Here is a 72,089-nt window from a genome sequence, read left to right as displayed (position 1 = left end):
GCTCCAAATCGGTTTTACAGTGAAAACTGCAGGAACTTCAAAACGGCAGTAGGAAACATACTGAGAATCCAGAGTAAAAGTTTCTCCTGCAACCCGTTCCCTTTGTGCTAGATGAACGAACGTCCCTCCACATGCTCACTTCTGAGAGATAAGTGTGTGTTAAAGCTGTCCTTCACTTAGCTTGTTGGGAAAACATAGTTTCCTTTCACTTGCAAACTCCACTCCATACATATATAAGGGGAGGTACAGGCTCAAACTCGGTTTTACAAGGAAAACTGCAGGATCTTCAAACCGGCACTAGGAAACAAACTGAGAAACCAGAGTAAAAGTTTCTCCTGCAAACCTTTCCCTTTGTGCTAGATGAACGAACGTCTCTAACCATGCTCAGTTCTGAGAGATAAGTGTGTGTGAATGCCGTCCTTTACCTAGCTTGTTGGGAACACAAGGTTTCTTTTCAGTTGCAAACCCCACTCCATACATATATATGGGGAGGTCATAGCTCCAACACGGTTTTACAGTGAAAACTGCAGGAACTTCAAAACGGCAGTAGGAAACATACTGAGAATCCAGAGTAAAAGTTTCCCCTGCAACCCGTTCCATTTGTGCTAGATGAACGAACGTCCCTCCACATGCTCACTTCTGAGAGATAAGTGTGTGTTAAAGCTGTCCTTCACCTAGCTTGTTGGGAACACAAAGTTTCTTTTCAGTTGCAAACCCCACTCCATACATATATATGGGGAGGTCCTAGCTCCAACTCGGTTTTACAGTGAAAACTGAAGGAACTTCAAACCGGCAATAGGAAACAGACTGAGAAACCAGAGTAAAAGTTTCTCCTGCAACCCGTTTCCTTTGTGCTAGATGAACGAACGTCTCTCCACAGGCTCAGTTCTGAGAGATATGTGTGTGTGAATGCCGTCCTTCAACTAACTTGTTGCGAACACAAAGTTTCTTTTCATTTGCAAACTCCACTCCATACATATATATGAGGAGGTACTATCTCCAACTCGGTTTTACAGTGAAAACTGCAGGAACTTCAAAGCGGCAACAGGAAACATACTGAGAAACCAGAGTAATACTTTCAACTGCAACACGTTCCCTTTGTGCTAGATGAACGAACGTCTCTCCACATGCTCAGTTCTGAGAGATAATTGTGTGTGAAAGCCGTACTTCACCTAGCTCGTTGGGAACACAAAGTTTCTTTGCAGTTGCAAACTCCACTCCATTCATATATATGGGTAGGTACTAGCTCCAACTCTGTTTTACAGTGAAAATTGCAGGAACTTCAAACCGGCACTAGGAAACAGACTGAGAAACCAGAGTAAAAGTTTCTCCTGCAACCCGTTTCCTTTGTGCTAGATGAACGAACGTCTCTCCACAGGCTCAGTTCTGAGAGATATGTGTGTGTGAATGCCGTCCTTCAACTAACTTGTTGCGAACACAAAGTTTCTTTTCATTTGCAAACTCCACTCCATACATATATATGAGGAGGTACTATCTCCAACTCGGTTTTACAGTGAAAACTGCAGGAACTTCAAAGCGGCAACAGGAAACATACTGAGAAACCAGAGTAATACTTTCAACTGCAACACGTTCCCTTTGTGCTAGATGAACGAACGTCTCTCCACATGCTCAGTTCTGAGAGATAATTGTGTGTGAAAGCCGTACTTCACCTAGCTCGTTGGGAACACAAAGTTTCTTTGCAGTTGCAAACTCCACTCCATTCATATATATGGGTAGGTACTAGCTCCAACTCTGTTTTACAGTGAAAATTGCAGGAACTTCAAACCGGCACTAGGAAACAGACTGAGAAACCAGAGTAAAAGTTTCTCCAGCAACCCGTTCCATTTGTGCTAGATGAACGAACGTCTCTCCACATGCTCAGTTCTGAGAGATAAGTGTGTGTGAAAGCCGTCCTTCACCTAGCTTGATGGGAACACAAAGTTTCTTTGCAGTTGCAAACTCCACTCCATTCATATATATGGGGAGGTACAAGCTCCAACTCGGTTAACAGTGAAAACTGCAGGAAATTCAATCCGGCACTAGGAAACAGACTGAGAAACCAGAGTAAAAGTTTCTCCTGCAACCCGTTCCCTTTGTGCTAGATGAACGAACGTCCCTCCACATGCTCACTTCTGAGAGATAAGTGTGTAATAAAGCTGTCCTTCACCTAGCTTGTTGGGAAAACATAGTTTCCTTTCACTTGCAAACTCCACTCCATAGATATATAAGGGGAGGAACAGGCTCAAACTCGGTTTTACAAGGAAAACTGCAGGATCTTCAAACCGGCACTAGGAAACAAACTGAGAAACCAGAGTAAAAGTTTCTCCTGCAAACCTTTCCCTTTGTGCTAGATGAACGAACGTCTCTAACCATGCTCAGTTCTGAGAGATAAGTGTGTGTGAATGCCGTCCTTTACCTAGCTTGTTGGGAACACAAAGTTTCTTTTCAGTTGCAAACCCCACTCCATACATATATATGGGGAGGTCATAGTTCCAACACGGTTTTACAGTGAAAACTGCAGGAACTTCAAAACGGCAGTAGGAAACATACTGAGAATCCAGAGTAAAAGTTTCCCCTGCAACCCGTTCCATTTGTGCTAGATGAACGAACGTCCCTCCACATGCTCACTTCTGAGAGATAAGTGTGTGTTAAAGCTGTCCTTCACCTAGCTTGTTGGGAAAACAAAGTTTCTTTTCAGTTGCAAACCCCAATCCATACATATATATGGGGAGGTCCTAGCTCCAACTCGGTTTTACAGTGAAAACTGCAGGATCTTAAAAGCGGCACTAGGAAACAGACTGAGAAACCAGAGTAAAAGTTTCCCTGCAACCTGTTCCCTTTGTGCTAGATGAACTAAAGTCTCTATACATGCTCAGTTCTGAGAGATAAATGTGTGTGAATGCCGTCCTTCACCTAGCTTGTTGGGAACACAAAGTTTCTTTTCAGTTGCAAACTCCACTCCATATATATATATGGGGAGGTACTAGCTCCAACTCGGTTTTACAGTGAAAACTGCAGGAACTTCAAACGGGCACTAGGAAACAGACTGAGAAACCAGAGTAAAAGTTTCTCCTGCAAACCGTTCCCTTTGTGCTAGATGAACGAACGTCTCTCCACATGCTCTGTTCAGAGAGATAAGTGTGTGTGAAACCCGAACTTCACCTAGCTTGTTGGGAACACAATGTTTCTCTTCAGTTGCAAAATCTACTCCATACATATATATGGGTATGTACTAGCTCCAACTCGGTTTTACAGTGAAAACTGCAGGAACTTCAAAACGGCAGTAGGAAACATACTGAGAATCCAGAGTTAAAGTTTCCCCTGCAACCCGTTCCATTTGTGCTAGATGAACGAACGTCCCTCCACATGCTCACTTCTGAGAGATAAGTGTGTTTTAAAGCTGTCCTTCACCTAGCTTGTTGGGAAAACATAGTTTCCTTTCACTTGCAAACTCCACTCCATACATATATAAGGGGAGGTACTAGCTCAAACTCGGTTTTACAAGGAAAACTGCAGGATCTTCAAACCGGCACTAGGAAACAAACTGAGAAACCAGAGTAAAAGTTTCTCCTGCAAACCGTTCCCTTTGTACTAGATGAACGAACGTCTCTCCACAGGCTCAGTTCTGAGAGATATGTGTGTGTGAAAGCCGTTCTTCAACTAACTTGTTGCGAACACAAAGTTTCTTTTCAGTTGCAAACTACACTCCATACATATATATGGGTAGGTACTATCTCCAAATCGGTTTTACAGTGAAAACTGCAGGAACTTCAAAGCGGCAACAGGAAACATACTGAGAAACCAGAGTAATACTTTCAACTGCAACCCGTTCCCTTTCTGCTAGATGAACGAACGTCTCTCCACATGCTCAGTTCTGAGAGATAATTGTGTGTGAAAGCCGTACTTCACCTAGCTCGTTGGGAACACAAAGTTTCTTTGCAGTTGCAAAATCCACTCCATTCATATATATGGGTAGGTACAAGCTCCAACTCTGTTTTACAGTGAAAATTGCAGGAACTTCAAACCGGCACTAGGAAACAGACTGAGAAACCAGAGTAATAGTTTCTCCAGCAACCCGTTCCATTTGTGCTAGATGAACGAACGTCTCTCCACATGCTCAGTTCTGAGAGATAAGTGTGTGTGAAAGCCGTCCTTCACCTAGCTTGTTGGGAACACAAAGTTTCTTTGCAGTTGCAAACTCCACTCCATTCATATATATGGGTAGATACTAGCTCCAACTCGGTTTTACAGTGAAAATTGCAGGAACTTCAAACCGGCACAAGGAAACAGACTGAGAAACCAGAGTAAAAGTTTCTCCTGCAACCCGTTCCCTTTGTGCTAGATGAACGAACGTCTCTCCACATGCTCTGTTCTGAGAGATAAGTGTGTGAAAGCCGTCCTTCACCTAGCTTGTTGGGAACACAAAGTTTCTTTTCAGTTTCAAACTCCACTCCATTCATATATATGGGGAGTTACTAGCTCCAACTCGGTTTTACAGTGATAACTGCAGGAACTTCATACCGGCAGTAGGAAACATACTTAGAAACCACAGTAAAAGTTTCTCCTTCAACCCGTTCCCTTAGTGCTAGATGAACGAACGTCTCTCCACATGCTCAGTTCTGAGAGATAAGTGTGTGTGAAAGCCGTCCTTCACCTAGCTTGTTGGGAACACAAAGTTTATTTTCAGTTGCAAACCCCAATCCATACATATATATGGGGAGGTCCTAGCTCCAACTCGGTTTTACAGTGAAAACTGCAGGAACTTCAAAACGGCAGTAGGAAACATACTGAGAATCCAGAGTAAAAGTTTCTCCTGCAACCCGTTCCCTTTGTGCTAGATGAACGAACGTCCCTCCACATGCTCACTTCTGAGAGATAAGTGTGTGTTAAAGCTGTCCTTCACTTAGCTTGTTGGGAAAACATAGTTTCCTTTCACTTGCAAACTCCACTCCATACATATATAAGGGGAGGTACAGGCTCAAACTCGGTTTTACAAGGAAAACTGCAGGATCTTCAAACCGGCACTAGGAAACAAACTGAGAAACCAGAGTAAAAGTTTCTCCTGCAAACCTTTCCCTTTGTGCTAGATGAACGAACGTCTCTAACCATGCTCAGTTCTGAGAGATAAGTGTGTGTGAATGCCGTCCTTTACCTAGCTTGTTGGGAACACAAGGTTTCTTTTCAGTTGCAAACCCCACTCCATACATATATATGGGGAGGTCATAGCTCCAACACGGTTTTACAGTGAAAACTGCAGGAACTTCAAAACGGCAGTAGGAAACATACTGAGAATCCAGAGTAAAAGTTTCCTCTGCATCCCGTTCCATTTCTGCTAGATGAACGAACGTCCCTCCACATGCTCACTTCTGAGAGATAAGTGTGTGTTAAAGCTGTCCTTCACCTAGCTTGTTGGGAACACAAAGTTTCTTTTCAGTTGCAAACCCCACTCCATACATATATATGGGGAGGTCCTAGCTCCAACTCGGTTTTACAGTGAAAACTGAAGGAACTTCAAACCGGCAATAGGAAACAGACTGAGAAACCAGAGTAAAAGTTTCTCCTGCAACCCGTTTCCTTTGTGCTAGATGAACGAACGTCTCTCCACAGGCTCAGTTCTGAGAGATATGTGTGTGTGAATGCCGTCCTTCAACTAACTTGTTGCGAACACAAAGTTTCTTTTCATTTGCAAACTCCACTCCATACATATATATGAGGAGGTACTATCTCCAACTCGGTTTTACAGTGAAAACTGCAGGAACTTCAAAGCGGCAACAGGAAACATACTGAGAAACCAGAGTAATACTTTCAACTGCAACACGTTCCCTTTGTGCTAGATGAACGAACGTCTCTCCACATGCTCAGTTCTGAGAGATAATTGTGTGTGAAAGCCGTACTTCACCTAGCTCGTTGGGAACACAAAGTTTCTTTGCAGTTGCAAACTCCACTCCATTCATATATATGGGTAGGTACTAGCTCCAACTCTGTTTTACAGTGAAAATTGCAGGAACTTCAAACCGGCACTAGGAAACAGACTGAGAAACCAGAGTAAAAGTTTCTCCAGCAACCCGTTCCATTTGTGCTAGATGAACGAACGTCTCTCCACATGCTCAGTTCTGAGAGATAAGTGTGTGTGAAAGCCGTCCTTCACCTAGCTTGTTGGGAACACAAAGTTTCTTTGCAGTTGCAAACTCCACTCCATTCATATATATGGGGAGGTACAAGCTCCAACTCGGTTAACAGTGAAAACTGCAGGAAATTCAATCCGGCACTAGGAAACAGACTGAGAAACCAGAGTAAAAGTTTCCCCTGCAACCCGTTCCCTTTGTGCTAGATGAACGAACGTCCCTCCACATGCTCACTTCTGAGAGATAAGTGTGTAATAAAGCTGTCCTTCACCTAGCTTGTTGGGAAAACATAGTTTCCTTTCACTTGCAAACTCCACTCCATAGATATATAAGGGGAGGAACAGGCTCAAACTCGGTTTTACAAGGAAAACTGCAGGATCTTCAAACCGGCACTAGGAAACAAACTGAGAAACCAGAGTAAAAGTTTCTCCTGCAAACCTTTCCCTTTGTGCTAGATGAACGAACGTCTCTAACCATGCTCAGTTCTGAGAGATAAGTGTGTGTGAATGCCGTCCTTTACCTAGCTTGTTGGGAACACAAAGTTTCTTTTCAGTTGCAAACCCCACTCCATACATATATATGGGGAGGTCATAGTTCCAACACGGTTTTACAGTGAAAACTGCAGGAACTTCAAAACGGCAGTAGGAAACATACTGAGAATCCAGAGTAAAAGTTTCCCCTGCAACCCGTTCCATTTGTGCTAGATGAACGAACGTCCCTCCACATGCTCACTTCTGAGAGATAAGTGTGTGTTAAAGCTGTCCTTCACCTAGCTTGTTGGGAACACAAAGTTTCTTTTCAGTTGCAAACCCCACTCCATACATATATATGGGGAGGTCCTAGCTCCAACTCGGTTTTACAGTGAAAACTGCAGGATCTTAAAAGCGGCACTAGGAAACAGACTGAGAAACCAGAGTAAAAGTTTCCCTGCAACCTGTTCCCTTTGTGCTAGATGAACTAAAGTCTCTATACATGCTCAGTTCTGAGAGATAAATGTGTGTGAATGCCGTCCTTCACCTAGCTTGTTGGGAACACAAAGTTTCTTTTCAGTTGCAAACTCCACTCCATATATATATATGGGGAGGTACTAGCTCCAACTCGGTTTTACAGTGAAAACTGCAGGAACTTCAAACGGGCACTAGGAAACAGACTGAGAAACCAGAGTAAAAGTTTCTCCTGCAAACCGTTCCCTTTGTGCTAGATGAACGAACGTCTCTCCACATGCTCTGTTCAGAGAGATAAGTGTGTGTGAAACCCGAACTTCACCTAGCTTGTTGGGAACACAAAGTTTCTCTTCAGTTGCAAAATCTACTCCATACATATATATGGGTATGTACTAGCTCCAACTCGGTTTTACAGGGAAAACTGCAGGAACATCAAACCGGCACTAGGAAACAGAATGAGAAACCAGAGTAAAAGTTTCTCCTGCAACCCGTTCCATTTGTGCTAGATGAACGAACGTCTCTCCACATGCTCTGTTCTGAGAGATAAGTGTGTGAAAGCCGTCCTTCACCTAGCTTGTTGGGAACACAAAGTTTCTTTTCAGTTTCAAACTCCACTCCATTAATATATATGGGGAGTTACTAGATCCAACTCGGTTTTACAGTGAAAACTGCAGGAACTTCAAACCGGCAGTAGGAAACATACTGAGAAACCACCGTAAAAGTTTCTCCTTCAACCCGTTCCCTTAGTGCTAGATGAACGAACGTCTCTCCACATGCTCAGTTCTGAGAGATAAATGTGTGTGAATGCCGTCCTTCACCTAGCTTGTTGAGAACAAAAAGTTTATTTTCAGTTGCAAACCCCACTCCATACATATATATGGGGAGGTCATAGCTCCAACACGGTTTTACAGTGAAAACTGCAGGAACTTCAAAACGGCAGTAGGAAACATACTGAGAATCCAGAGTAAAAGTTTCCCCTGCAACCCGTTCCATTTGTGCTAGATGAACGAACGTCCCTCAACATGCTCACTTCTGAGAGATAAGTGTGTGTTAAAGCTGTCCTTCACCTAGCTTGTTGGGAAAACAGTTTCCTTTCACTTGCAATCTCCACTCCATTCATATATAAGGGGAGGTACTAGCTCAAACTCGGTTTTACAAGGAAAACTGCAGGATCTTCAAACCGGCACTAGGAAACAAACTGAGAATCCAGAGAAAAAGTTTCTCCTGCAAACCGTTCCCTTTGTGCTAGATGAACGAAGGTCTCTCCCCATGCTCAGTTCTGAGAGATAATTGTGTGTGAATGCCGTCCTTTACCTAGCTTGTTGGGAACACAAAGTTACTTTTCAGTTGCAAACCCCACTCCATACATATATATGGGGAGGTCATAGCTCCAACACGGTTTTACAGTGAAAACTGCAGGAACTTCAAAACGGCAGTAGGAAACATACTGAGAATCCAGAGTAAAAGTTTCCCCTGCAACCCGTTCCATTTGTGCTAGATGAACGAACGTCCCTCCACATGCTCACTTCTGAGAGATAAGTGTGTTTTAAAGCTGTCCTTCACCTAGCTTGTTGGGAAAACATAGTTTCCTTTCACTTGCAAACTCCACTCCATACATATATAAGGGGAGGTACTAGCTCAAACTCGGTTTTACAAGGAAAACTGCAGGATCTTCAAACCGGCACTAGGAAACAAACTGAGAAACCAGAGTAAAAGTTTCTCCTGCAAACCGTTCCCTTTGTACTAGATGAACGAACGTCTCTCCACAGGCTCAGTTCTGAGAGATAAGTGTGTGTGAAAGCCGTCCTTCAACTAACTTGTTGCGAACACAAAGTTTCTTTTCAGTTGCAAACTCCACTCCATACATATATATGGGTAGGTACTATCTCCAAATCGGTTTTACAGTGAAAACTGCAGGAACTTCAAAGCGGCAACAGGAAACATACTGAGAAACCAGAGTAATACTTTCAACTGCAACCCGTTCCCTTTCTGCTAGATGAACGAACGTCTCTCCACATGCTCAGTTCTGAGAGATAATTGTGTGTGAAAGCCGTACTTCACCTAGCTCGTTGGGAACACAAAGTTTCTTTGCAGTTGCAAAATCCACTCCATTCATATATATGGGTAGGTACAAGCTCCAACTCTGTTTTACAGTGAAAATTGCAGGAACTTCAAACCGGCACTAGGAAACAGACTGAGAAACCAGAGTAATAGTTTCTCCAGCAACCCGTTCCATTTGTGCTAGATGAACGAACGTCTCTCCACATGCTCAGTTCTGAGAGATAAGTGTGTGTGAAAGCCGTCCTTCACCTAGCTTGTTGGGAACACAAAGTTTCTTTGCAGTTGCAAACTCCACTCCATTCATATATATGGGTAGATACTAGCTCCAACTCGGTTTTACAGTGAAAATTGCAGGAACTTCAAACCGGCACAAGGAAACAGACTGAGAAACCAGAGTAAAAGTTTCTCCTGCAACCCGTTCCCTTTGTGCTAGATGAACGAACGTCTCTCCACATGCTGAGTTCTGAGAGATAAGTGTGTGTGAAAACCGTCCTTCACCTAGCTTGTTAGGAACACAATGTTTCTTTTCAATTGCAAACTCCACTCCATACATATATATGGGGAGGTACAAGCTCCAACTCGGTTTTACAGTGAAAACTGCAGGAAATTCAAACCGGCACTAGGAAACAGACTGAGAAACCAGAGTAAAAGTTTCTCCTGCAACCCGTTCCATTTGTGCTAGATGAACGAACGTCTCTCCACATGCTCTGTTCTGAGAGATAAGTGTGTGAAAGCCGTCCTTCACCTAGCTTGTTGGGAACACAAAGTTTCTTTTCAGTTTCAAACTCCAATCCATTCATATATATGGGGAGTTACTAGCTCCAACTCGTTTTTACAGTGAAAACTGCAGGAACTTCATACCGGCAGTAGGAAACATACTTAGAAACCACAGTAAAAGTTTCTCCTTCAACCCGTTCCCTTAGTGCTAGATGAACGAACGTCTCTCCACATGCTCAGTTCTGAGAGATATGTGTGTGTGAAAGCCGTCCTTCACCTAGCTTGTTGGGAACACAAAGTTTCTTTTCAGTTGCAAACCCCACTCCATACATATATATGGGGAGGTCCTAGCTCCAACTCGGTTATACAGTGAAAACTGCAGGAACTTCAAAACGGCAGTAGGAAACATACTGAGAATCCAGATTAAAAGTTTCTCCTGCAACCCGTTCCCTTTGTGCTAGATGAACGAACGTCCCTCCACATGCTCACTTCTGAGAGATAAGTGTGTGTTAAAGCTGTCCTTCACCTAGCTTGTTGGGAAAACATAGTTTCCTTTCACTTGCAAACTCCACTCCATACATATATAAGGGGATGTACAGGCTCAAACTCGGTTTTACAAGGAAAACTGCCGGATCTTCAAACCGGCACTAGGAAACAAACTGAGAAACCAGAGTAAAAGTTTCTCCTGCAAACCTTTCCCTTTGTGCTAGATGAACGAACGTCTCTAACCATGCCCAGTTCTGAGAGATAAGTGTGTGTTAAAGCTGTCCTTCACCTAGCTTGTTGGGAACACAAAGTTTCTTTTCAGTTGCAAACCCCACTCCATACATATATATGGGGAGGTCCTAGCTCCAACTCGGTTTTACAGTGAAAACTGCAGGAACTTCAAACCGGCAATAGGAAACAGACTGAGAAACCAGAGTAAAAGTTTCTCCTGCAACCCGTTCCCTTTGTGCTAGATGAACGAACGTCTCTCCACAGGCTCAGTTCTGAGAGATATGTGTGTGTGAAAGCCGTCCTTCAACTAACTTGTTGCGAACACAAAGTTTCTTTTCAGTTGCAAACTCCACTCCATACATATATATGGGGAGGTGCTATCTCCAACTCGGTTTTACAGTGAAACTGCAGGAACTTCAAAGCGGCAACAGGAAACATACTGAGAAACCAGAGTAATACTTTCAACTGCAACACGTTCCCTTTGTGCTAGATGAACGAACGTCTCTCCACATGCTCAGTTCTGAGAGATAATTGTGTGTGAAAGCCGTACTTCACCTAGCTCGTTGGGAACACAAAGTTTCTTTGCAGTTGCAAACTCCACTCCAATCATATATATGGGTAGGTACTAGCTCCAAATCTGTTTTACAGTGAAAATTGCAGGAACTTCAAACCGGCACTAGGAAACAGACTGAGAAACCAGAGTAAAAGTTTCTCCAGCATCCCGTTCCATTTGTGCTAGATGAACGAACGTCTCTCCACATGCTCAGTTCTGAGAGATAAGTGTGTGTGAAAGCCGTCCTTCACCTAGCTTGTTGGGAACACAAAGTTTCTTTGCAGTTGCAAACTCCACTCCATTCATATATATGGGGAGGTACAAGCTCCAACTCGGTTTTACAGTGAAAACTGCAGGAAATTCAAACCGGCACTAGGAAACAGACTGAGAAACCAGAGTAAAAGTTTCTCCTGCAACCCGTTCCATTTGTGCTAGATGAACGAACGTCTCTCCACATGCTCTGTTCTGAGAGATAAGTGTGTGAAAGCCGTCCTTCACCTAGCTTGTTGGGAACACAAAATTTCTTTTCAGTTTCAAACTCCACTCCATTCATATATATGGGGAGTTACTAGTTCCAACTAGGTTTTACAGTGAAAACTGCAGGAACTTCATACCGGCAGTAGGAAACATACTTAGAAACCACAGTAAAAGTTTCTCCTTCAACCCGTTCCCTTAGTGCTAGATGAACGAACGTCTCTCCACATGCTCAGTTCTGAGAGATAAGTGTGTGTGAAAGCCGTCCTTCAACTAGCTTGTTGGGAACACAAAGTTTATTTTCAGTTGCAAACCCCACTCCATACATATATATGGGGAGGTCCTAGCTCCAACTCGGTTTTACAGTGAAAACTGCAGGAACTTCAAAACGGCAGTAGGAAACATACTGAGAATCCAGAGTAAAAGTTTCTCCTGCAACCCGTTCCCTTTGTGCTAGATGAACGAACGTCCCTCCACATGCTCACTTCTGAGAGATAAGTGTGTGTTAAAGCTGTCCTTCACCTAGCTTGTTGGGAAAACATAGTTTCCTTTCACTTGCAAACTCCACTCCATACATATATAAGGGGAGGTACAGGCTCAAACTCGGTTTTACAAGGAAAACTGCCGGATTTTCAAACCGGCACTAGGAAACAAACTGAGAAACCAGAGTAAAAGTTTCTCCTGCAAACCTTTCCCTTTGTGCTAGATGAACGAACGTCTCTAACCATGCTCAGTTCTGAGAGATAAGTGTGTGTTAAAGCTGTCCTTCACCTAGCTTGTTGGGAAAACAAAGTTTCTTTTCAGTTGCAAACCCCACTCCATACATATATATGGGGAGGTCCTAGCTCCAACTCGGTTTTACAGTAAAAACTGCAGGAACTTCAAACCGGCAATAGGAAACAGACTGAGAAACCAGAGTAAAAGTTTCTCCTGCAACCCGTCCCCTTTGTGCTAGATGAACGAACGTCTCTCCACAGGCTCAGTTCTGAGAGATATGTGTGTGTGAATGCCGTCCTTCAACTAACTTGTTGCGAACACAAAGTTTCTTTTCAGTTGCAAACTCCACTCCATACATATATATGGGGAGGTGCTATCTCCAACTCGGTTTTACAGTGAAAACTGCAGGAACTTCAAAGCGGCAACAGGAAACATACTGAGAAACCAGAGTAATACTTTCAACTGCAACACGTTCCCTTTGTGCTAGATGAACGAACGTCTCTCCACATGCTCAGTTCTGAGAGATAATTGTGTGTGAAAGCCGTACTTCACCTAGCTCGTTGGGAACACAAAGTTTCTTTGCAGTTGCAAACTCCACTCCAATCATATATATGGGTAGGTACTAGCTCCAAATCTGTTTTACAGTGAAAATTGCAGGAACTTCAAACCGGCACTAGGAAACAGACTGAGAAACCAGAGTAAAAGTTTCTCCAGCAACCCGTTCCATTTGTGCTAGATGAACGAACGTCTCTCCACATGCTCAGTTCTGAGAGATAAGTGTGTGTGAAAGCCGTCCTTCACCTAGCTTGTTGGGAACACAAAGTTTCTTTGCAGTTGCAAACTCCACTCCATTCATATATATGGGGAGGTACAAGCTCCAACTCGGTTTTACAGTGAAAACTGCAGGAAATTCAAACCGGCACTAGGAAACAGACTGAGAAACCAGAGTAAAAGTTTCTCCTGCAACCCGTTCCATTTGTGCTAGATGAACGAACGTCTCTCCACATGCTCTGTTCTGAGAGATAAGTGTGTGAAAGCCGTCCTTCACCTAGCTTGTTGGGAACACAAAATTTCTTTTCAGTTTCAAACTCCACTCCATTTATATATATGGGGAGTTACTAGTTCCAACTAGGTTTTACAGTGAAAACTGCAGGAACTTCATACCGGCAGTAGGAAACATACTTAGAAACCACAGTAAAAGTTTCTCCTTCAACCCGTTCCCTTAGTGATAGATGAACGAACGTCTCTCCACATGCTCAGTTCTGAGAGATAAGTGTGTGTGAAAGCCGTCCTTCAACTAGCTTGTTGGGAACACAAAGTTTATTTTCAGTTGCAAACCCCACTCCATACATATATATGGGGAGGTCCTAGCTCCAACTCGGTTTTACAGTGAAAACTGCAGGAACTTCAAAACGGCAGTAGGAAACATACTGAGAATCCAGAGTAAAAGTTTCTCCTGCAACACGTTCCCTTTGTGCTAGATGAACGAACGTCCCTCCACATGCTCACATCTGAGAGATAAGTGTGTGTTAAAGCTGTCCTTCACCTAGCTTGTTGGGAAAACATAGTTTCCTTTCACTTGCAAACTCCACTCCATAAATATATAAGGGGAGGTACAGGCTCAAACTCGGTTTTACAAGGAAAACTGCAGGATCTTCAAACCGGCACTAGGAAACAAACTGAGAAACCAGAGTAAAAGTTTCTCCTGCAAACCTTTCCCTTTGTGCTAAATGAACGAACGTCTCTAACCATGCTCAGTTCTGAGAGATAAGTGTGTGTGAATGCCGTCCTTTACCTAGCTGGTTGGGAACACAAAGTTTCTTTTCAGTTGCAAACCCCACTCCATACATATATATGGGGAGGTCATAGCTCCAACACGGTTTTACAGTGAAAACTGCAGGAACTTCAAGGCGGCAACAGTAAACATACTGAGAAACCAGAGTAATACTTTCAACTGCAACAGGTTCCCTTTGTGCTAGATGAACGAACGTCTCTCCACATGCTCAGTTCTGAGAGATAATTTTGTGTTAAAGCTGTCCTTCACATAGCTTGTTGGGAACACAAAGTTTCTTTTCAGTTGCAAACCCCACTCCATACATATATATGGGGAGGTCCTAGCTCCAACTCGGTTTTACAGTGAAAACTGCAGGAACTTCAAACCGGCAATAGGAAACAGACTGAGAAACCAGAGTAAAATTTTCACCTGCAACCCGTTCCCTTTGTGCTAGATGAACGAACGTCTCTCCACAGGCTCAGTCCTGAGAGATATGTGTGTGTGAAAGCCGTCCTTCAACTAACTTGTTGCGAACACAAAGTTTCTTTTAAGTTGCAAACTCCACTCCATACATATATATGGGGAGGTACTATCTCCAACTCGGTTTTACAGTGAAAACTGCAGGAACTTCAAGGCGGCAACAGTAAACATACTGAGAAACCAGAGTAATACTTTCAACTGCAACAGGTTCCCTTTGTGCTAGATGAACGAACGTCTCTCCACATGCTCAGTTCTGAGAGATAATTGTGTGTGAAAGCCGTACTTCACCTAGCTTGTTGGGAACACAAAGTTTCTTTGCAGTTGCAAACTCCACTCCATTCATATATATGGGGAGGTACAAGCTCCAACTCGGTTTTACAGTGAAAACTGCAGGAAATGCAAACCGGCACTAGGAAACAGACTGAGAAACCAGAGTAAAAGTTTCTCCTGCAACCCGTTCCATTTGTGCTAGATGAACGAACGTCTCTCCACATGCTTTGTTCTGAGAGATATGTGTGTGAAAGCCGTCCTTCACCTAGCTTGTTGGGAACACAAAATTTCTTTTAAGTTTCAAATTCCACTCCATTCATATATATGTGGAGTTACTAGCTCCAACTAGGTTTTACAGTGAAAACTGCAGGAACTTCATACCGGCAGTAGGAAACATACTTAGAAACCACAGTAAAAGTTTCCCCTTCAACCCGTTCCCTTAGTGCTAGATGAACGAACGTCTCTCCACATGCTCAGTTCTGAGAGATAAGTGTGTGTGAAAGCCGTCCTTCACCTAGCTTGTTGGGAACACAAAGTTTATTTTCAGTTGCAAACCCCACTCCATACATATATATGGGGAGGTACTAGCTCCAACTCGGTTTTACAGTGAAAACTGCAGGAACTTCAAACCGGCAATAGGAAACAGACTGAGAAACCAGAGTAAAAGTTTCTCCTGCAACCCGTTCCCTTTGTACTAGATGAACGAACGTCTCTCCACAGGCTCAATTCTGAGAGATATGTGTGTGTGAAAGCCGTCCTTCAACTAACTTGTTGCGAACACAAAGTTTCTTTTCAGTTGCAAACTCCACTCCATACATATATATGGGGAGGTACTATCTCCAAATCGGTTTTACAGTGAAAACTGCAGGAAATTCAAAGCGGCAACAGGAAACATACTGAGAAACCAGAGTAATATTTCAACTGCAACCCGTTCCCTTTGTGCTAGATGAACGAACGTCTCTCCACATGCTCAGTTCTGAGAGATAATTGTGTGTGAAAGCCGTACTTCACCTAGCTCGTTGGGAACACAAAGTTTCTTTGCAGTTGCAAAATCCACTCCATTCATATATATGGGTAGGTACTAGCTCCAACTCTGTTTTACAGTGAAAATTGCAGGAACTTCAAACCGGCACTAGGAAACAGACTGAGAAACCAGAGTAATAGTTTCTCAAGCAACCCGTTCCATTTGTGCTAGATGAACGAACGTCTCTCCACATGCTCAGTTCTGAGAGATAAGTGTGTGTGAAAGCCGTCCTTCACCTAGCTTGTTGGGAACACAAAGTTTCTTTGCAGTTGCAAACTCCACTCCATTCATATATATGGGTAGATACTAGCTCCAACTCGGTTTTACAGTGAAAATTGCAGGAACTTCAAACCGGCACAAGGAAACAGACTGAGAAACCAGAGTAAAAGTTTCTCCTGCAACCCGTTCCCTTTGTGCTAGATGAACGAACGTCTCTCCACATGCTCAGTTCTGAGAGATAAGTGTGTGTGAAAACCGTCCTTCACCTAGCTTGTTAGGAACACAATGTTTCTTTTCAATTGCAAAATCCACTCCATACATATATATGGGGAGGTACAAGCTCCAACTCGGTTTTACAGTGAAAACTGCAGGAAATTCAAACCGGCACTAGGAAACAGACTGAGAAACCAGAGTAAAAGTTTCTCCTGCAACCCGTTCCATTTGTGCTAGATGAACGAACGTCTCTCCACATGCTCAGTTCTGAGATATAAGTGTGTGTGAAAGCCGTCCTTCACCTAGCTTGTGGGGAACACAAAGTTTCTTTTCAGTTTCAAACTCCACTCCATTCATATATATGGGGAGTTACTAGCTCCAACTCGGTTTTACAGTGAAAACTGCAGGAACTTCATACCGGCAGTAGGAAACATACTTAGAAACCACAGTAAAAGTTTCTCCTTCAACCCGTTCCCTTAGTGCTAGATGAACGAACGTCTCTCCACAGGCTCAGTTCTGAGAGATATGTGTGTGTGAAAGCCGTCCTTCACCTAGCTTGTTGGGAACACAAAGTTTATTTTCAGTTGCAAACCCCACTCCATACATATATATGGGGAGGTCCTAGCTCCAACTCGGTTTTACAGTGAAAACTGCAGGAACTTCAAAACGGCAGTAGGAAACATACTGAGAATCCAGAGTAAAAGTTTCTCCTGCAACCCGTTCCCTTTGTGCTAGATGAACGAACGTCCCTCCACATGCTCACTTCTGAGAGATAAGTGTGTGTTAAAGCTGTCCTTCACCTAGCTTGTTGGGAAAACATAGTTTCCTTTCACTTGCAAACTCCACTCCATACATATATAAGGGGAGGTAGAGGCTCAAACTCGGTTTTACAAGGAAAACTGCCGGATCTTCAAACCGGCACTAGGAAACAAACTGAGAAACCAGAGTAAAAGTTTCTCCTGCAAACCTTTCCCTTTGTGCTAGATGAACGAACGTCTCTAACCATGCTCAGTTCTGAGAGATAAGTGTGTGTTAAAGCTGTCCTTCACCTAGCTTGTTGGGAACACAAAGTTTCTTTTCAGTTGCAAACCCCACTCCATACATATATATGGGGAGGTCCTAGCTCCAACTCGGTTTTACAGTGAAAACTGCAGGAACTTCAAACCGGCAATAGGAAACAGACTGAGAAACCAGAGTAAAAGTTTCTCCTGCAACCCGTTCCCTTTGTGCTAGATGAACGAACGTCTCTCCACAGGCTCTGTTCTGAGAGATATGTGTGTGTGAAAGCCGTCCTTCAACTAACTTGTTGCGAACACAAAGTTTCTTTTCAGTTGCAAACTCCACTCCATACATATATATGGGGAGGTGCTATCTCCAACTCGGTTTTACAGTGAAAACTGCAGGAACTTCAAAGCGGCAACAGGAAACATACTGAGAAACCAGAGTAATACTTTCAACTGCAACACGTTCCCTTTGTGCTAGATGAACGAACGTCTCTCCACATGCTCAGTTCTGAGAGATAATTGTGTGTGAAAGCCGTACTTCACCTAGCTCGTTGGGAACACAAAGTTTCTTTGCAGTTGCAAACTCCACTCCAATCATATATATGGGTAGGTACTAGCTCCAAATCTGTTTTACAGTGAAAATTGCAGGAACTTCAAACCGGCACTAGGAAACAGACTGAGAAACCAGAGTAAAAGTTTCTCCAGCAAACCGTTCCATTTGTGCTAGATGAACGAACGTCTCTCCACATGCTCAGTTCTGAGAGATAAGTGTGTGTGAAAGCCGTCCTTCACCTAGCTTGTTGGGAACAAAAAGTTTCTTTGCAGTTGCAAACCCCAATCCATTCATATATATGGGGAGGTACAAGCTCCAACTCGGTTTTACAGTGAAAACTGCAGGAAATTCAAACCGGCACTAGGAAACAGACTGAGAAACCAGAGTAAAAGTTTCTCCTGCAACCCGTTCCATTTGTGCTAGATGAACGAACGTCTCTCCACATGCTCTGTTCTGAGAGATAAGTGTGTGAAAGCCGTCCTTCACCTAGCTTGTTGGGAACACAAAATTTCTTTTCAGTTTCAAACTCCACTCCATTCATATATATGGGGAGTTACTAGTTCCAACTAGGTTTTACAGTGAAAACTGCAGGAACTTCATACCGGCAGTAGGAAACATACTTAGAAACCACAGTAAAAGTTTCTCCTTCAGCCCGTTCCCTTAGTGCTAGATGAACGAACGTCTCTCCACATGCTCAGTTCTGAGAGATAAGTGTGTGTGAAAGCCGTCCTTCAACTAGCTTGTTGGGAACACAAAGTTTATTTTCAGTTGCAAACCCCACTCCATACATATATATGGGGAGGTCCTAGCTCCAACTCGGTTTTACAGTGAAAACTGCAGGAACTTCAAAACGGCAGTAGGAAACATACTGAGAATCCAGAGTAAAAGTTTCTCCTGCAACCCGTTCCCTTTGTGCTAGATGAACGAACGTCCCTCCACATGCTCACTTCTGAGAGATAAGTGTGTGTTAAAGCTGTCCTTCACCTAGCTTGTTGGGAAAACATAGTTTCCTTTCACTTGCAAACTCCACTCCATACATATATAAGGGGAGGTACAGGCTCAAACTCGGTTTTACAAGGAAAACTGCAGGATCTTCAAACCGGCACTAGGAAACAAACTGAGAAACCAGAGTAAAAGTTTCTCCTGCAAACCTTTCCCTTTGTGCTAAATGAACGAACGTCTCTAACCATGCTCAGTTCTGAGAGATAAGTGTGTGTGAATGCCGTCCTTTACCTAGCTTGTTGGGAACACAAAGTTTCTTTTCAGATGCAAACCCCACTCCATACATATATATGGGTAGGTCATACCTCCAACACGGTTTTACAGTGAAAACTGCAGGAACTTCAAAACGGCAGTAGGAAAAATACTGAGAATCCAGAGTAAAAGTTTCCCCTTCAACCCGTTCCATTTGTGCTAGATGAACGAACGTCCCTCCACATGCTCACTTCTGAGAGATAAGTGTGTGTTAAAGCTGTCTTTCACATAGCTTGTTGGGAACACAAAGTTTCTTTTCAGTTGCAAACCCCACTCCATACATATATATGGGGAGGTCCTAGCTCCAACTCGATTTTACAGTGAAAACTGCAGGAACTTCAAACCGGCAATAGGAAACAGTCTGAGAAACCAGAGTAAAAGTTTCTCCTGCAACCCGTTCCCTTTGTGCTAGATGAACGAACGTCTCTCCACAGGCTCAGTTCTGAGAGATATGTGTGTGTGAAAGCCGTCCTTCAACTAACTTGTTGCGAACACAAAGTTTCTTTTCAGTTGCAAACTCCACTCCATACATATATATGGGGAGGTGCTATCTCCAACTCGGTTTTACAGTGAAAACTGCAGGAACTTCAAAGCGGCAACAGGAAACATACTGAGAAACCAGAGTAATACTTTCAACTGCAACACGTTCCCTTTGTGCTAGATGAACGAACGTCTCTCCACATGCTCAGTTCTGAGAGATAATTGTGTGTGAAAGCCGTACTTCACCTAGCTCGTTGGGAACACAAAGTTTCTTTGCAGTTGCAAACTCCACTCCAATCATATATATGGGTAGGTACTAGCTCCAAATCTGTTTTACAGTGAAAATTGCAGGAACTTCAAACCGGCACTAGGAAACAGACTGAGAAACCAGAGTAAAAGTTTCTCCAGCAAACCGTTCCATTTGTGCTAGATGAACGAACGTCTCTCCACATGCTCAGTTCTGAGAGATAAGTGTGTGTGAAAGCCGTCCTTCACCTAGCTTGTTGGGAACACAAAGTTTCTTTGCAGTTGCAAACCCCAATCCATTCATATATATGGGGAGGTACAAGCTCCAACTCGGTTTTACAGTGAAAACTGCAGGAAATTCAAACCGGCACTAGGAAACAGACTGAGAAACCAGAGTAAAAGTTTCTCCTGCAACCCGTTCCATTTGTGCTAGATGAACGAACGTCTCTCCACATGCTCTGTTCTGAGAGATAAGTGTGTGAAAGCCGTCCTTCACCTAGCTTGTTGGGAACACAAAATTTCTTTTCAGTATCAAACTCCACTCCATTCATATATATGGGGAGTTACTAGTTCCAACTAGGTTTTACAGTGAAAACTGCAGGAACTTCATACCGGCAGTAGGAAACATACTTAGAAACCACAGTAAAAGTTTCTCCTTCAGCCCGTTCCCTTAGTGCTAGATGAACGAACGTCTCTCCACATGCTCAGTTCTGAGAGATAAGTGTGTGTGAAAGCCGTCCTTCAACTAGCTTGTTGGGAACACAAAGTTTATTTTCAGTTGCAAACCCCACTCCATACATATATATGGGGAGGTCCTAGCTCCAACTCGGTTTTACAGTGAAAACTGCAGGAACTTCAAAACGGCAGTAGGAAACATACTGAGAATCCAGAGTAAAAGTTTCTCCTGCAACCCGTTCCCTTTGTGCTAGATGAACGAACGTCCCTCCACATGCTCACTTCTGAGAGATAAGTGTGTGTTAAAGCTGTCCTTCACCTAGCTTGTTGGGAAAACATAGTTTCCTTTCACTTGCAAACTCCACTCCATACATATATAAGGGGAGGTACAGGCTCAAACTCGGTTTTACAAGGAAAACTGCAGGATCTTCAAACCGGCACTAGGAAACAAACTGAGAAACCAGAGTAAAAGTTTCTCCTGCAAACCTTTCCCTTTGTGCTAAATGAACGAACGTCTCTAACCATGCTCAGTTCTGAGAGATAAGTGTGTGTGAATGCCGTCCTTTACCTAGCTTGTTGGGAACACAAAGTTTCTTTTCAGATGCAAACCCCACTCCATACATATATATGGGTAGGTCATACCTCCAACACGGTTTTACAGTGAAAACTGCAGGAACTTCAAAACGGCAGTAGGAAAAATACTGAGAATCCAGAGTAAAAGTTTCCCCTTCAACCCGTTCCATTTGTGCTAGATGAACGAACGTCCCTCCACATGCTCACTTCTGAGAGATAAGTGTGTGTTAAAGCTGTCTTTCACATAGCTTGTTGGGAACACAAAGTTTCTTTTCAGTTGCAAACCCCACTCCATACATATATATGGGGAGGTCCTAGCTCCAACTCGATTTTACAGTGAAAACTGCAGGAACTTCAAACCGGCAATAGGAAACAGTCTGAGAAACCAGAGTAAAAGTTTCTCCTGCAACCCGTTCCCTTTGTGCTAGATGAACGAACGTCTCTCCACAGGCTCAGTTCTGAGAGATATGTGTGTGTGAAAGCCGTCCTTCAACTAACTTGTTGCGAACACAAAGTTTCTTTTCAGTTGCAAACTCCACTCCATACATATATATGGGGAGGTACTATCTCCAACTCGGTTTTACAGTGAAAACTGCAGGAACTTCAAGGCGGCAACAGTAAACATACTGAGAAACCAGAGTAATACTTTCAACTGCAACACGTTCCCTTTGTGCTAGATGAACGAACGTCTCTCAACATGCTCAGTTCTGAGAGATAATTGTGTGTGAAACCCGTACTTCACCTAGCTCGTTGGGAACACAAAGTTTCTTTGAAGTTGCAAACTCCACTCCATTCATATATATGGGTATGTACAAGCTCCAACTCTGTTTTACAGTGAAAATTGCAGGAACTTCATACCGGCACTAGGAAACAGACTGAGAAACCAGAGTAAATGTTTCTCCAGCAACCCGTTCCATTTGTGCTAGATGAACGAACGTCTCTCCACATGCTCAGTTCTGAGAGATAAATGTGTGTGAAAGCCGTCCTTCACCTAGCTTGTTGGGAACACAAAGTTTCTTTGCAGTTGCAAACTCCACTCCATTCATATATATGGGGAGGTACAAGCTCCAACTCGGTTTTACAGTGAAAACTGCAGGAAATTCAAACCGGCACTAGGAAACAGACTGAGAAACCAGAGTAAAAGTTTCTCCTGCAACCCGTTCCATTTGTGCTAGATGAACGAACGTCTCTCCACATGCTTTGTTCTGAGAGATATGTGTGTGAAAGCCGTCCTTCACCTAGCTTGTTGGGAACACAAAATTTCTTTTAAGTTTCAAACTCCACTCCATTCATATATATGTGGAGTTACTAGCTCCAAGTAGGTTTTACAGTGAAAACTGCAGGAACTTCATACCGGCAGTAGGAAACATACTTAGAAACCACAGTAAAAGTTTCCCCTTCAACCCGTTCCCTTAGTGCTAGATGAACGATCGTCTCTCCACATGCTCAGTTCTGAGAGATAAGTGTGTGTGAAAGCCGTCCTTCACCTAGCTTGTTGGGAACACAAAGTTTATTTTCAGTTGCAAACCCCACTCCATACATATATATGGGGAGGTCCTAGCTCCAACTCGGTTTTACAGTGAAAACTGCAGGAACTTCAAAACGGCAGTAGGAAACATACTGAGAATCCAGAGTAAAAGTTTCTCCTGCAACCCGTTCCCTTTGTGCTAGATGAACGAACGTCCCTCCACATGCTCACTTCTGAGAGATAAGTGTGTGTTAAAGCTGTCCTTCACCTAGCTTGTTGGGAAAACATAGTTTCCTTTCACTTGCAAACTCCACTCCATACATATATAAGGGGAGGAACAGGCTCAAACTCGGTTTTACAAGGAAAACTGCAGGATCTTCAAACCGGCACTAGGAAAAAAACTGAGAAACCAGAGTAAAAGTTTCTCCTGCAAACCTTTCCTTCTGTGCTAGATGAACGAACGTCTCTAACCATGCTAAGTTCTGAGAGATAAATGTGTGTGAATGCCGTCCTTTACCTAGCTTGTTGGGAACACAAAGTTTCTTTTCAGTTGCAAACCCTCTCCATACATATATATGGGGAGGTCATAGCTCCAACACGGTTTTACAGTGAAAACTGCAGGAACTTCAAAACGGCAGTAGGAAACATACTAAGAATCCAGAGTAAAAGTTTCACCTGCAACCCGTTCCATTTGTGCTAGATGAACGAACGTCCCTCCACAAGCTCACTTCTGAGAGATAAGTGTGTGTTAAAGCTGTCCTTCACCTAGCTTGTTGGGAACACAAAGTTTCTTTTCAGTTGCAAACCCCACTCCATACATATATATGGGGATGTCCTAGCTCCAACTCGGTTTTACAGTGAAAACTGCAGGATCTTAAAAGCGGCACTAGGAAACAGACTGAGAAACCAGAGTAAAAGTTTCCCTGCAACATGTTCCCTTTGTGCTAGATGAACGAACGTCTCTCCACATGCTCTGTTCAGAGAGATAAGTGTGTGTGAAAGCCGAACTTCACCTAGCTTGTTGGGAACACAAAGTTTCTCTTCAGTTGCCAACTCTAATCCATACATATATATGGGTATGTACTAGCTCCAACTCGGTATTACAGGGAAAACTGCAGGAACATCAAACCGGCACTAGGAAACAGACTGAGAAACCAGAGTAAAAGTTTCTCCTGCAAACCGTTCCCTTTGTGCTAGATGAACGAACGTCTCTCCCCATGCTCAGTTCTGAGAGATAATTGTGTGTGAATGCCGTCCTTTACCTAGCTTGTTGGGAACACAAAGTTTCTTTTCAGTTGCAAACCCCACTCCATACATATATATGGGGAGGTCATAGCTCCAACACGGTTTTACAGTGAAAACTGCAGGAACTTCAAAACGGCAGTAGGAAACATACTGAGAATCCAGAGTAAAAGTTTCCCCTGCAACCCGTTCCATTTGTGCTAGAAGAACGAACGTCCCTCCTCATGCTCACTTCTGAGAGATAAGTGTGTTTTAAAGCTGTCCTTCACCTAGCTTGTTGGGAAAACATAGTTTCCTTTCACTTGCAAACTCCACTCCATACATATATAAGGGGAGGTACTAGCTCAAACTCGGTTTTACAAGGAAAACTGCAGGATCTTCAAACAGGCACTAGGAAACAAACTGAGAAAACAGAGTAAAAGTTTCTCCTGCAAACCGTTCCCTTTGTGCTAGATGAACGAACGTCTCTCCCCATGCTCAGTTCTGAGAGATAAGTGTGTGTGAATGCCGTCCTTTACCTAGCTTGTTGGGAACACAAAGTTACTTTTCAGTTGCAAACTACACTCCATACATATATATGGGGAGGTACTAGCTCCAACTCGGTTTTACAGTGAAAACTGCAGGAACTTCAAACCGGCAATAGGAAACAGACTGAGAAACCAGAGTAAAAGTTTCTCCTGCAACCCGTTCCCTTTGTACTAGATGAACGAACGTCTCTCCACAGGCTCAGTTCTGAGAGATATGTGTGTGTGAAAGCCGTCCTTCAACTAACTTGTTGCGAACACAAAGTTTCTTTTCAGTTGCAAACTCCACTCCATACATATATATGGGGAGGTACTATCTCCAAATCGGTTTTACAGTGAAAACTGCAGGAAATTCAAAGCGGCAACAGGAAACATACTGAGAAACCAGAGTAATACTTTCAACTGCAACACGTTCCCTTTGTGCTAGATGAACGAACGTCTCTCCACATGCTCAGTTCTGAGAGATAATTGTGTGTGAAATCCGTACTTCACCTAGCTCGTTGGGAACACAAAGGTTCTTTGCAGTTGCAAAATCCACTCCATTCATATATATGGGTAGGTACTAGCTCCAACTCTGTTTTACAGTGAAAATTGCAGGAAATTCAAACCGGCACTAGGAAACAGACTGAGAAACCAGAGGAATAGTTTCTCCAGCAACCCGTTCCATTTGTGCTAGATGAACGAACGTCTCTCCACATGCTCAGTTCTGAGAGATAAGTGTGTGTGAAAGCCGTCCTTCACATAGCTTGTTGGGAACACAAAGTTTCTTTGCAGTTGCAAACTCCACTCCATTCATATATATGGGTATATACTAGCTCCAACTCGGTTTTACAGTGAAAACTGCAGGAAATTCAAACCGGCACTAGGAAACAGACTGAGAAACCAGAGTAAAAGTTTCTCCTGCAACCCGTTCCATTTGTGCTAGATGAACGAACGTTTCTCCACATGCTCTGTTCTGAGAGATAAGTGTGTGAAAGCCGTCCTTCACCTAGCTTGTTGGGAACACAAAATTTCTTTTCAGTTTCAAACTCCACTCCATTCATATATATGGGGAGTTACTAGCTCCAACTCGGTTTTACAGTGAAAACTGCAGGAACTTCATACCGGCAGTAGGAAACATACTTAGAAACCACAGTAAAAGTTTCTCCTTCAACCCGTTCCCTTAGTGCTAGATGAACGAACGTCTCTCCACATGCTCAGTTCTGAGAGATATGTGTGTGTGAAAGCCGTCCTTCACCTAGCTTGTTGGGAACACAAAGTTTATTTTCATTTGCAAACCCCACTCCATACATATATATGGGGAGGTCCTAGCTCCAACTCGGTTTTACAGTGAAAACTGCAGGAACTTCAAAACGGCAGTAGGAAACATACTGAGAATCCAGAGTAAAAGTTTCTCCTGCAACCCGTTCCCTTTGTGCTAGATGAACGAACGTCCCTCCACATGCTCACTTCTGAGAGATAAGTGTGTGTTAAAGCTGTCCTTCACCTAGCTTGTTGGGAAAACATAGTTTCCTTTCACTTGCAAACTCCACTCCATACATATATAAGGGGAGGTACAGGCTCAAACTCGGTTTTACAAGGAAAACTGCAGGATCTTCAAACCGGCACTAGGAAACAAACTGAGATACCAGAGTAAAAGTTTCTCCTGCAAACCTTTCCCTTTGTGCTAGATGAACGAACGTCTCTAACCATGCTCAGTTCTGAGAGATAAGTGTGTGTTAAAGCTGTCCTTCACCTAGCTTGTTGGGAACACAAAGTTTCTTTTCAGTTGCAAACCCCACTCCATACATATATATGGGGAGGTCCTAGCTCCAACTCGGTTTTACAGTGAAAACTGCAGGAACTTCAAACCGGCAATAGGAAACAGACTGAGAAACCAGAGTAAAAGTTTCTCCTGCAACCCGTTCCCTTTGTGCTAGATGAACGAACGTCTCTCCACAGGCTCAGTTCTGAGAGATATGTGTGTGTGAAAGCCGTCCTTCAACTAACTTGTTGCGAACACAAAGTTTCTTTTCAGTTGCAAACTACACTCCATACATATATATGGGGATGTACTATCTCCAACTCGGTTTTACAGTGAAAACTGCAGGAACTTCAAAGCGGCAACAGGAAACATACTGAGAAACCAGAGTAATACTTTCAACTGCAACACGTTCCCTTTGTGCTAGATGAACGAACGTCTCTCCACATGCTCAGTTCTGAGAGATAATTGTGTGTGAAAGCCGTACTTCACCTAGCTCGTTGGGAACACAAAGTTTCTTTGCAGTTGCAAACTCCACTCCATTCATATATATGGGTAGGTACTAGCTCCAACTCGGTTTTACAGTGAAAACTGCAGGAACTTCAAACCGGCAGTAGGAAACATACTTAGAAACCAAAGTAAAAGTTTCTCCTTCAACCCGTTCCCTTAGTGCTAGATGAAAGAACGTCTCTCCACATGCTCAGTTCTGAGAGATAAATGTGTGTGAAAGCCGTCCTTCACATAGCTTGTTGGGAACACAAAGTTTCTTTTCAGTTGCAAACTCCACTCCATACATATATATGGGGAGGTCCTAGCTCAAACTCGGTTTTACAGTGAAAACTGCAGGAACTTCAAACCGGCAATAGGAAAAAGACTGAGAAACCAGAGTAAAAGTTTCTCCTGCAACCCGTTCCCTTTGTGCTAGATGAACGAACGTCTCTCCACAGGCTCAGTTCTGAGAGATATGTGTGTGTGAAAGCCGTCCTTCAACTAACTTGTTGCGAACACAAAGTTTCTTTTCAGTTGCAAACTCCACTCCATACATATATATGGGGAGGTACTATCTCCAACTCGGTTTTATAGTGAAAACTGCAGGAACTTCAAAGCGGCAACAGGAAACATACTGAGAAACCAGAGTAATACTTTCACCTTCAACCCTTTCCCTTTGTGCTAGATGAACGAACGTCTCTCCACATGCTCAGTTCTGAGAGATAAGTGTGTGTGAAAACCGTCCTTCACCTAGCTTGTTATGAACAAAATGTTTCTTTTCACTTGCAAACTCCACTCCATAAATATATATGGGGAGGTACAAGCTCCAACTCGGTTTTACATTGAAAATTGGAGGAAATTCATACCGGCACTAGGAAACAGACTGAGAAACCAGAGTAAAAGTTTCTCCTGCAACCCGTTCCCTTTGTGCTAGATGAACGAACGTCTCTCCACATGCTCAGTTCTGAGAGATATGTGTGTGTGAATGCCGTCTTTCAACTAGCTTGTTGCGAACACAAATTTTTTTTTCATTTGCAAACTCCACTCCATACATATATATGGGGAGGTACTATCTCCAACTCGGTTTTACAGTGAAAACTGCAGGAACTTCAAAGCGGCAACAGGAAACATACTGAGAAACCAGAGTAATACTTTCACCTGCAACCCGTTCCCTTTGTGCTATATGAACGAACGTCTCTCCACATGCTCAGTTCTCATAGATAAGTGTGTATGAAAGCCGTCCTTCAACTAGCTTGTTGGGAACACAAAGTTTCTTTTCAGTTGCAAACTCCACTCCATACATATATATGGGGAGGTACAAGCTCCAACTCGTTTGTACAGTGAAACCTGCAGTAACTTCAAACCGGCACTAGGAAACAAACTGAGAAACCAGAGTAAAAGTTTCTCCTGCAACCCGTTCCCTTTGTGCTAGATGAACGAACGTCCCGCCACATGCTCAGTTCTGAGAGAAAAGTGTGTGTGAAAGCCGTCCTTAACATAGCTTGTTAGGAACACAATGATTCTTTTCACTTGCAAACTCCACTCCATACATAAATATGGGGAGGTACAAGCTCCAACTCTGTTTTACAGTGAAAACTGCAGGAACTTCAAACCGGCACTAGGAAACAGACTGATAAACCAGAGTAAAGTTTCTACTGAAACCCGTTCCGTTTGTGCTAGATGAACGAACGTCTCTCCACATGCTCAGTTCTGAGTGATAAGTGAGTGTGAAAGCCGTCCTTCAACTAGCTTGTTGGGAACACAAAGTTTCTTTTCACTTGCAAACTCCACTCCGTACATATATATGGGGAGGTACAGGCTCCAACTCGATTTTACAGTGAGAACTGCAGGAACTTCAAACCGGCACTAGGAAACAGACTGAGAAACCAGAGTAGAAGATTCTCCTGCCACCCGTTCCCTTTGTGCTAGATGAACGAACGTCTCTCCACATGCTCAGTTCTGAGAGAAATGTGTGTGTGAAAGCCGCCCTTCAACTAACTTGTTACGAACACAATGTTTCTTTTCACTTGCAAACTCCACTCCATACATATATATTGGGAGGTACTAGCACCAACCCGGTTTTACAGTGAAAACTGCAGGAATTTCAAACCGGCACTAGGAAACAGACTGAGAAACCAGAGTAAAAGTTACTCCTGCAACCCGTTCCATTTGTGCTAGATGAATGAACGTCTCTCCACATGCTCTGTTCTGAGAGATAAGTGTGTGAAAGCCGTCCTTCACCTAGCCTGTTGGGAACACAAAGTTTCTTTTCAGTTTCAAACTCCACTCCATTCATATATCTGGGGAGATACTAGCTCCAACTCGGTTTTACAGTGAAAACTGCAGGAACTTCATACCGGCAGTAGGAAACATACTTAGAAACCAAAGTAAAAGTTTCTCCTTCAACCCGTTCCCTTAGTGCTAGATGAACGAACGTCTCTCCACATGCTCAGTTCTGAGAGATAAGTGTGTGTGAAAGCCGTCCTTCACATAGCTTGTTGGGAACACAAAGTTTCTTTTCAGTTGCAAACTCCACTCCATACATATATATGGGGAGGTCCTAGCTCAAACTCGGTTTTACAGTGAAAACTGCAGGAACTTCAAACCGGCAATAGGAAAAAGACTGAGAAACCAGAGTAAAAGTTTCTCCTGCAACCCGTTCCCTTTGTGCTAGATGAACGAACGTCTCTCCACAGGCTCAGTTCTGAGAGATATGTGTGTGTGAAAGCCGTCCTTCAACTAACTTGTTGCGAACACAAAGTTTCTTTTCAGTTGCAAACTCCACTCCATACATATATATGGGGAGGTACTATCTCCAACTCGGTTTTATAGTGAAAACTGCAGGAACTTCAAAGCGGCAACAGGAAACATACTGAGAAACCAGAGTAATACTTTCAACTGCAACCCGTTCCCTTTGTGCTAGATGAACGAACGTCTCTCCACATGCTCAGTTCTGAGAGATAATTGTGTGTGAAAGCCGTACTTCACCTAGCTCGTTGGGAACACAAAGTTTCTTTGCAGTTGCAAAATCCACTCCATTCATATATATGGGTAGGTACTAGCTCCAACTCTGTTTTACAGTGAAAATTGCAGGAACTTCAAACCGGCACTAGGAAACAGACTGAGAAACCAGAGTAATAGTTTCTCCAGCAACCCGTTCCATTTGTGCTAGATGAACGAACGTCTCTCCACATGATCAGTTCTGAGAGATAAGTGTGTGTGAAAGCCGTCCTTCACCTAGCTTGTTGGGAACACAAAGTTTCTTTGCAGTTGCAAACTCCACTCCATTCATATATATGGGTAGATACTAGCTCCAACTCGGTTTTACAGTGAAAATTGCAGGAACTTCAAACCGGCACAAGGAAACAGACTGAGAAACCAGAGTAAAAGTTTCTCCTGCAACCCGTTCCCTTTGTGCTAGATGAACGAACGTCTCTCCACATGCTCAGTTCTGAGAGATAAGTGTGTGTGAAAACCGTCCTTCACCTAGCTTGTTAGGAACACAATGTTTCTTTTCAATTGCAAAATCCACTCCATACATATATATGGGGAGGTACAAGCTCCAACTCGCTTTTACAGTGAAAACTGCAGGAAATTCAAACCGGCACTAGGAAACAGAATGAGAAACCAGAGTAAAAGTTTCTCCTACAACCCGTTCCATTTGTGCTAGATGAACGAACGTCTCTCCACATGCTCAGTTCTGAGATATAAGTGTGTGTGAAAGCCGTCCTTCACCTAGCTTGTTGGGAACACAAAGTTTCTTTTCAGTTTCAAACTCCACTCCATTCATATATATGGGGAGTTACTAGCTCCAACTCGGTTTTACAGTGAAAACTGCAGGAACTTCATACCGGCAGTAGGAAACATACTTAGAAACCACAGTAAAAGTTTCTCCTTCAACCCGTTCCCTTAGTGCTAGATGAACGAACGTCTCTCCACAGGCTCAGTTCTGAGAGATATGTGTGTGTGAAAGCCGTCCTTCACCTAGCTTGTTGGGAACACAAAGTTTATTTTCAGTTGCAAACCCCACTCCATACATATATATGGGGAGGTCCTAGCTCCAACTCGGTTTTACAGTGAAAACTGCAGGAACTTCAAAACGGCAGTAGGAAACATACTGAGAATCCAGAGTAAAAGTTTCTCCTGCAACCCGTTCCCTTTGTGCTAGATGAACGAACGTCCCTCCACATGCTCACTTCTGAGAGATAAGTGTGTGTTAAAGCTGTCCTTCACCTAGCTTGTTGGGAAAACATAGTTTCCTTTCACTTGCAAACTCCACTCCATACATATATAAGGGGAGGTAGAGGCTCAAACTCGGTTTTACAAGGAAAACTGCCGGATCTTCAAACCGGCACTAGGAAACAAACTGAGAAACCAGAGTAAAAGTTTCTCCTGCAAACCTTTCCCTTTGTGCTAGATGAACGAACGTCTCTAACCATGCTCAGTTCTGAGAGATAAGTGTGTGTTAAAGCTGTCCTTCACCTAGCTTGTTGGGAACACAAAGTTTCTTTTCAGTTGCAAACCCCACTCCATACATATATATGGGGAGGTCCTAGCACCAACTCGGTTTTACAGTGAAAACTGCAGGAACTTCAAACCGGCAATAGGAAACAGACTGAGAAACCAGAGTAAAAGTTTCTCCTGCAACCCGTTCCCTTTGTGCTAGATGAACGAACGTCTCTCCACAGGCTCTGTTCTGAGAGATATGTGTGTGTGAAAGCCGTCCTTCAACTAACTTGTTGCGAACACAAAGTTTCTTTTCAGTTGCAAACTCCACTCCATACATATATATGGGGAGGTGCTATCTCCAACTCGGTTTTACAGTGAAAACTGCAGGAACTTCAAAGCGGCAACAGGAAACATACTGAGAAACCAGAGTAATACTTTCAACTGCAACACGTTCCCTTTGTGCTAGATGAACGAACGTCTCTCCACATGCTCAGTTCTGAGAGATAATTGTGTGTGAAAGCCGTACTTCACCTAGCTCGTTGGGAACACAAAGTTTCTTTGCAGTTGCAAACTCCACTCCAATCATATATATGGGTAGGTACTAGCTCCAAATCTGTTTTACAGTGAAAATTGCAGGAACTTCAAACCGGCACTAGGAAACAGACTGAGAAAACAGAGTAAAAGTTTCTCCAGCAAACCGTTCCATTTGTGCTAGATGAACGAACGTCTCTCCACATGCTCAGTTCTGAGAGATAAGTGTGTGTGAAAGCCGTCCTTCACCTAGCTTGTTGGGAACACAAAGTTTCTTTGCAGTTGCAAACCCCAATCCATTCATATATATGGGGAGGTACAAGCTCCAACTCGGTTTTACAGTGAAAACTGCAGGAAATTCAAACCGGCACTAGGAAACAGACTGAGAAACCAGAGTAAAAGTTTCTCCTGCAACCCGTTCCATTTGTGCTAGATGAACGAACGTCTCTCCACATGCTCTGTTCTGAGAGATAAGTGTGTGAAAGCCGTCCTTCACCTAGCTTGTTGGGAACACAAAATTTCTTTTCAGTTTCAAACTCCACTCCATTCATATATATGGGGAGTTACTAGTTCCAACTAGGTTTTACAGTGAAAACTGCAGGAACTTCATACCGGCAGTAGGAAACATACTTAGAAACCACAGTAAAAGTTTCTCCTTCAACCCGTTCCCTTAGTGCTAGATGAACGAACGTCTCTCCACATGCTCAGTTCTGAGAGATAAGTGTGTGTGAAAGCCGTCCTTCAACTAGCTTGTTGGGAACACAAAGTTTATTTTCAGTTGCAAACCCCACTCCATACATATATATGGGGAGGTCCTAGCTCCAACTCGGTTTTACAGTGAAAACTGCAGGAACTTCAAAACGGCAGTAGGAAACATACTGAGAATCCAGAGTAAAAGTTTCTCCTGCAACCCGTTCCCTTTGTGCTAGATGAACGAACGTCCCTCCACATGCTCACTTCTGAGAGATAAGTGTGTGTTAAAGCTGTCCTTCACCTAGCTTGTTGGGAAAACATAGTTTCCTTTCACTTGCAAACTCCACTCCATACATATATAAGGGGAGGTACAGGCTCAAACTCGGTTTTACAAGGAAAACTGCAGGATCTTCAAACCGGCACTAGGAAACAAACTGAGAAACCAGAGTAAAAGTTTCTCCTGCAAACCTTTCCCTTTGTGCTAAATGAACGAACGTCTCTAACCATGCTCAGTTCTGAGAGATAAGTGTGTGTGAATGCCGTCCTTTACCTAGCTTGTTGGGAACACAAAGTTTCTTTTCAGATGCAAACCCCACTCCATACATATATATGGGTAGGTCATACCTCCAACACGGTTTTACAGTGAAAACTGCAGGAACTTCAAAACGGCAGTAGGAAAAATACTGAGAATCCAGAGTAAAAGTTTCCCCTGCAACCCGTTCCATTTGTGCTAGATGAACGAACGTCCCTCCACATGCTCACTTCTGAGAGATAAGTGTGTGTTAAAGCTGTCCTTCACATAGCTTGTTGGGAACACAAAGTTTCTTTTCAGTTGCAAACCCCACTCCATACATATATATGGGGAGGTCCTAGCTCCAACTCGATTTTACAGTGAAAACTGCAGGAACTTCAAACCGGCAATAGGAAACAGTCTGAGAAACCAGAGTAAAAGTTTCTCCTGCAACCCGTTCCCTTTGTGCTAGATGAACGAACGTCTCTCCACAGGCTCAGTTCTGAGAGATATGTGTGTGTGAAAGCCGTCCTTCAACTAACTTGTTGCGAACACAAAGTTTCTTTTCAGTTGCAAACTCCACTCCATACATATATATGGGGTGGTACTATCTCCAACTCGGTTTTACAGTGAAAACTGCAGGAACTTCAAGGCGGCAACAGTAAACATACTGAGAAACCAGAGTAATATTTTCAACTGCAACACGTTCCCTTTGTGCTAGATGAACGAACGTCTCTCAACATGCTCAGTTCTGAGAGATAATTGTGTGTGAAAACCGTACTTCACCTAGCTCGTTGGGAACACAAAGTTTCTTTGAAGTTGCAAACTCCACTCCATTCATATATATGGGTATGTACAAGCTCCAACTCTGTTTTACAGTGAAAATTGCAGGAACTTCATACCGGCACTAGGAAACAGACTGAGAAACCAGAGTAAAAGTTTCTCCAGCAACCCGTTCCATTTGTGCTAGATGAACGAACGTCTCTCCACATGCTCAGTTCTGAGAGATAAGTGTGTGTGAAAGCCGTCCTTCACCTAGCTTGTTGGGAACACAAAGTTTCTTTGCAGTTGCAAACTCCACTCCATTCATATATATGGGGAGGTACAAGCTCCAACTCGGTTTTACAGTGAAAACTGCAGGAAATTCAAACCGGCACTAGGAAACAGACTGAGAAACCAGAGTAAAAGTTTCTCCTGCAACCCGTTCCATTTGTGCTAGATGAACGAACGTCTCTCCACATGCTTTGTTCTGAGAGATATGTGTGTGAAAGCCGTCCTTCACCTAGCTTGTTGGGAACACAAAATTTCTTTTAAGTTTCAAACTCCACTCCATTCATATATATGTGGAGTTACTAGCTCCAAGTAGGTTTTACAGTGAAAACTGCAGGAACTTCATACCGGCAGTAGGAAACATACTTAGAAACCACAGTAAAAGTTTCCCCTTCAACCCGTTCCCTTAGTGCTAGATGAACGATCGTCTCTCCACATGCTCAGTTCTGAGAGATAAGTGTGTGTGAAAGCCGTCCTTCACCTAGCTTGTTGGGAACACAAAGTTTATTTTCAGTTGCAAACCCCACTCCATACATATATATGGGGAGGTCCTAGCTCCAACTCGGTTTTACAGTGAAAACTGCAGGAACTTCAAAACGGCAGTAGGAAACATACTGAGAATCCAGAGTAAAAGTTTCTCCTGCAACCCGTTCCCTTTGTGCTAGATGAACGAACGTCCCTCCACATGCTCACTTCTGAGAGATAAGTGTGTGTTAAAGCTGTCCTTCACCTAGCTTGTTGGGAAAACATAGTTTCCTTTCACTTGCAAACTCCACTCCATACATATATAAGGGGAGGAACAGGCTCAAACTCGGTTTTACAAGGAAAACTGCAGGATCTTCAAACCGGCACTAGGAAAAAAACTGAGAAACCAGAGTAAAAGTTTCTCCTGCAAACCTTTCCTTCTGTGCTAGATGAACGAACGTCTCTAACCATGCTAAGTTCTGAGAGATAAGTGTGTGTGAATGCCGTCCTTTACCTAGCTTGTTGGGAACACAAAGTTTCTTTTCAGTTGCAAACCCCACTCCATACATATATATGGGGAGGTCATAGCTCCAACACGGTTTTACAGTGAAAACTGCAGGAACTTCAAAACGGCAGTAGGAAACATACTGAGAATCCAGAGTAAAAGTTTCACCTGCAACCCGTTCCATTTGTGCTAGATGAACGAACGTCCCTCCACATGCTCACTTCTGAGAGATAAGTGTGTGTTAAAGCTGTCCTTCACCTAGCTTGTTGGGAACACAAAGTTTCTTTTCAGTTGCAAACCCCACTCCATACATATATATGGGGAGGTCCTAGCTCCAACTCGGTTTTACAGTGAAAACTGCAGAATCTTAAAAGCGGCACTAGGAAACAGACTGAGAAACCAGAGTAAAAGTTTCCCTGCAACCTGTTCCCATTGTGCTAGATGAACGAACGTCTCTCCACATGCTCTGTTCAGAGAGATAAGTGTGTGTGAAAGCCGAACTTCACCTAGCTTGTTGGGAACACAAAGTTTCTCTTCAGTTGCCAACTCTACTCCATACATATATATGGGTATGTACTAGCTCCAACTCGGTTTTACAGGGAAAACTGCAGGAACATCAAACCGGCACTAGGAAACAGACTGAGAAACCAGAGTAAAAGTTTCTCCTGCAAACCGTTCCCTTTGTGCTAGATGAACGAACGTCTCTCCCCATGCTCAGTTCTGAGAGATAATTGTGTGTGAATGCCGTCCTTTACCTAGCTTGTTGGGAACACAAAGTTTCTTTTCAGTTGCAAACCCCACTCCATACATATATATGGGGAGGTCATAGCTCCAACACGGTTTTACAGTGAAAACTGCAGGAACTTCAAAACGGCAGTAGAAAACATACTGAGAATCCAGAGTAAAAGTTTCCCCTGCAACCCGTTCCATTTGTGCTAGATGAACGAACGTCCCTCCTCATGCTCACTTCTGAGAGATAAGTGTGTTTTAAAGCTGTCCTTCACCTAGCTTGTTGGGAAAACATAGTTTCCTTTCACTTGCAAACTCCACTCCATACATATATAAGGGGAGGTACTAGCTCAAACTCGGTTTTACAAGGAAAACTGCAGGATCTTCAAACAGGCACTAGGAAACAAACTGAGAAAACAGAGTAAAAGTTTCTCCTGCAAACCGTTCCCTTTGTGCTAGATGAACGAACGTCTCTCCCCATGCTCAGTTCTGAGAGATAAGTGTGTGTGAATGCCGTCCTTTACCTAGCTTGTTGGGAACACAAAGTTACTTTTCAGTTGCAAACTCCACTCCATACATATATATGGGGAGGTACTAGCTCCAACTCGGTTTTACAGTGAAAACTGCAGGAACTTCAAACCGGCAATAGGAAACAGACTGAGAAACCAGAGTAAAAGTTTCTCCTGCAACCCGTTCCCTTTGTACTAGATGAACGAACGTCTCTCCACAGGCTCAGTTCTGAGAGATATGTGTGTGTGAAAGCCGTCCTTCAACTAACTTGTTGCGAACACAAAGTTTCTTTTCAGTTGCAAACTCCACTCCATACATATATATGGGGAGGTACTATCTCCAAATCGGTTTTACAGTGAAAACTGCAGGAACTTCAAAGCGGCAACAGGAAACATACTGAGAAACCAGAGTAATACTTTCAACTGCAACACGTTCCCTTTGTGCTAGATGAACGAACGTCTCTCCACATGCTCAGTTCTGAGAGATAATTGTGTGTGAAAGCCGTACTTCACCTAGCTCGTTTGGAACACAAAGGTTCTTTGCAGTTGCAAAATCCACTCCATTCATATATATGGGTAGGTACTAGCTCCAACTCTGTTTTACAGTGAAAATTGCAGGAACTTCAAACCGGCACTAGGAAACAGACTGAGAAACCAGAGGAATAGTTTCTCCAGCAACCCGTTCCATTTGTGCTAGATGAACGAACGTCTCTCCACATGCTCAGTTCTGAGAGATAAGTGTGTGTGAAAGCCGTCCTTCACCTAGCTTGTTGGGAACACAAAGTTTCTTTGCAGTTGCAAACTCCACTCCATTCATATATATGGGGAGGTACAAGCTCCAACTCGGTTTTACAGTGAAAACTGCAGGAAATTCAAACCGGCACTAGGAAACAGACTGAGAAACCAGAGTAAAAGTTTCTCCTGCAACCCGTTCCATTTGTGCTAGATGAACGAACGTCTCTCCACATGCTCTGTTCTGAGAGATAAGTGTGTGAAAGCCGTCCTTCACCTAGCTTGTTGGGAACACAAAATTTCTTTTCAGTTTCAAACTCCACTCCATTCATATATATGGGGAGTTACTAGTTCCAACTAGGTTTTACAGTGAAAACTGCAGGAACTTCATACCGGCAGTAGGAAACATACTTAGAAACCACAGTAAAAGTTTCTCCTTCAACCCGTTCCCTTAGTGCTAGATGAACGAACGTCTCTCCACATGCTCAGTTCTGAGAGATAAGTGTGTGTGAAAGCCGTCCTTCAACTAGCTTGTTGGGAACACAACGTTTATTTTCAGTTGCAAACCCCACTCCATACATATATATGGGGAGGTCCTAGCTCCAACTCGGTTTTACAGTGAAAACTGCAGGATCTTCAAACCGGCACTAGGAAACAAACTGAGAAACCAGAGTAAAAGTTTCTCCTGCAAACCTTTCCCTTTGTGCTAGATGAACGAACGTCTCTAACCATGCTCAGTTCTGAGAGATAAGTGTGTGTGAATGCCGTCCTTTACCTAGCTTGTTGGGAACACAAAGTTTCTTTTCAGTTGCAAACCCCACTCCATACATATATATGGGGAGGTCATAGCTCCAACACGGTTTTACAGTGAAAACTGCAGGAACTTCAAAACGGCAGTAGGAAACATACTGAGAATCCAGAGTAAAAGTTTCCCCTTCAACCAGTTCCATTTGTGCTAGATGAACGTACGTCCCTCCACATGCTCACTTCTGAGAGATAAGTGTGTGTTAAAGCTGTCCTTCACCTAGCTTGTTGGGAACACAAAGTTTCTTTTCAGTTGCAAACCCCACTCCATACATATATATGGGGAGTTCCTAGCTCCAACTCGCTTTTACAGTGAAAACTGCAGGAACTTCAAACCGGCAATAGGAAACATACTGAGAAACCAGAGTAAAAGTTTCTCCTGCAACCCGTTCCCTTTGTGCTAGATGAACGAACGTCTCTCCACAGGCTCAGTTCTGAGAGATATGTGTGTGTGAAAGCCGTCCTTCAACTAACTTGTTGCGAACACAAAGTTTCTTTTCAGTTGCAAACTCCACTCCATACATATATATGGGGAGGTACTATCTCCAACTCGGTTTTACAGTGAAAACTGCAGGAACTTCAAACCGGCACTAGGAAACAGACTGAGAATCCAGAGTAAAAGTTTCTAATGCAACCCGTTCCCTTTGTGCTAGATGAACGAACGTCTATCCACATGTTCAGTTCTGAGAGATAATTGTGTGTGAAAGCCGTACTTCATGTAGCTTGTTGGGAACACAAAGTTTCTTTTCACTTGCAAACTCCACTAAATACATATATATGGGCAGGTACTAGCTCCAACTCGGTTTTACAGGGAAAACTGCAGGAACTTCAAACCAGCACTAGGAAACAGACTGAGAAACCAGAGTAAAAGTCTCTCCTGCAACCCGTTCCCTTTGTGCTAGATGAACGAACGTCTATCCACATGTTCAGTTCTGAGAGATAATTGTGTGTGAAAGCCGTCCTTCAAGTAGCTTGTTGGGAACACAAAGTTTCTTTTCACTTGCAAACTCCACTAAATACATATATATGGGTAGGCACTAGCTCCAACTCGGTTTTACAGGGAAAACTGCAGGAACTTCAAACCAGCACTAGGAAACAGACTGAGAAACCAGAGTAAAAGTTACTCCTTCAACCCGTTCCATTTGTGCTAGATGAATGAACGTCTCTCCACATGCTCTGTTCTGAGAGATAAGTGTGTGAAAGCCGTCCTTCACCTAGCCTGTTGGGAACACAAAGTTTCTTTTCAGTTTCAAACTCCACTCCATTCATATATCTGGGGAGATACTAGCTCCAACTCGGTTTTACAGTGAAAACTGCAGGAACTTCAAACCGGCAGTAGGAAACATACTTAGAAACCAAAGTAAAAGTTTCTCCTTCAACCCGTTCCCTTAGTGCTAGATGAACGAACGTCTCTCCACATGCTCAGTTCTGAGAGATAAGTGTGTGTGAAAGCCGTCCTTCACATAGCTTGTTGGGAACACAAAGTTTCTTTTCAGTTGCAAACTCCACTCCATACATATATATGGGGAGGTCCTAGCTCAAACTCGGTTTTACAGTGAAAACTGCAGGAACTTCAAACCGGCAATAGGAAAAAGACTGAGAAACCAGAGTAAAAGTTTCTCCTGCAACCCGTTCCCTTTGTGCTAGATGAACGAACGTCTCTCCACAGGCTCAGTTCTGAGAGATATGTGTGTGTGAAAGCCGTCCTTCAACTAACTTGTTGCGAACACAAAGTTTCTTTTCAGTTGCAAACTCCACTCCATACATATATATGGGGAGGTACTATCTCCAACTCGGTTTTATAGTGAAAACTGCAGGAACTTCAAAGCGGCAACAGGAAACATACTGAGAAACCAGAGTAATACTTTCACCTTCAACCCTTTCCCTTTGTGCTAGATGAACGAACGTCTCTCCACATGCTCAGTTCTGAGAGATAAGTGTGTGTGAAAACCGTCCTTCACCTAGCTTGTTATGAACAAAATGTTTCTTTTCACTTGCAAACTCCACTCCATAAATATATATGGGGAGGTACAAGCTCCAACTCGGTTTTACATTGAAAATTGGAGGAAATTCATACCGGCACTAGGAAACAGACTGAGAAACCAGAGTAAAAGTTTCTCCTGCAACCCGTTCCCTTTGTGCTAGATGAACGAACGTCTCTCCACATGCTCAGTTCTGAGAGATATGTGTGTGTGAATGCCGTCTTTCAACTAGCTTGTTGCGAACACAAATTTTTTTTTCATTTGCAAACTCCACTCCATACATATATATGGGGAGGTACTATCTCCAACTCGGTTTTACAGTGAAAACTGCAGGAACTTCAAAGCGGCAACAGGAAACATACTGAGAAACCAGAGTAATACTTTCACCTGCAACCCGTTCCCTTTGTGCTATATGAACGAACGTCTCTCCACATGCTCAGTTCTCATAGATTAGTGTGTATGAAAGCCGTCCTTCAACTAGCTTGTTGGGAACACAAAGTTTCTTTTCAGTTGCAAACTCCACTCCATACATATATATGGGGAGGTACAAGCTCCAACTCGTTTGTACAGTGAAACCTGCAGTAACTTCAAACCGGCACTAGGAAACAAACTGAGAAAACAGAGTAAAAGTTTCTCCTGCAACCCGTTCCCTTTGTGCTAGATGAACGAACGTCCCTCCACATGCACAGTTCTGAGAGAAAAGTGTGTGTGAAAGCCGTCCTTAACATAGCTTGTTAGGAACACAATGATTCTTTTCACTTGCAAATTCCACTCCATACATAAATATGGGGAGGTACAAGCTCCAACTCTGTTTTACAGTGAAAACTGCAGGAACTTCAAACCGGCACTAGGAAACAGACTGATAAACCAGAGTAAAGTTTCTACTGAAACCCGTTCCGTTTGTGCTAGATGAACGAACGTCTCTCCACATGCTCAGTTCTGAGTGATAAGTGAGTGTGAAAGCCGTCCTTCAACTAGCTTGTTGGGAACACAAAGTTTCTTTTCACTTGCAAACTCCACTCCGTACATATATATGGGGAGGTACAGGCTCCAACTCGATTTTACAGTGAGAACTGCAGGAACTTCAAACCGGCACTAGGAAACAGACTGAGAAACCAGAGTAGAAGATTCTCCTGCCACCCGTTCCCTTTGTGCTAGATGAACGAACGTCTCTCCACATGCTCAGTTCTGAGAGAAATGTGTGTGTGAAAGCCGCCCTTCAACTAACTTGTTACGAACACAATGTTTCTTTTCACTTGCAAACTCCACTCCATACATATATATTGGGAGGTACTAGCACCAACCCGGTTTTACAGTGAAAACTGCAGGAATTTCAAACCGGCACTAGGAAACAGACTGAGAAACCAGAGTAAAAGTTTCTCCGGCAACCCGTTCCCTTTGTGCTAGATGAACGAACGTCTCTCCACATGCTCAGTTCTGAGAAATAAGTGTGTGTGAAAGCCATCCTTCACCTAGCTTGTTAGGAACACAATGTTTCTTTTCACTTGCAAACTCCACTCCATATATTTATAAGGGGAGGTACAAGCTCGAACTCGGATTTACAGTGAAAACTGCAGGAACTACAAACCGGCACTAGGAAACAGACTGAGAAACCAGAGTAAAAGTTTCTCCTGCAACCCATTCCCTTGGTGCTAGATGAACAAACGTCTCTCCACATGCTCAGTTCTGAGAGATAAGTGTGTGTGAAAGCCGTCCTTCACCTAGCTTATTGGGAACAAAAGTTTCTTTTCAGTTGCAAACAGCACTCCATTCATATATATGGGTAGGTACTAGCTCCAACTCTGTTTTACAGTGAAAATTGCAGGAACTACAAACCGGCACTAGGAAACAGACTGAGAAAACAGAGTAAAAGTTTCTCCTGCAACCCGTTCCCTTTGTGCTAGATGAACTAACGTCTCTCCACATGCTCAGTTCTGAGAGATAATTGTGTGTGAAAGCCGTCCTTCAAGTAGCTTGTTGGCAACACAAAGTTTCTTTTCAGTTGCATACTCCACTCCATACATATATATGAGGAGGTACTAGCTCCAACTCGGTTTTACAGGGAAAACTGCAGGAAATTCAAACCGGCACTAGGAAACAGACTGAGAAACCAGAGTAAAATTTTCTCCTGCAAACGGTTCCATTTGTGCTAGATGAACGAACGTCTCTCCACATGCTCAGTTCTGAGAGATAAATGTGTGAAAGCCGTCCTTCACCTATCTTGTTGGGAACACAAAGTTTCTTTTCAGTTTCAAACTCCACTCCATTCGTATATATGGGGAGGTACTAGCTCCAACTCGGTTTTACAGTGAAAACTGCAGGAACATCAAACCGGCACTAGGAAACAGACTGAGAAACCAGAGTAAAATTTTCTCCTGCAACCCGTTCCCTTTGTGCTAGATGAACGAACGTCTCTCCACATGCTCAGTTCTGAGAAAAAAGTGTGTGTGAAAGCCATCCTTCACCTAGCTTGTTAGGAACACAATGTTTCTTTTCACTTGCAAACTCCACTCCATATATTTATATGGGGAGGTACAAGCTCGAACTCGGTTTTACAGTGAAAACTGCAGGAACTACAAACCGGCACTAGGAAACAGACTGAGAAACCAGAGTAAAAGTTTCTCCTGCAACCCATTCCCTTGGTGCTAGATGAACAAACGTCTCTCCACATGCTCAGTTCTGAGAGATAAGTGTGTGTGAAAGCCGTACTTCACCTAGCTTATTGGGAACAAAAGTTTCTTTTCAGTTGCAAACAGCACTCCATTCATATATATGGGTAGGTACTAGCTCCAACTCGGTTTTACAGTGAAAATGCAGGAACTACAAACCGGCACTAGGAAACAGACTGAGAAAACAGAGTAAAAGTTTCTCCTGCAACCCGTTCCCTTTGTGCTAGATGAACTAACGTCTCTCCACATGCTCAGTTCTGAGAGATAATTGTGTGTGAAAGCCGTCCTTCAAGTAGCCTGTTGGCAACACAAAGTTTCTTTTCAGTTGCTTACTCCACTCCATACATATATATGAGGAGGAACTAGCTCCAACTCGGTTTTACAGGGAAAACTGCAGGAAATTCAAACCGGCACTAGGAAACAGACTGAGAAACCAGAGTAAAATTTTCTCCTGCAAACGGTTCCATTTGTGCTAGATGAACGAACGTCTCTCCACATGCTCAGTTCTGAGAGATAAGTGTGTGAAAGCCGTCCTTCACCTATCTTGTTGGGAACACAAAGTTTCTTTTCAGTTTCAAACTCCACTCCATTCGTATATATGGGGAGGTAGTAGCTCCAACACGGTTTTACAGTGAAAACTGCAGGAACATCAAACCGGCACTAGGAAACAGACTGAGAAACCAGAGTAAAATTTTCTCCTGCAAACCGTTCCCATTGTACTGGATGAACGAACATCTCTCCACATGCTCAGTTCTGAGATATAACTGTGTGTGAAAGCCGTCCTTCACCTAGCTTGTTGGGAACACAAAGTTTCTTTTCAGTTGCAAACCCCACTCCATACATATATATGGGGAGGTACAAGCTCCAACTCGGTTTTACAGTGAAAACTGCAGGAACTTCAAACCGGCAGTAGGAAACAGACTGAGAAACCAGACTAAAAGATTCTCCTGCCACCCGTTCCCTTTGTGCTAGATGAACGAACGTCTCTCCACATGCTCAGTTCTGAGAAAAATGTGTGTGTGAAAGCCGCCCTTCAACTAACTTGTTACGAACACAATGTTTCTTTTCACTTACAAACTCCACTCCATACATATATATTGGGAGGTACTAGCACCAACCCGGTTTTACAGTGTAAACTGCAGGAACTTCAAACCGGCACTAGGAAACAGACCGAGAAAAAAGAGTAAAAGTTTCTCCGGCAAACCGTTCCATTTGTGCTAGATGAACGAACGTCTCTCCACATGCTCAGTTCTGAGAGATAAGTGTGTGTGAAAGCCGTCCTTCACCTAGCTTGTTGGGAACACAAAGTTTCTTTTCACTTGCAAACCCCAGCCCATACATATATTTGGGGAGGTACTAGCTCCAACTCGGTTTTACAGTGGAAACTGCAGGAACTTCAAACCGGCACTAGGAAAAAGACTGAGAAACCAGAGTAAATGTTTCTCCAGCAACCCGTTCCCTTTGTGCTAAATGAACGAACGTCTCTCTACATGCTCAGTTCTGAGAGATAATTGTGTGTGAAAGCCGTCCTTCAAGTAGCTTGTTGGCAACACAAAGTTTCTTTTCAGTTGCATACTCCACTCCATACATATATATGAGGAGGTACTAGCTCCAACTCGGTTTTACAGGGAAAACTGCAGGAAATTCAAACCGGCACTAGGAAACAGACTGAGAAACCAGAGTAAAATTTTCTCCTACAAACGGTTCCATTTGTGCTAGATGAACGAACGTCTCTCCACATGCTCAGTTCTGAGAGATAAGTGTGTGAAAGCCGTCCTTCACCTATCTTGTTGGGAACACAAAGTTTCTTTTCAGTTTCAAACTCCTCTCCATTCGTATATATGGGGAGGTACTAGCTCCAACTCGGTTTTACAGTGAAAACTGCAGGAACATCAAACCGGCACTAGGAAACAGACTGAGAAACCAGAGTAAAATTTTCTCCTGCAACCCGTTCCCTTTGTGCTAGATGAACGAACGTCTCTCCACATGCTCAGTTCTGAGAAATAAGTGTGTGTGAAAGCCATCCTTCACCTAGCTTGTTAGGAACACAATGTTTCTTTTCACTTGCAAACTCCACTCCATATATTTATATGGGGAGGTACAAGCTCGAACTCGGTTTTACAGTGAAAACTGCAGGAACTACAAACCGGCACTAGGAAACAGACTGAGAAACCAGAGTAAAAGTTTCTCCTGCAACCCATTCCCTTGGTGCTAGATGAACAAACGTCTCTCCACATGCTCAGTTCTGAGAGATAAGTGTGTGTGAAAGCCGTCCTTCACCTAGCTTATTGGGAACAAAAGTTTCTTTTCAGTTGCAAACAGCACTCCATTCATATATATGGGTAGGTACTAGCTCCAACTCGGTTTTACAGTGTAAACTGCAGGAACTTCAAACCGGCACTAGGAAACAGACCGAGAAAAAAGAGTAAAAGTTTCTCCGGCAAACCGTTCCATTTGTGCTAGATGAACGAACGTCTCTCCACATGCTCAGTTCTGAGAGATAAGTGTGTGTGAAAGCCGTCCTTCACCTAGCTTGTTGGGAACACAAAGTTTCTTTTCACTTGCAAACCCCAGCCCATACATATATTTGGGGAGGTACTAGCTCCAACTCGGTTTTACAGTGAAAACTGCAGGAACTTCAAACCGGCACTAGGAAAAAGACTGAGAAACCAGAGTAAATGTTTCTCCAGCAACACGTTCCCTTTGTGCTAGATGAACGAACGTCTCTCTACATGCTCAGTTCTGAGAGATAAGTGTGTGTGAAAGCCGTCCTTCAAATAGCTTGTTAGGAACACAAAGTTTCTTTTCAATTGCAAACTCCAATCCATACATATATATGGGGAGGTACAAGCTCCAACTCGGTTTTACATTGAAAACTGCAGGAACTTCTAACCGGCACTAGGAAACAGACTGAGAAACCAGAGTAAAAGTTTCTCCTGCAATCCTTTCCCTTGGTGCTAGATGAACGAACGTCTCTCCACATGCTCAGTTCTGAGAGAAATGTGTGTGTGAAAGCCGCCCTTCAACTAACTTGTTACGAACACAATGTTTCTTTTCACTTGCAAACTCCACTCCATACATATATATTGGGAGGTACTAGCACCAACCCGGTTTTACAGTGAAAACTGCAGGAACTTCAAACCGGCACTAGGAAACAGACTGAGAATCCAGAGTAAAAGTTTCTCCGGTAAACGGTTCCATTTGTGCTAGATGAACGAACGTCTCTCCACATGCTCAATTCTGAGAGATAAGTGTGTGTGAAAGCCGTCCTTCACCTAGCTTGTTGAGAACACAAACTTTCTTTTCACTTACAAACCCCACCCCATACATACATTTGGGGAGGTATTAGCTCCAACTCGGTTTTACAGTGAAAACTGCAGGAACTTCAAACCGGCACTAGGAAAAAGACTGAGAAACCAGAGTAAAAGTTTCTCCAGCAACCCGTTCCCTTTGTGCTAGATGAACGAATGTCTCTCCACATGCTCAGTTCTGAGAGATAAGTGTGTGTGAAAGCCGTCCTTCAGCTAGCTTATTAGGAACACAATGTTTCTTTTCAATTGCAAACTCCACTCCATACATATATATGAGGAGGTACAAGCTCCAACTCGGTTTTACAGTGAAAACTGCAGGAACTTCAAACAGGCACTAGGAAACAGACTGAGAAACCAGAGTAAAAGTTTCTCCTTCAATCCGTTCCCTTGGTGCTAGATGAACGAACGTCTCTCCACAAGCTCAGTTCTGAGAGATAATTGTGTGTGAAAGCCGTCCTTCACCTAGCTTGTTGGGAACACAAAGTTTCTTTTCAGTTGCAAACTGCACTCCATTCATATATATGGGTAGGTACTAGCTCCAAATCTGTTTTAGAGAGAAAATTGCAGGAACTGCAGACCGGCACTAGGAAACAGACTGAGAAACCAGAGTAAAAGTTTCTCCTGCAACCCGTTCCCTTTGTGCTAAATGAACGAACTTCTCTCCACATGCTCAGTTCTGAGAGATAAGTGTGTGTGAAAACTGTCCTTCACGTAGCTTGTTAGGAACACAATGTTTCTTTTCACTTGCAAACTCCACTCCATACATATATATGAGGAGGTACAAGCTCCAACTCGGTTTTACAGTGAAAACTGCAGGAACTTCAAACCGGCACTAGGAAACAGACTGAGAGACCAGAGTAAAAGTTTCTCCTGCAACCCGTTCCCTTTGTGCTAGATGAACGAACGTCTCTCCACATGCTCAGTTCTGAGAGATAAGTGTGTGTGAAAGCCGTCCTTCAAGTAGCTTGTTGGCAAAACAAAGTTTCTTTTCAGTTGCAAACTCCACTCCATACATATATATGGTGAGGTACTAGCTCCAACTCGGTTTTACAGGGAAAACTGCAGGAACTTCAAACCGGCACTTGGAAACAGACTGAGAAACCAGAGTAAAAGATTCTCCTGCAAACCGTTCCATTTGTGCTAGATGAACGAACGTCTCTCCACATGCTCAGTTCTGAGAGATAAGTGTGTGAAAGCTGTCCTTCACCTAGCTTGTTGGGAACACAAAGTTTCTTTTCAGTTTCAAACCCAACTCCATTCATATATATGGGGAAGTACTAGCTCCAACTTGGTTTTACAGTGAAAACTGCAGGAACGTCAAACCGGCACTAGGAAACAGACTGAGAAACCAGAGTAAAATTTTCTCCTGCAACCCGTTCCCATTGTACTGGATGAACGAACATCTCTCCACATGCTCAGTTCTGAGAGATAAGTGAGTGTGAAAGCCGCCCTTCACATAGCTTGTTGGGAACACAAAGTTTCTTTTCAGAAGCAAACTCCGCTCCATACATATATATGGGGAGTTACTAGATCCAACTCGGTTTTACAATGAAAACTGCAGGAACTTCAACAGGCAGTAGGAAACATACTGAGAAACCACAGTAAAAGTTTCTCCTTCAACCCGTTCCATTAGTGCTAGATGAACGAACGTCTCTCCACATGCTCAGTTCTGAGAGATAAGTGTGTGTGAAAGCCGTTCTTCACCTAGCTTGTTGGGAACCCAAAGATTCTTTTCAGTTGCAAACCCCACTCCATACATATATATGGTAAGGTCCTAGCTCCAAATCGGTTTTACAGTGAAAACTGCAGGAACTTCAAACCGGCAGTAGGAAACAGACTGAGAAACCAGAGAAAAAGTTTCTCCTGCAACCTGTTCCCTTTGTGCTAGATGAACGAACGTCTCTCCACAGGCTCAGTTCTGAGAGATATGTGTGTGTGAAAGCCGTCCTTCAACTAGCTTGTTGCGAACACAAAGTTTCTTTTCAGTTGCAAACTCCACTCCATAAATATATATGGGGAGGTACAATCTCCAACTCGGTTTTACAGTGAAAACTGCAGGAACTTCAAAGCGGCAACAGGAAACATACTGAGAAACCAGAGTAATACTTTCACCTGCAACCCGTTCCCTTTGTGCTAGATGAACGAACGTCTCTCCACATGCTCCGTTCTGAGAGATAAGTGTGTGTGAAAGCCGTACTTCAAATAGCTTTTTGGGAACACAAAGTTTCTTTTCACTTGCAAACTCCACTCCATACATATATATGGGGAGGTACAAGCTCCAACACGGTTTTACAGTGAAAACTGCAGCAACTTCAAACCGGCACTAGGAAACAGACTGAGAAACCAGAGTAACAGTTTCTCCTGCAACCCGTTCCTTTGTGCTAGATGAACGAACGTCCCTCCACATGCTCAGTTCTGAGAGATAAGTGTGTGTGAAAGCCGTCCTTCATATCTTTTTAGGAACACAATGTTTCTTTTCACTTGCAAACTCCACTCCATACATAATTATGGGGAGGTAAAAGCTCCAAGTCGGTTTTACAGTGAAAACTGCAGGAACTTCAAACCGGCACTAGGAAACAGACTGAGAAACCAGAGTAAAATTTCTCCTGCAACACGTTCCCTTTGTGCTTGATGAACGAAAGTCTCTCCACATTCTCAGTTCTGAGAGATAAGTGTGTGTGAAACCCGTCCTTCACCTAGCTTGTTGGGAACACAAAGTTTCTTTTCAGTTGCCAACTCCACTACATTCATATATAAGGGGAGGTTCTAGCTCCAACTCGGTTTTACAGTGAAAATTGCAGGAACTTCAAACAGGCACTAGGAAACAGACTGAGAAACCAGAGTAAAAGTTTCCCTGCAACCCGTTCCTTTGTGCTAGATGAACGAACGTGCCTCCACATGCTCAATTCTGAGAGATAAGTGTGTGTGAAAGCCGTCCTTCACCTAGCTTGTTAGGAACACAATGTTCTTTTCACTTGCAAACTTCAATCCATACATATATAAGGGGAGGTACAAGCTCCAACTCGGTTTTACAGTGAAAACTGCAGGAACTTCAAACCGGCACTAGGAAACAGACTAAGAAACCAGAGTAAAAGTTTCTCCGGCAACCCGTTCCCTTTGTGCTAGGTGAACGAACGTCTCTCCACATGCTCAGTTCTGAGAGATAACTGTGTGTGAAAGCCGTCCTTCACCTAGCTTGTTGGGAACACAAAGTTTCTTTTCAGTTGCAAACTCCGCTCCATACATATATATGGGGAGTTACTAGCTCCAACTCGGTTTTACAGTGAAAACTGCAGGAACTTCAAACCGTCACTAGGAAACAGACTGAGAAGCCAGAGTAAAAGTTTCACCTGCAACCCGTTCCCTTTGTGCTAGATGAACGAACGTCTCTCCACATGCTCAGTTCTGAGAGAAATGTGTGTGTGAAAGCCGCACTTCAACTAACTAGTTACGAACACAATGTTTCTTTTCACTTGCAAAATCCACTCCATACATATATATTGGGAGGTACTAGCACCAACCCTGTTTTACAGTGAAAACTGCAGGAACTTCAAAACGGCACTAGGAAACAGACTGAGAAACCAGAGTAAATGTTTCTTCGGCAACCCGTTCCATTTGTGCTAGATGAACGAACGTCTCTCCACATGCTCAGTTATGAGAGATAAGTGTGTGTGAAAGCCGTCCTTCACCTAGCTTGTTGGGAACACAAAGTTTCTTTTCACTTGCAAACCCCACCCCATAAATATATTTGGGGAGGTACTAGCTCTAACTCGATTTTACATTGAAAACTGCAGGAACATCAAACCGGCACTAGGAAAAAGACTGAGAAACCAGAGTAAAAGTTTCTCCAGCAACCCGTTCCCTTTGTGCTAGATGAACGAACGTCTCTCCACATGCTCAGTTCTGAGAGATAAGTGTGTGTGAAAGCCGTCCTTCACCTAGCTTGTTAGGAACACAATGATTCTTTTCACTTGCAAACTCCACTCCATACATATATATGGGTAGGTACAAGCTCCAACTCGGTTTTACAGTGAAAACTGCAGGAACTTTAAACCGGCACTAGGAAACAGACTGAGAAACCAGAGTAAAAGTTTCCCCTGCAATCCGTTTCCTTGGTGCTAGATGAACGAACGTCTCTCCACATGCTCAGTTCTGAGAGATATCTGTGTGTGAAAGCCGTCCTTCACCTAGCTTGTTGGGAACACAAAGTTTCTTTTCAGTTGCAAACTGCACTCCATTCATATATATTGGTAGGTAGTAGCTCCAACTCGGTTTTACAGTGAAAATTGCAGGACCTTCAAACCGGCACTAGGAAACAGACTGAGAAACCAGAGTAAAAGTTTCTCCTGCAACCCGTTCCCATTGTGCTAGATGAACGAACGTCTCTCCACATGCTCAGTTCTGAGAGATAAGTGTGTGTGAAAACCGTCCTTCACATAGCTTGTTAGGAACACAATGTTCTTTTCACATGCAAACTCCACTCCATACATATATATGGGGAGGTACAATCTCCAACTCTGTTTTACAGTGAAAACTGCAGGAACTTCAAACCGGCACTAGGAATCAGACTGAGAAACCAGAGTAAAAGTTTCTCCTGCAACCCGTTCCCTTTGTGCTAGATGAACGAACGTCTCTCCACATTCTCAGTTCTGAGAGATAAGTGTGTGTGAAAGCCGTCCTTCAAGTAGCTTGTTGGCAACACAAAGTTTCTTTTCACTTGCAAACTCCACTCCATACATATATATGGTGAGGTACTAGCTCCAACTCGGTTTTACAGGGAAAACTGCAGGAACTTCAAACCGGCACTAGGAAACAGACTGAGAAACCAGAGTAAAAGTTCCCCTTCAAACCGTTCCATTTGTGCTAGATGAACGAACGTCTCTCCACATGATCAGTTCTGAGAGATAAGTGTGTGAAAGCCGTCCTTCACCTAGCTTGTTGGGAACACAAAGTTTCTTTTCAGTTTCAAATTCCACTCTATTCATATAAATGGGGAGGTACTAGCTCCAACTCGGTTTTACAGTGAAAACTGCAGGAACGTCAAACCGGCACTAGGAAACAGACTGAGAAACGAGAGTAAAATTTTCTCCTGCAACCCGTTCCCATTGTACTGGATGAACGAACATCTCTCCACATGCTCAGTTCTGAGAGATAACTGTGTGTGAAAGCCGTCCTTCACCTAGCTTGTTGGGAACACAAAGTTTCTTTTCAGTTGCAATCTCCGCTCCATACATATATATGGGGAGTTACTAGCACCAACTCGGTTTTACAGTGAAAACTGCAGGAATTTCAAACCGGCAGTAGGAAACATACTGAGAAACCACAGTAAAAGTTTCTCCTTCAAACCGTTCCCTAAGTGCTAGATGAACGAACGTCTCTCCACATGCTCAGTTCTGAGAGATAAGTTTGTGTGAAAGCCGTCCTTCACCTAGCTTGTTGGGAGCACAAAGTTTCTTTTCAGTTGCAAACCCCACTCCATACATATATATGGGGAGGTCCTAGCTCCAACTCGGTTTTACAGTGAAAACTGCAGTAACTTCAAACCGGCACTAGGAAACAGACTGAGAAACCAGAGAAAAAGTTTCCCCTGCAACCCGTTCCCTTTTTTCTAGATGAACGAACGTCTCTCCACATGCTCAGTTCTGAGAGATAAGTGTGTGTGAAAGCCGTCCTTCACCTAGCTTGTTGGGAACACAAAGTTTCTTTTCAGTTGCAACCTCCACTCCATACATGTATATTGGGAGGTACTAGCTCCAACTCGGTTTTACAGTGACAACTGCAGGAACTTCAAACAGGCAGTAGGAAACAGACTGAGAAACCAGTGTAAAAGTTTCTCCTGCAACACGTTCCCTTTGTGCTAGATGAATGAACGTCTCTCCACATGCTCATTTCTGAGAGATAAGTGTGTGTGAAAGCCGACATTCACATAGCTTGTTGGGAACACAAAGTTTCTTTTCACTTGCTAACTCCAATCCATACATATACATGGGGAGGTACAAGCTCCAACTCGATTTTACAGTAAAAACTGCAGGAACTTCAAAGAGGCACTAGGAAACATACAGAGAATCCAGAGTAAAAGTTTCACCTGCAACCCGTTCCCTTTGTGCTAGATGAACGAACGTCCCTCCACATGCTCACTTCTGAGAGATAAGTGTGTGTTAAAGCTGTCCTTCACCTATCTTGTTGGGAAAACATAGTTTCTTTTCACTTGCAAACTCCACTCCATACATATATAAGGGGAGGTACTAGCTCCAACTCGGTTTTACAAGGAAAACTGCAGGATATTCAAACCCGCACTAGGAAACACACTGAGAAACCAGAGTAAAAGTTTCTCCTGCAACCCGTTCCCTTTGTGCTAGATGAACGAACGTCTCTCCACAGGCTCAGTTCTGAGAGATAAGTGTGTGTGAAAGCTGTCCTTCACCTAGCTTGTTGGGAACACAAAGATTCTTTTCAGTTGGAAACTCCACTCCATATATATATGGGGAGGTACTAGCTCCAACTGGGTTTTACAGTGAAAACTACAGGTACTTCAAACCGGCACTAGGAAACAGACTGAGAAACCAGAGTAAAAGTTTCCCCTGCAACCAGTTCCCTTTGTGTTAGATGAACGAACGTCTCTCCACATGCTCAGTTATGAGAGATAAGTGTGTGTGAAAGCCGTCCTTCACCTAGCTTGTTGGGAACACAAAGTTTCTTTTCACTTGCAAACCCCACCCCATAAATATATTTGGGGAGGTACTAGCTCCAACTCGGTTTTACAGTGAAAACTGCAGGAACATCAAACCGGTTCTAGGAAAAAGACTGAGAAAACAGAGTAAAAGTTTCTCCAGCAACCCGTTCCCTTTGTGCTAGATGAACTAACTTCTCTCCACATGCTCAGTTCTGAGAGATAAGTGTGTGTGAAAGCCGTCCTTCACCTAGCTTGTTAGGAACACAATGATTCTTTTCACTTGCAAACTCCACTCCATACATATATATGGGGAGGTACAAGCTCCAACTCGGTTTTACAGTGAAAACTGCAGAAACTTTAAACCGGCACTAGGAAACAGACTGAGAAACCAGAGTAAAAGTTTCCCCTGCAATCCGTTTCCTTGGTGCTAGATGAACGAACGTCTCTCCACATGCTCAGTTCTGAGAGATATCTGTGTGTGAAAGCCGTCCTTCACCTACCTTGTTGGGAACACAAAGTTTCTTTTCATTTGCAAACTGCACTCCATTCATATATATTGGTAGGTAGTAGCTCCAACTCGGTTTTACAGTGAAAATTGCAGGACCTTCAAACCGGCACTAGGAAACAGACTGAGAAACCAGAGTAAAAGTTTCTCCTGCAACCCGTTCCCATTGTGCTAGATGAACGAACGTCTCTCCACATGCTCAGTTCTGAGAGATAAGTGTGTGTGAAAACCGTCCTTCACATAGCTTGTTAGGAACACAATGTTCTTTTCACTTGCAAACCCACTCCATACATATATATGGGGAGGTACAATCTCCAACTCTGTTTTACAGTGAAAACTACAGGAACTTCAAACCGGCACTAGGAAACAGACTGAGAAACCAGAGTAAAAGTTTCTCCTGCAACCCGTTCCCTTTGTGCTAGATGAACGAACATCTCTCCACATGCTCAGTTCTGAGAGATAAGTGTGTGTGAAAGCCGTCCTTCACATAGCTTGTTAGGAACACAATGTTCTTTTCACTTGCAAACCCACTCCATACATATATATGGGGAGGTACAATCTCCAACTCTGTTTTACAGTGAAAACTACAGGAACTTCAAACCGGCACTAGGAAACAGACTGAGAAACCAGAGTAAAAGTTTCTCCTGCAACCCGTTCCCTTTGTGCTCGATGAACGAACATCTCTCCACATGCTCAGTTCTGAGAGATAAGTGTGTGTGAAAGCCGTCCTTCACCTAGCTTGCTGGGAAGACAAAGTTTCTTTTCACTTGCAAACTAAACTGCATATTTATATATGGGGAGTTACTAGCTCAAAGTCGGTTTTACAGTGAATACTGCAGGAAATTCAAACCGGCACTAGGAAACAGACTGAGAAACCAGAGTAAAAGTTGCACCTGCAACCCGTTCCCTTTGTGCTAGATGAACGAACGTCTCTCCACATGCTCAGTTCTGAGAGATAAGTGTGTGTGAAAGCAGTCCTTCACCTAGCTTGTTGGGAACACAAAGTTTCTTTTCATTTGGAAACTCCACTCCATATATATATATGGGGAGGTACTAGCACAAACTGTGTTTTACAGTGAAAACTACAGGTACTTCAAACCGGCACTAGGAAACAGACTGAGAAACCAGAGTAAAAGTTTCCCCTGCAACCCGTTCCCTTTGTGCTAGATGAACGAACGTCTCTCCACATGCTCTGTTCTGAGAGATAAGTGTGTGTGAAAGCCGTCCTTCACCTAGCTTGTTGGGAACACAAAGTTTCTTTTCACTTGCAAACTCCACTCCGTATATATATATGGGGAGGTACTAGCTCCAACTCGGTTTTACAGTGAAAACTGCAGGAACTTCAAACCGGCACTAGGAAATAGAATGAGAAACCAGAGTAAAGTTTCTCCTGCAACCCGTTCCCTTTGTTTTAGATGAACGAACGTCTCTCCACATGCTCAGTTCTGAGATATAAGTGTGTGTGAAGGCCGTCCTTCAAGTAGCTTGTTGGGAACACAAAGTTTCTTTTCACTTGCAAACTCCACTCAATACATATATATGGGGAGGTTCTAGCTCCAATTCGGTTTTACACTGAAAACTGCTAGAACTTCAAACCGGCAACAGGAAACAGTCTGAGAAACCAGAGTAAATGTTTCTGTTGCAACCCGTTCCCTTTGTGCTAGATGAACGATCGTCTCTCCACATTCTCAGTAATGAGAGATAAGTGTGTGTGAAAGCCGTCCTTCACCTAGCTTGTTGGGAACACAAAGTTTCTTTTCACTTGCAAACTCCACGCCATACATATATAGGTTAAGTTCTAGCTCCAAATCGGTTTTACAGTAAAAACTGCAGGAACTTCAACCCGGAACTAGGAAAGAGACTGAGAAAGCAGAGTAAATGTTTCTCCTGCAACCCGTTCCATTTGTGCTAGATGAACGAACGTCTCTCCACATGCTCATTTCTGAGAGATAAGTGTGTGTGAAAGCCATCCTTCACCTAGCTTTTTGGGAACACAAAGTTTCTTTTCACTTGCAAACTCCACTCCATATATATATATGGGGAGGTACTAGCTCCAACTCGATTTTACAGTGAAAACTGCAGGAACTTCAAACCGGCACTAGGAAACAGACTGAGAAACCAGAGTAAAAGTTTCTCCTGCAACCCGTTCCCTTTGTGCTCGATGAACGAACGTCTCTCCACATGCTCAGTTCTGAGAGATAAGTGTGTGTGAAAGCCGTCCTTCACCTAGCTTGCTGGGAACACAAAGTTTCTTTTCACTTGCAAACTAAACTGCATATATATATATGGGGAGTTACTAGCTCAAAGTCGGTTTTACAGTGAAAACTGCAGGAAATTTAAACCGGCACTAGGAAACAGACTGAGAAACCAGAGTAAAAGATTCTCCTGCAACCCGTTCCCTTTGTGCTAGATGAATGAACGTCTCTCCACATGCTAAGTTCTGAGATATAAGTGTGTGTGAATGCCGTCCTTCACCTAGTTTGTTGGGAACACAAAGTTTCTTTTCAGTTGCAAACCCAACTCCATACATATATATGGGGAGGTACAATCTCCAACTCGTTTTTACAGTGAAAACTGCAGGAACTTCAAACCGGCACTAGGAAACAGACTGATAAACCAGAGTAAAAATTTCTCCTGCAATCCGTTCCCTTTGTGCTAGATGAACGAACGTCTCTCCACATGCTCAGTTCTGAGAAATATGTGTGTGTGAATGCCGTCCTTCACCTATATTTTTGGGAACACAGAGTTACTTTTTAGTGGCAAAATCCGCTCCATTCATATATATGGGGAGGTACTAGCTCCAACTCGGTTTTACAGTGAAAACTGCAGGAACATCAAACCGGCATTTGGAAACAGACTGAGGAACCAGAGTAAAAGTTTCTCCTGCAACCCGTTCCCTTTGTGCTAGATGAACGAACGTCTCTCCACATGCTCAGTTCTGAGAGATAATTGTGTGTGAAAGCCGTCCTTCACCTAGCTTGTCGGGAACACAAAGTTTCTTTTCAGTTGCCAACTCCACTCCATACATATATATGGGGAGGTACTAGCCCCAACTCTGTTTTACAGTGAAAACTGCAGGAACTTCAAACCGGCACTAGGAATCAGACTGGTAAACCAGAGTAAAAGTTTCTCCTTTAACCCCTTCCCTTTGTGCTCGATGAACGAACGTCTCTCCACATGCTCAGTTCTGAGAGATATGTGTGTGTGAAAGCCGTCCTTCACCTAGCTTGTTGGGAACACAAATTTTCTTTTCACTTGCAAACAACACTCCATATATATATATGTGAGGTTCTAGCTCCAACAAGGTTTTACAGTAAAAACTGCAGGAACTTCAACCCGGCACTAGGAAACATACTGAGAAACCAGAGTAAAAGTTACACCTGCAACCCGTTCCCTTTGTGCTAGATGAACGAACGTCTCTCCACATGCTCAGTTCTGAGAGATAAGTGTGTGTGAAAGCAGTCCTTCACCTAGCTTGTTGGGAACACAAAGTTTCTTTTCATTTGGAAACTCCACTCCATATATATATATGGGGAGGTACTAGCACAAACTGTGTTTTACAGTGAAAACTACAGGTACTTCAAACCGGCACTAGGAAACAGACTGAGAAACCAGAGTATAAGTTTCCCCTGCAACCCGTTCCCTTTGTGCTAGATGAACGAACGTCTCTCCACATGCTCTGTTCTGAGAGATAAGTGTGTGTGAAAGCCGTCCTTCACCTAGCTTGTTGGGAACACAAAGTTTCTTTTCACTTGCAAACTCCACTCCGTATATATATATGGGGAGGTACTAGCTCCAACTCGGTTTTACAGTGAAAACTGCAGGAACTTCAAACCGGCACTAGGAAATAGAATGAGAAACCAGAGTAAAGTTTCTCCTGCAACCCGTTCCCTTTGTTTTAGATGAACGAACGTCTCTCCACATGCTCAGTTCTGAGATATAAGTGTGTGTGAAGGCCTTCCTTCAAGTAGCTTGTTGGGAACACAAAGTTTCTTTTCACTTGCAAACTCCACTCAATACATATATATGGGGAGGTTCTAGCTCCAATTCGGTTTTACACTGAAAACTGCTAGAACTTCAAACCGGCAACAGGAAACAGTCTGAGAAACCAGAGTAAATGTTTCTGTTGCAACCCGTTCCCTTTGTGCTAGATGAACGATCGTCTCTCCACATTCTCAGTAATGAGAGATAAGTGTGTGTGAAAGCCGTCCTTCACCTAGCTTGTTGGGAACACAAAGTTTCTTTTCACTTGCAAACTCCACGCCATACATATATAGGTTAGGTTCTAGCTCCAAATCGGTTTTACAGTAAAAACTGCAGAAACTTCAACCCGGAACTAGGAAAGAGACTGAGAAAGCAGAGTAAATGTTTCTCCTGCAACCCGTTCCATTTGTGCTAGATGAACGAACGTCTCTCCACATGCTCATTTCTGAGAGATAAGTGTGTGTGAAAGCCATCCTTCACCTAGCTTTTTGGGAACACAAAGTTTCTTTTCACTTGCAAACTCCACTCCATATATATATATGGGGAGGTACTAGCTCCAACTCGATTTTACAGTGAAAACTGCAGGAACTTCAAACCGGCACTAGGAAACAGACTGAGAAACCAGAGTAAAAGTTTCTCCTGCAACCCGTTCCCTTTGTGCTCGATGAACGAACGTCTCTCCACATGCTCAGTTCTGAGAGATAAGTGTGTGTGAAAGCCGTCCTTCACCTAGCTTGCTGGGAACACAAAGTTTCTTTTCACTTGCAAACTAAACTGCATATATATATATGGGGAGTTACTAGCTCAAAGTCGGTTTTACAGTGAAAACTGCAGGAAATTTAAACCGGCACTAGGAAACAGACTGAGAAACCAGAGTAAAAGATTCTCCTGCAACCCGTTCCCTTTGTGCTAGATGAATGAACGTCTCTCCACATGCTAAGTTCTGAGATATAAGTGTGTGTGAATGCCGTCCTTCACCTAGTTTGTTGGGAACACAAAGTTTCTTTTCAGTTGCAAACCCCACTCCATACATATATATGGGGAGGTACAATCTCCAACTCGTTTTTACAGTGAAAACTGCAGGAACTTCAAACCGGCACTAGGAAACAGACTGATAAACCAGAGTAAAAATTTCTCCTGCAATCCGTTCCCTTTGTGCTAGATGAACGAACGTCTCTCCACATGCTCAGTTCTGAGAAATATGTGTGTGTGAATGCCGTCCTTCACCTATATTTTTGGGAACACAGAGTTACTTTTTAGTGGCAAAATCCGATCCATTCATATATATGGGGAGGTACTAGCTCCAACTCGGTTTTACAGTGAAAACTGCAGGAACATCAAACCGGCATTTGGAAACAGACTGAGGAACCAGAGTAAAAGTTTCTCCTGCAACCCGTTCCCTTTGTGCTAGATGAACGAACGTCTCTCCACATGCTCAGTTCTGAGAGATAATTGTGTGTGAAAGCCGTCCTTCACCTAGCTTGTCGGGAACACAAAGTTTCTTTTCAGTTGCCAACTCCACTCCATACATATATATGGGGAGGTACTAGCCCCAACTCTGTTTTACAGTGAAAACTGCAGGAACTTCAAACCGGCACTAGGAATCAGACTGGTAAACCAGAGTAAAAGTTTCTCCTTTAACCCCTTCCCTTTGTGCTCGATGAACGAACGTCTCTCCACATGCTCAGTTCTGAGAGATATGTGTGTGTGAAAGCCGTCCTTCACCTAGCTTGTTGGGAACACAAATTTTCTTTTCACTTGCAAACAACACTCCATATATATATATGGGGAGGTACTAGCTCCAACTCGGTTTTACAGTGAAAACTGCAAGAACTTCATACCGGCACTAGGAAACACACTGAGAAACCAGAGTAAAGGTTTCTCCTGCAAACCTTTCCCTTTGTGCTAGATGAACGAACGTCTCTCCATATGCTCAGTTCTGAGAGATAAGTGTGTGTGAAAGCCGTCTTTCACCTAGCTTGTTCGGAACACAAAGTTTCTTTTCACTTGCAAACACCACTCCATATATATATATGGGGAGGTACTAGCTCCAAATCGGTTTTCAGTGAAAACTGCAGGAACATCAAACCGGCATTAGGAAACAGACTGAGAAACCAGAGTAAAAGATTCTCCTGCAACCCGTTCCCTTTGTGCTAGATGAATGTACGTCTCTCCACATGCTCAGTTCTGAGAGATAAGTGTGTGTGAAGCCTTCCTTCACATAGCTTGTTGGGAACACAAAGTTTCTTTTCAGTTGCCAACTCCACTCCATAAATATATATGGGGAGGTACTAGCCCCAACTCGGTTTTACAGTGAAAACTGCAGGAACTTCAAATCGGCACTAGGAAACAGACTGGGAAACCAGAGTAAAAGTTTCTCCTTCAACCCGTTCCCTTTGTGCTCGATGAACGAACGTCTCTCCACATGCTCAGTTCTGAGAGATAAGTGTGTGTGAAAGCCGTCCTTCACCTAGCTTGTTGAGAACACAAAGTTTCTTTTCACTTGCAAACTCCACTCCATATATATATATGGGGAGGTACTAGCTCCAACTCGGTTTTACAGTGAAAACTTCAGGAACTTCAAACCGGCAACAGGAAACAGACTGAGAAACCAGAGTAAAAGTTTCTCCAGCAAACCGTTCCCTTTGTGCTAGATGAACGAACGTCTCTCCACATGCTTAGTTCTGAGAGATAAGTGTGTGTGAAAGCCGTTCTCACCTAGCTTGTTGGGAACACAAAGTTTCTTTTCACTTGCAAACTCCACGCCATACATATATAGGTGAGGTTCTAGCTCCAACTCGGTTTTACAGTAAAAACTGCAGGAACTTCAACCCGGCACTAGGAAATAGACTGAGAAAGCAGAGTAAAAGTTTCTCCTGCAACCCTTTCCCTTTGTGCTAGATGAACGAACGTCTCTCCACATGATCAGTTCTGAGAGATAAGTTTGTGTGAAAGCCGTCCTTCACCTAGCTTGTTGGGAACACAAAGTTTCTTTTCACTTGCAAACTCCACTCCATATATATATATGGGGAGGTACTAGCTCCATCTCGGTTTTACAGTGAAAACTGCAGGAACTTCAAACCGGCACTAGGAAACAGACTGAGAAACCAGAGTAAATGTTTCTCCTGCAACCCGTTCCATTTTTGCTACATGAACGAACGTCTCTCCACATGCTCAGTTATTAGAGATAATTGTATTTGAAAGCCGTCCTTCAACTAGCTTGTTGGGAATACAAAGTTTCTTTTCACTTGCAATCTCCACGCCATACATATATTGGGGTGTTTCTAGCTCCAACTCGATTTTACAGTGAAAACTGCAGGAACTTCAAACCGGAACTAGGAAACATACTGAGAAATGAGAGAAAATTTTCTCCTGCAACCCGTTCACTTTGTGCTAAATGAACGAACGTCTTCGCACATGCTCAGTTCTGAGAGATAAGTGTGTGTGAAAGCCGTCATTCACCTAGCTTTTTAGGAACACAAAGTTTCTTTTCAGTTGCAAACTCCACTCCATACTTATATAAGAGAAGGTTCTAGCTCCATGTCGGTTTTACAGTGAAAACTGCAGGAACTTCAAACCGGCATTAGGAAACAGACTGAGAAACCAGAGTAAAAGTTTCTCCAGGAACCCGTTCCCTTTGTGCTAGATGAAAGAACGTCTCTCCTCATGCACAGTTCTGAGAGATAAATGTGTGTGAAAGCCGTCCTTCAAGTAGCTTGTTGGCAACACAAAGTTTCTTTTCACTTGCAAACTCCACTCCATACATATAAATGGGGAGGTAGTAGCTCCAACTCGGTTTTACAGTGAAAACTTCGGGAAATTCAAACCGGCAACAGGAAACAGACTGAGAAACCAGAGTAAAAGTTTCTCCAACAACCCGTTCCCTTTGTGCTAGATGAACGAACGTCTCTCCACATGCTCATTTCTGAGAGATAAGTGTGTGTGAAAGCCGTCCTTCAATTAGCTTGTTGGCAACACAAAGTTTCTTTTCACTTGCAAACTCCACTCCATATATATATATGGGGATGTACTAGCTCCAAATCTGTTTTACAGTGAAAAATGCAGGAACTTCAACCGGCACTAGGAAACAGCCTGAGAAACCACAGTAAATGTTTCTCCTGCAACCCGTTCCATTTTTGCTAGATGAACGAACGTCTCTCCACATGCTCAGTTCTTAGAGATAATTGTATTTCAAATCCGTCCTTCACCTAGCTTGTTGGAACACATAGTTTCTTTTCACTTGCAATATCCACGCCATAAATATATTGGGGTGGTTCTAGCTCCAACTCGGTTTTACAGTGAAAACTGCAGGAACTTCAAACCGGCACTAGGAAACATACTGAGAAACCAGAGTAAAATTTTCTCCTGCAAACCGTTCACTTTGTGCTAGATGAACGAACGTCTCCCCACATGCTCAGTTCTGAGAGGTAAGTGTGTGTGAAAGCCGTCCTATACCTAGCTTGTTAAGAACACAAAGTTTCTTTTCAGTTGCAAACTCAACTCCATACATATATAAGGGGAGGTTCTAGCTCCATCTCGGTTTTACAGTGAAAACTTCAGGAACTTCAAACCGGCAGTCGGAAACAGACGGAGAAACCAGAGTAAAAGTTTCTCCTGCAAACCGTTCCCTTTGTGCTAGATGAACAAACGTCTCTCCACATGCTCAGTTCTGAGAGATAAGTGTGTGTGAAAGCCTTCCTTCACCTAGCTTGTTGGGAACACAAAGTTTCTTTTCACTTGCAAACTCCACTCCATACATATATATGGGGAGGTACAAGCTCCAACTCGATTTTACACTAAAAACTGCAGGAACTTCAAAGAGGCACTAGGAAACATACAGAGAATCCAGAGTAAAAGTTTCTCCTGCAACCCGTTCCCTTTGGGCAAGATGAACGAACGTCCCTCCACATGCTCACTTCTGAGAGATAAGTGTGTGTTAAAGCTGTCCTTCACCTAGCTTGTTGGGAAAACATAGTTTCTTTTAACTTGCAAACTCCACTCCATACATATAAAAGGGGAGGTACTAGCTCCAACTCGGTTTTACAAGGAAAACTGCAGGATATTCAAACCCGCACTAGGAAACAGACTGAGAAACCAGAGTAAAAGTTTCCCCTGCAACCCGTTCCCTTTGTGCTAGATGAACGAACGTCTCTCCACATGCTCAGTTATGAGAGATAAGTGTGTGTGAAAGCCGTCCTTCAACTATCTTGTTGGGAACACAAAGTTTCTTTTCACTTGCAAACCCCACCCCATAAATATATTTGGGGAGGTACTAGCTCCAACTCGGTTTTACAGTGAAAACTGCAGGAACATCAAACCGGCACTAGGAAAAATACTGAGAAACCAGAGTAAAAGTTTCTCCAGCAACCCGTTCCCTTTGTGCTAGATGAACTAACTTCTCTCCACATGCTCAGTTCTGAGAGATAAGTGTGTGTGAAAGCCGTCCTTAACCTAGCTTGTTAGGAACACAATGATTCTTTTCACTTGCAAACTCCACTCCATACATATATATGGGGAGGTACAAGCTCCAACTCGGTTTTACAGTGAAAACTGCAGGAACTTTAAACCGGCACTAGGAAACAGACTGAGAAACCAGAGTAAAAGTTTCTCCTGCAATCCGTTCCCTTGGTGCTAGATGAACGAACGTCTCTCCACATGCTCAGTTCTGAGAGATAATTGTGTGTGAAAGCCGTCCTTCACCTAGCTTGTTGGGAACACAAAGTTTCTTTTCAGTTGCAAACTCCACTCCATACATATATATGGGTAGGTACTAGCTCCAACTCTGTTTTACAGTGAAAACTGCAGGAACTTCAAACCGGCACAGGAAACAGACTGAGAAACCAGAGTATAAGTTTCTCCTGCAATCCGTTCCCTTGGTGCTAGATGAACGAACGTCCCTCCACATGCTCAGTTCTGAGATATAGTTGTGTGTGAAAGCCGTCCTTCACCTAGCTTGTTGGGAACACAAAGTTTCTTTTCAGTTGCAAACTGCACTCCATTCATATATATGGGTAGGTACTAGCTCCAACACGGTTTTACAGTGAAAATTGCAGGAAGTTCAAACAGGCACTAGGAAACAGACTGAGAAACCAGAGTAAAAGTTTCTCCTGCAACCCGTTCCCTTTGTGCTCGATGAACGAATATCTCTCCACATGCTCAGTTCTGAGAGATAAGTGTGTGTGAAAGCCGTCCTTCACCTAGCTTGCTGGGAACACAAAGTTTCTTTTCACTTGCAAACTAAACTGCATATATATATATGGGGAGTTACTAGCTCAAAGTCGGTTTTACAGTGAATACTGCAGGAAATTCAAACCGGCACTAGGAAACAGACTGAGAAACCAGAGTAAAAGTTTCTTCTGCAACACGTTCCCTTTGTGCTAGATGAATGAACGTCTCTCCACATGCTAAGTTCTCAGATATAAGTGTGTGTGAAAGCCGTCCTTCACCTAGCTTGTTGGGAACACAAAGTTTCTTTTCAGTTGCAAACCCCACTCCATATATATATATATGGGAAGGTACAATTTCCAACTCGTTTTTACAGTGAAAACTGGAGGAACTTCAAACCGGCACTAGGAAACAGACTGATAAACCAGAGTAAAAATTTCACCTGCAACCCGTTCCCTTTGTGCTAGATGAACGAACGTCTCTCCACATGCTCAGTTCTGAGAAATATGTGTGTGTGAATGCCGTCCTTCACCTATCTTTTTGGGAACACAAAGTTACTTTTTAGTGGCAAAATCCGCTCCATTCATATATATGGGGAGGTACAAGCTCCAACTCGGTTTTACAGTGAAAACTGCAGGAACATCAAAACGGCATTAGGAAACAGACTGAGGAACCAGAGTAAAAGTTTCTCCTGCAACCCGTTCCCTTTGTGCTAGATGAACGAACGTCTCTCCACATGCTCAGTTCTGAGAGATAGGTGTGTGTGAAAGCCGTCCTTCACCCAGCTTGTCGGGAACACAAAGTTTCTTTTCAGTTGCCAACTCCACTCCATACATATATATGGGGAGGTACTAGCCCCAACTCTGTTTTACAATGAAAACTGTAGGAACTTCAAACCGGCACTAGGAAACAGACTGGGAAACCAGAGTAAATGTTTCTCCTTCAACCCGTTCCCTTTGTGCTCGATGAACGAACGTCTCTCCACATGCTCAGTTCTGAGAGATAAGTGTGTGTGAAAGCCGTCCTTCACCTAGCTTGTTGAGAACACAAAGTTTCTTTTCACTTGCAAACTCCACTCCATATATATATATGGGGAGATACTAGCTCCAACTCGGTTTTACAGTGAAAACTGCAGGAACTTCATACCGGCACTAGGAAACAGACTGAGGAACCAGAGTAAAAGTTTCTCCTGCAACCCGTTCCCTTTGTGCTAGATGAACGTACGTCTCTCCACATGCTCAGTTCTGAGATATAAGTGTGTGTGAAAGCCGTCCTTCAAGAAGCTTGTTGGCAACACAAAGTTTCTTTTCACTTGCAAACTCCACTCCATACATATATATGGGGAGGTACTAGCTCCAACTCGGTTTTACAGTGAAAAGTTCAGGAACTTCAAACCGGCAACAGGAAACAGACTGAGAAACCAGAGTAAAAGTTTCTCCAGCAACCCGTTCCCTTTGTGCTAGATGAACGAACGTCTCTCCACATGCTCAGTTCTGAGAGATAAGTGTGTGTGAAAGCCGTTCTCACCTAGCTTGTTGGGAACACAAAGTTTCTTTTCACTTGCAAACTCCACGCCATACATATATAGGTGAGGTTCTAGCTCCAACTCGGTTTTACAGTAAAAACTGCAGGAACTTCAACCCGGCACTAGGAAATAGACTGAGAAAGCAGAGTAAAAGTTTCTCCTGCAACCCTTTCCCTTTGTGCTAGATGAACGAACGTCTCTCCACATGATCAGTTCTGAGAGATAAGTGTGTGTGAAAGCCGTCCTTCACCTAGCTTGTTGGGAACACAAAGTTTCTTTTCACTTGCAAACTCCACTCCATATATATATATGGGGAGGTACTAGCTCCAACTCGGTTTGACAGTGAAAACTGCAGGAACTTCAACCCGGCACTAGGAAACAGACTGAGAAACCAGAGTAAATGTTTCTCCTGCAACCCGTTCCATTTTTGCTACATGAACGAACGTCTCTCCACATGCTCAGTTATTAGAGATAATTGTATTTGAAAGCCGTCCTTCAACTAGCTTGTTGGGAATACAAAGTTTCTTTTCACTTGCCATCTCCACGCCATACATATATTGGGGTGGTTCTAGCTCCAACTCGATTTTACAGTGAAAACTGCAGGAACTTCAAACCGGCACTAGGAAACAGACTGAGAAACGAGAGAAAATTTTCTCCTGCAACCCGTTCCCTTTGTGCTAGATGAACGAACGTCTCCCCACATGCTCAGTTCTGAGAGATAAGTGTGTGTGAAAGCCGTCATTCACCTAGCTTTTTAGGAACACAAAGTTTCTTTTCAGTTGCAAACTCCACTCCATACTTATATAAGAGAAGGTTCTAGCTCCATGTCGGTTTTACAGTGAAAACTGCAGGAACTTCAAACCGGCATTAGGAAACAGACTGAGAAACCAGAGTAAAAGTTTCTCCAGGAACCCGTTCCCTTTGTGCTAGATGAAAGAACGTCTCTCCACATGCACAGTTCTGAGAGATAAATGTGTGTGAAAGCCGTCCTTCACCTAGCTTGTTGGGAACACAAAGTTTCTTTTCACTTGCAAACTCAACGCCATACATATATATGTGAGGTTCTAGCTCCAACTCGGTTTTACATTAAAAACTGCAGGAACTTCAACCCGGGACTCGGAAAGAGACTGAGAAAGCAGAGTAAAATTTCTCCTGCCACCCGTTCCCTTTGTGCTAGATGAACGAACGTCTCTCCACATGCTCAGATCTGAGATATAAGTGTGTGTGAAAGCCGTCCTTCAAGTAGCTTGTTGGCAACACAAAGTTTCTTTTCACTTGCAAACTCCACTCCATACATATAAATGGGGAGGTACTAGCTCCAACTCGGTTTTACAGTGAAAACTTCGGGAACTTCAAACCGGCAACAGGAAACAGACTGAGAAACCAGAGTAAAAGTTTCTCCAACAACCCGTTCCCTTTGTGCTAGATGAACGAACGTCTCTCCACATGCTCAGTTCTGAGAGATAAGTGTGTGTGAAAGCCGTCCTTCACTTAGCTTGTTGGGAACACAAAGTTTCTTTTCACTTGCAAACTCCACTCCATATATATATATGGGGAGGTACAAGCTTCAAATCTGTTTTACAGTGAAAAATGCAGGAACTTCAAGCCGGCACTAGGAAACAGCCTGAGAAACCACAGTAAATGTTTCTCCTGCAACCCGTTCCATTTTTGCTAGATGAACGAACGTCTCTCCACATGCTCAGTTCTTAGAGATAATTGTATTTCAAATCCGTCCTTCACCTAGCTTGTTGGGAACACAAAGTTTATTTTCACTTGCAATATCCACGCCATAAATATATTGGGGTGGTTCTAGATCCAACTCGGTTTTACAGTGAAAACTGCAGGAACTTCAAACCGGCACTAGGAAACATACTGAGAAACCAGAGTAAAATTTTCTCCTGCAACCCGTTCACTTTGTGCTAGATGAACGAACGTCTCCCCACATGCTCAGTTCTGAGAGGTAAGTGTGTGTGAAAGCCGTCCTATACCTAGCTTGTTAAGAACACAAAGTTTCTTTTCAGTTGCAAACTCAACTCCATACATATATAAGGGGAGGTTCTAGCTCCATCTCGGTTTTACAGTGAAAACTTCAGGAACTTCAAACCGGCAGTCGGAAACAGACGGAGAAACCAGAGTAAAAGTTTTTCCTGCAACCTGTTCCCTTTGTGATAGATGAACAAACGTCTCTCCACATGCTCAGTTCTGAGAGATAAGTGTGTGTGAAAGCCTTCCTTCACCTAGCTTGTTGGGAACACAAAGTTTCTTTTCACTTGCAAACTCCACTCCATACATATATATGGGGAGGTACTACCTCCAACTCGGTTTTACAGTGAAAACTGCAGGAACTACAAACCGGCACTAGGAAACAGACTGAGAAACCAGAGTAAAAGTTTCTCCTGCAACCCGTTCCCTTTGTGCTAGATGAACGAACGTCTCTCCACATGCTCAGTTCTGAGATATAAGTGTGTGTTAAAGCCGTCATTCACCTAGCTTGTTGGGAACACAAAGTTTCTTTTCAGTTGCAAACTCCACTCCATACATATATATGGGGAGGTACTAGCTCCAACTCGGTTTTACAGTGAAAACTGCAGGAACTTCAAACCGGCAACAGGAAACAGACTGAGAAACCAGAGTAAAAGTTTCTCCTGCAACCCGTTCCCTTTGTGCTAGATGAACGAACGTCTCTCCAATTGCTCAGTTCTGAGAGATAAGTGTGTGTGAAAGCCGTACTTCACCTATCTTGTTGGGAACACAAAGTTACTTTTTAGTGGCAAACTCCGCTCCATTCATATATATGGGGAGGTACTAGCTCCAACCCTGTTTTACAGTGAAAACTGCAGGAACATCAAACCAGCACTAGGAAACAGACTGGGAAACCAGAGTAAAAGTTTCTCCTTCAACCTGATCCTTTTGTGCTCGATGAACGAACGTCTCTCCACATGCTCATATCTGAGAGATAAGTGTGTGTGAAAGCCGTACTTCACCTATCTTGTTGGGAACACAAAGTTTCTTTTCAGTTGCAATCTCCACTCCATACATATATATGGGGAGGTACTAGCTCCAACTCGGTTTTACAGTGAAAACTGCAGGAACTTCAAACCGGCAACAGGAAACAGACTGAGAAACCAGAGTAAAAGTTTCTCCTGCAACCCGTTCCCTTTGTGCTAGATGAACGAACGTCTCTCCACATGCTCAGTTCTGAGAGATAAGTGTGTGTGAAAGCCGTACTTCACCTATCTTGTTGGGAACACAAAGTTACTTTTTAGTGGCAAACTCCACTCCATATATATATATGGGGAGGTACTAGCTCCAACTCGGTTTTACAGTGAAAACTGCAGGAACTTCATACCGGCACTAGGAAACAGGCTGAGAAACCAGAGTAAAAGTTTCTCCTGCAACCCGTTCCCTTTGTGCTAGATGAACGAACGTCTCTCCACATGCTCAGTTCTGAGATATAAGTGTGTGTGAAAGCCGTCCTTCAAGAAGCTTGTTGGCAACACAAAGTTTCTTTTCACTTGCAAACTCCACTCCATACATATATATGGGGAGGTACTAGCTCCAACTCGGTTTTACAGTGAAAACTTCAGGAACTTCAAACGGGCAACAGGAAACAGACTGAGAAACCAGAGTAAAAGTTTCTCCAGCAACCCGTTCCCTTTGTGCTAGATGAACGAACGTCTCTCCACATGCTCAGTTCTGAGAGATAAGTGTGTGTTAAAGCCGTTCTCACCTAGCTTGTTGGGAACACAAAGTTTCTTTTCACTTGCAAACTCCACGCCATACATATATAGGTGAGGTTCTAGCTCCAACTCGGTTTTACAGTAAAAACTGCAGGAACTTCAACCCGGCACTAGGAAATAGACTGAGAAAGCAGAGTAAATGTTTCTCCTGCAACCCTTTCCCTTTGTGCTAGATGAACGAACGTCTCTCCACATGATCTGTTCTGAGAGATAATTGTGTGTGAAAGCCGTCCTTCACCTAGCTTGTTGGGAACACAAAGTTTCTTTTCACTTGCAAACTCCACTCCATATATATATATGGGGAGGTACTAGCTCCAACTCGGTTTTACAGTGAAAACTGCAGGAACTTCAAACCGGCACTAGGAAACAGACTGAGAAACCAGAGTAAATGTTTCTCCTGCAACCCGTTCCATTTTTGCTACATGAACGAACGTCTCTCCACATGCTCAGTTATTAGAGATAATTGTATTTGAAAGCCGTCCTTCAACTAGCTTGTTGGGAATACAAAGTTTCTTTTCACTTGCAATCTCCACGCCATACATATATTGGGGTGGTTCTAGCTCCAACTCGATTTTACAGTGAAAACTGCAGGAACTTCTAACCGGCACTAGGAAACAGACTGAGAAATGAGAGAAAATTTTCTCCTGCAACCCGTTCACTTTGTGCTAGATGAACGAACGTCTCTCCACATGCTCAGTTCTGAGAGATAAGTGTGTGTGAAAGCCGTCCTTCACTTAGCTTGTTGGGAACACAAAGTTTCTTTTCACTTGCAAACTCCACTCCATATATATATATGGGGAGGTACTAGCTCCAAATCTGTTTTACAGTGAAAAATGCAGGAACTTCAAACCGGCACTAGGAAACAGCCTGAGAAACCACAGTAAATGTTTCTCCTGCAACCCGTTCCATTTTTGCTAGATGAACGAACGTCTCTCCACATGCTCAGTTCTTAGAGATAATTGTATTTCAAATCCGTCCTTCACCTAGCTTGTTGGGAACACAAAGTTTCTTTTCACTTGCAATATCCACGCCATACATATATTGGGGTGGTTCTAGCTCCAACTCGGTTTTACAGTGAAAACTGCAGGAACTTCAAACCGGCACTAGGAAACATACTGAGAAACCAGAGTAAAATTTTCACCTGCAACCCGTTCACTTTGTGCTAGATGAACGAACGTCTCCCCACATGCTCAGTTCTGAGAGGTAAGTGTGTGTGAAAACCGTCCTATACCTAGCTTGTTAAGAACACAAAGTTTCTTTTCAGTTGCAAACTCAACTCCATACATATATAAGGGGAGGTTCTAGCTCCATCTCGGTTTTACAGTGAAAATTACAGGAACTTCAAACCGGCAGTCGGAAACAGACGGAGAAACCAGAGAAGAAGTTTCACCTGCAACCCGTTCCATTTGTGCTAGATGAACAAACGTCTCTCCACATGCTCAGTTCTGAGAGATAAGTGTGTGTGAAAGCCTTCCTTCACCTAGCTTGTTGGGAACACAAAGTTTCTTTTCACTTGCAAACTCCACTCCATACATATATATGGGGAGGTACTACCTCCAACTCGGTTTTACAGTGAAAACTGCAGGAACTACTAACGGGCACTAGGAAACAGACTGAGAAACCAGAGTAAAAGTTTCTCCTGCAACCCGTTCCCTTTGTGCTAGATGAACGAACGTCTCTCCACATGCTCAGTTCTGAGATATAAGTGTGTGTTAAAGCCGTCATTCACCTAGCTTGTTGGGAACACAAAGTTTCTTTTCAGTTGCAAACTCCACTCCATACATATATATGGGGAGGTACTAGCTCCAACTCGGTTTTACAGTGAAAACTGCAGGAACTTCAAACCGGCAACAGGAAACAGACTGAGAATCCAGAGTAAAAGTTTCTCCTGCAACCCGTACCCTTTGTGCTAGATGAACGAACGTCTCTCCAATTGCTCAGTTCTGAGAGATAAGTGTGTGTGAAAGCCGTACTTCAACTATCTTGTTGGGAACACAAAGTTACTTTTTAGTGGCAAACTCCGCTCCATTCATATATATGGGGAGGTACTAGCTCCAACTCTGTTTTACAGTGAAAACTGCAGGAACATCAAACCAGCACTAGGAAACAGACTGGGAAACCAGAGTAAAAGTTTCTCCTTCAACCTGATTCTTTTGTGCTCGATGAAAGAACGTCTCTCCACATGCTCATTTCTGAGAGATAATTGTGTGTGAAAGACGTCCTTCACCTAGCATGTTGGGAACACAAAGTTTCTTTTCACTTGCAAACTCCACTCCATATATATAAATGGGGAGGTACTAGCTCCAAATCGATTTTACAGTGAAAACTGCAGGAACTTCTAACCGGCACTAGGAAACAGACTGAGAATCCAGAGTAAAAGTTTCTCCTGCAAAACGTTCCCTTTGTGCTAGATGAACGAACGTCTCTCCACATGCTCAGTTCTGAGATATAAGTGTGTGTGAAAGCCGTCCTTCACCTAGCTTGTTGGGAACACAAAGTTTCTTTTCACTTGCAAACTCCAATCCATATATATAAATGGGGAGGTACTAGCTCCAACTCGGATTTACAGTGAAAACTGCAGGAACTTCAAACCGGCACTAGGAAACATACTGAGAAACCAGAGAAAAATTTTCTCCTGCAACCCGTTCACTTTGTGCTAGATGAACGAACGTCTCCCCACATGCTCAGTTCTGAGAGGTAAGTGTGTGTGAAAGCCGTCCTAAACCTAGCTTGTTAAGAACACAAAGTTTCTTTTCAGTTGCAAACTCAACTCCATACATATATAAGGGGAGGTTCTAGCTCCATCTCGGTTTTACAGTGAAAACTTCAGGAACTTCAAACCGGCAGTCGGAAACAGACGGAGAAACCAGAGTAAAAATTTCTCCTGCAACCCGTTCCCTTTGTGCTAGATGAACAAACGTCTCTCCACATGCTCAGTTCTGAGAGATAAGTGTGTGTGAAAGCCTTCCTTCACCTAGCTTGTTGGGAACACAAAGTTTCTTTTCACTTGCAAACTCCACTCCATACATATATATGGGGAGGTACTACCTCCAACTCGGTTTTACAGTGAAAACTGCAGGAACTACAAACCGGCACTAGGAAACAGACTGAGATACCAGAGTAAAAGTTTCTCCTGCAACCCGTTCCCTTTGTGCTAGATGAACGAACGTATCTCCACATGCTCAGTTCTGAGATATAAGTGTGTGTTAAAGCCGTCATTCACCTAGCTTGTTGGGAACACAAAGTTTCTTTTCAGTTGCAAACTCCACTCCATACATATATATGGGGAGGTACTAGCTCCAACTCGGTTTTACAGTGAAAACTGCAGGAACTTCAAACCGGCAACAGGAAACAGACTGAGAAACCAGAGTAAAAGTTTCTCCTGCAACCCGTTCCCTTTGTGCTAGATGAACGAACGTCTCTCCAATTGCTCAGTTCTGAGAGATAAGTGTGTGTGAAAGCCGTACTTCACCTATCTTGTTGGGAACACAAAGTTACTTTTTAGTGGCAAACTCCGCTCCATTCATATATATGGGGAGGTACTAGCTCCAACTCTGTTTTACAGTGAAAACTGCAGGAACATCAAACCAGCACTAGGAAACAGACTGGGAAACCAGAGTAAAAGTTTCTCCTTCAACCTGATCCTTTTGTGCTCGATGAACGAACGTCTCTCCACATGCTCATATCTGAGAGATAAGTGTGTGTGAAAGCCGTACTTCACCTATCTTGTTGGGAACACAAAGTTTCTTTTCAGTTGCAATCTCCACTCCATACATATATATGGGGAGGTACTAGCTCCAACTCGGTTTTACAGTGAAAACTGCAGGAACTTCAAACCGGCAACAGGAAACAGACTGAGAAACCAGAGTAAAAGTTTCCCCTGCAACCCGTTCCCTTTGTGCTAGATGAACGAACGTCTATCCACATGCTCAGTTCTGAGAGATAAGTGTGTGTGAAAGCCGTACTTCACCTATCTTGTTGGGAACACAAAGTTACTTTTTAGTGGCAAACTCCACTCCA

This window comes from Camelus dromedarius, unplaced genomic scaffold, assembly GCF_036321535.1.
Source record: "Camelus dromedarius isolate mCamDro1 unplaced genomic scaffold, mCamDro1.pat HAP1_SCAFFOLD_186, whole genome shotgun sequence".
Lineage (NCBI taxonomy): Eukaryota > Metazoa > Chordata > Mammalia > Artiodactyla > Camelidae > Camelus > Camelus dromedarius.
Note: the sequence above shows the minus strand (reverse complement) of the source record.